General features: G+C 39.6%; 1 protein-coding gene across 1 annotated transcript; it reads right to left on the bottom strand.

Moving 5' to 3' along the window:
* Positions 1–7,561: 7,561 nt before the first annotated feature.
* Positions 7,562–64,447, bottom strand: LOC306887366 (ephrin-A3-like). Its single transcript, XM_079445038.1, has 5 exons — positions 63,717–64,447; positions 19,739–20,025; positions 18,763–18,828; positions 16,322–16,399; positions 7,562–10,139 (listed from the first exon to the last, which is right to left on the bottom strand). Exons 1-5 carry the CDS (start codon positions 63,821–63,823, stop codon positions 10,018–10,020), a joined length of 660 nt encoding a protein of 219 aa, XP_079301164.1. The 5' UTR covers positions 63,824–64,447; the 3' UTR covers positions 7,562–10,017.
* Positions 64,448–67,849: the final 3,402 nt, after the last annotated feature.

Genomic DNA, 67,849 nt, shown 5'->3' with positions numbered 1-67,849 from the left:
TTCTCTGACATGCAATGCGACCGTGTTGAATGGGTTCTCTCACCACAGACACGACATCTGGATGGATGAGACCAAGAGCGTAACTGTGGTCTATCAGGGGCAGCCTGTATATTAGTGCGCTCAAGAACCCTTTCCAGCATGCTGAGCACCCGCTCTAATGTGCCAGTGTCAGTCAAGGCCGTGTGTGGAGGTGCTGTGGTAGTCTCAGGCTTTGTGGTCTGGGTACTGGGAATGCACGCTGCTGCATTCACCGCAGTGTTATCCACAGTAGTCGTTTCTGGATGGCTGACAACGGCAGTCGCTACTTGAAACAAGCGGTCAGGAAGAGAGTGAGAGTGCAGTTTCTTTGTTCTCGACTCCCTTTGATGCTCATCAATGACTTCTTGCACCTCTGCTGATGACCACTTGGTAACAGGCTTGTATCTAAACACATTAGAAAGTCCATCATCAGGGCAATTTCTAATAAACATCATCGCGACTTCCTGCGAGATGTTCTTCATTTGACTACCCTGTTTCTGCAGGTGATTATCAGCAATTTCGGCTGCATTATTAAGACGGACCCAGTAGTCGACAGGGCTTTCTTTGTCATATGGCAGTGTAGAATAGAAGTCTGCCAGTGGAAGACAAGACTCAGGGCTTTCACTAAAATAGCGTAGAAGAATTTTGTAAATAACTTCAGGGGTAACAACCATGTCAGGTGAGGGGTTACTTTTTAGTCCTACTTTGACTATGTTTTTAGCTCTACCCAAAAGGTGGTTCAGAACCTCACTGGGATGCTCTGCTTTAGGACAGTCACACTTTCGTAAGTATACCTCCATTAACTATCCATTCATGAACAGAGTGTTTATCTGTACCATCACCACGGAAAATGGGAGGTTCTCTATTGTCAGATCGTACAATCAGATTAAACCTAGATAGGTCAACAGAAGTGCTAGCATGCTCACTTTTAACTGTCAAGGGGCTGGTCTGATGCCCCAGAGTAGGACTACGAACGGCTAAAAGCCTATCCAAAATACTGTCGCCAATTTGGTTACCCAGCTCTTCAATGAGATCTGTTAACTGCAGCCTAGAATCATCAATGATAGGAGCAGAAGTAAAAGAAGCACCAGAATTAATGTTTTCCCCCTCTTGTGAGTAACGCTGATTAACATTGCAAGGTTGATCATTTTCCTTACGTCTCACAACACCATCTGTACTGATTAACCCTCTACCCCTCCCCAGGACTGGTGTAGACATGTTATACATCTTACTGTCTGTACTGATCACTTGTATAAACGCAATAAATTGATTCAATGTCTTAATGATTCAGGGTCCGATTCAAAAGTCAATGTCTCAGAATGTCAGGAAAAATTTAATGTAATTTGAGATGAGAGAAGTTAATTATCTGACACTGGAAGGCAGGACGCGATACTCTGCTTGACACCTGGCAAGTAACTGTGGCCGGCTTGCTGAATCCAGGAAGTTACAGTGAAAATCCCACGTAGATGGTCAAACCCCGGTGATCGGCGGCGGCTGATCGGTTGTATCCTAGGAGGTCACGGCACCAGTTTTATGTAGCAGTTCCAGATCTGCACATAAGAAACTTCACACCAGAGATGGCAGGGACGGTTTCACATCACTTCCATTTATTAATCCTGGAACACATGGGACACTTAATCAGAAAAACCATTCTCCACGCTATCCTCTTTCAGCGTCACACACAAGAACAACCGGGAGATAAGGAGAAACGTTTTTTGCGTCTTGCCTCGCCAGCATCCAATTGCGGTCTGAGGCTGACAATTACAACAATTTTATGTTAACATCGTGCAATACATTAAAACATAAGAAATAAAGAAATTGAAATAAAGTTACTGGTTGTATGTTGTTCTTTTCACATGCATTATCAACAATTAATGATGTATAAGATTAATGTTCGCATGAACCAGCAAACAAATATTCCCCAAAATATCATGCACATTCACAACGACACTATAGAGATATGAATTAGGTGCACAATCCAAATGTGAAGCAATAGAATGTTTTTCAGAATAAGGGGAAAGAGAAAAATAATAAAACATTCAAAACCAGTTCACATACATTATCATTCAAATCACTTTTCACTGTTTGAATTAAAGAACTGAACATACCTGGAACACATGGGACACTTAATCAGAAAAACCATTCTCCACGCTATCCTCTTTCAGCGTCACACACTGCACAAACCACCGATTGATTATCTCCACGTGCGTCAGATAAAATTCACGTAAAACTCACATAAATCTCATAATATACAAATATACATACTCAAAATCGATTCAGAACACATTCAGTTTAGAATTAGATTAACTTTAGTCAAATGAACACTGTTAAACGTACCAAGAACAACCGGGAGATAAGGAGAAACTTTTTTGCGTCTTGCCTCGCCAGCATCCAATTGCGTCTGAGGCTGACGTAACTCCCGCACTCCCCAAAGGCATAGCGCGTAACACAGATAAGAGTCCCATTTGCACAAAACACCATAATTAAAGTTCCTACACGCAAAAACACAGAATGACCCTTATAGGCGTTTAATACATAACAATTGTCTTTTGGCTCCACAGAAAATAAGTTTTGGGAAGTTCATCACAAAGAATACAATAAAATTATTATTTCTCTTCCCAACTGGTTACACTTACAATACACCACTGTGTGTGTGTGTGTGTGTGTGTGTGTGTGTGTGCATGTTTATGTGGTTTATGAGGACACAAATTTGTATAATGACATGGGTATGACAGAGGTATTACAATATGAAGGTGGTTTATGAGGACACTGCCTATGTCCCCGTAATTCAAAAGGCTTAAAAAACATACTAAATGGTGTTTTTTTGAAAATCTAAAAATGCACAAAGTCTCCTGTGAGGGCTAAGTTTAGGTGTAGGGTTGGTGTAGGGCAATAGCACACACAGTTTGTTCAGTATAAAAACCATTACGCCTATGGAGAGTCCCCATGAACCACAAAAACCAACATGTGTGTGTGTGTGTGAGAGAGAGAGAGAGAGACCAAAAGGGGAGTTGTTTAAAGATGTGATTGGGTCAGCCCAATGTCAATTAAGAAAATAACCAATGGGCTGCTGATTAAATGTCTCATGGGCCGGTCTGTCTGGGGGAAAAAATCCTAAACCGACTTTTTTTTGACAAATACATTAAACAGCCGCAAAGACCATAGCGCCGACAACAATTTAGGCAGAAAAAACTATAGGCTGCTAAGAGTTTTATGGGCCGATCAGACAAATATGGTATGAGAAGATGTATAGGCCCGGCCCAAAAAGTACGTCTGCCCAGCGGGAAAATGCCCGGTCTGCCAGATGGCCAGTCGGCCCCTGTATATACATATATATATATATATATATATATATATTATCAAATTATATTTAGACATTATGAATGACAGTAATAAAAGTAAATGTTATCTGCATCTCAACTACCCAGACTGTACAAGTAAATCTGTAAGATGTCTGCTAAAGATCTGGGAAACATCTGGCTTGTAATCTGATAAACGTCTCAGAAGTTTTACATGCATTCTAATAAATATCTCTTTGACATCTGACAGGAAATGTCTTAGAGACGTATTGCAGATGAGCAAACATCCTAAAAAAATACGTTTTGCATATGTAAATGCAGACATCAAATAGACATTTCCGAGATGTACATGTGTGATTAGGGTGAGTGCTTTGCTGTCAGGTGCTGGTGCCCCCTTTTGTAGAACTTAATGACACTGGTGTCCTCAAATGTTAGGCTGGAGCCCTACGATGGTCCTTGAAGTCTAAAAAGTTATAACAATGTTAGAAGAATGTTGTCCATGGTATATTTCCACTGCAAAACAATAAGAAATGCTGCAAATATCACCGCAAATATTGAGAAAAGACGCAGCAAAATCAGTCATTTTAGCCTGCAAAAATCAGAAAAAAGTCCCGCGAAATCCTGGAGGGACTGAATATTACGCTATCCAGGTACAGCATTCGAGGGATGTTTTTGTCAGGTGTTCACGCAGAACGTAGGTGGGTACTGTGCATGTATTAACTTGTGACGTATTAACTTTGCGGAAATGGGATTCGAACTTTATTTATGATGCACTTTCAGCTTTACAAACTTTGCAAAGTGTTTACATTCACATACGTTAGCCGTGTTACACATTGCATGAAAGATCATTTTCAAAAATCCATAATTGGGGCACTTTAAATAACTTGATCTGTTTAGTAAATAAAACTATTATTAATCAATGTCACGGAAAAATTTCGAGAAAATATGAATGGAATCTTTACAATACATTCATAAGAACTCATTCTGCAAGACATCTATATAGACCTTTTATGTAGCCCCGCGCCTTTTCAGCACTGTGTTCATTGTCTTCTCTCATCTGGTATGTACATTTTTTCACACGGATTTATGAATAAAAGCTCATTTTAAAATCTTCCTGGTCTATGACATTTGTTATGATGTCCGCTTCGAACATTACAATGCTCATGATAACTCCTGTTAACTCTACAATAAGTAAATCACTTGAACAGGAGAGCTACCACAAAAACAGAAGTCTAAAGACATAATTCTAAAGATGGCAGCACACTTGTTTAGGTGTATACAGAACAACTGTCAATGAAAGCTTAAAATACGCACCTGGATCAGAACGTGAGACATGTGTCTGTGTTAAACCATCACTGTGCTTGTTTCTCATGGAGATTATATCATACCCTACTAGATTCAATCCAGACGGTGTAATCCCAGACCCCTACACCCCCTCTTATACAACAGACACAGTGGGATTCATTTATGGATTAGGAAAAACCTGCAGTATTATTAATCTGAATGTACAAAAGACGGAACAGAGACACCTGGTGATTGTAAAGTTAAACTGCAACCAACATCCGAGTCTCTGACTTGTCTTTTTTGAGGCCTGTGATCAAAAGATGGCCAAACCAAAAGAACACACTGTTTTATAGACTGTATTAATGATAAAATGATGTGGTTTGTGTGTGTGTGTGTGGTAGAACACTGTGATCTAGCTGTTCTCACTCCTGCCCTGCTGATTAAATTACGTAACAGTATTAAACCAAAACTCAGTACATGATCAAAAGGTAAAGATAGTTTCATGCAATCTATCTAATCCAATCTTTTACTTCATGAGGCAAATATATTGTTGTGACACCTGTGGACTACTATATTTGCATGTGATGCTTGGTGTAGTCCTACTATTAAAAAAATAGTTTAAAATAATTAAAATGAAACTTCTGCCATAATTTACTCGCCCTAAAATTATTCCAAACATATGTCTTTCTGTCTTCTATGAAACAAAACAAGACATTGAAACCCCTTGAATTTCAGTTTATGGACAAAAACACTCTTACATTCTTCAAAATATGTTCTTTGTTGTGATGGTCAGAAGAATTATGTACATTTCTTCATGTTTTCAGTTAGCTTTTATGTTATCTAACAGTTAACAGCATTGTGCCAAATGGTTATTATCTTTAGATCTGCAACACAATATATCATGATAATGTGGTACGTTTCTGATCATACATGACATGAGGAAAGGGGGATTTTGTGTGGGGATATGGCATGACAGCAGAAATAGCCACATGCAGAGATGGTTAGGCCTACCTCCAAGTTGTGTACTTCTGTGAGATCCTCCCTCTATAGACATGAATGACAGTGCTAACAGACTCCTTTTTACTCCCTCCAGTTAACTATGGTCTTTTGGAGGAAACTTTGTAACCACTGCATTTTTGTTACTGAGGGTTTCCAACCTAAACTAACAATCACACACCGCATACAGATGTTCAGATGCTGGGTCTGTCTACAGCATTATACTGCTCTGCTTTGTTTAACACGGGAGATTTTACTCATTAGCTCCATCATGTGATTTAACGAGGCGTCTTTGTCCTTTTCCCACAGCAGATGAAGTCAGCGTCTGCTCTGTGTGGCCGGTAGCAGAAAGCAGCGGGTGTCTGGGGGGATCAGTCGCTGTTATTGTTGCAGTGTGTTCAGACGGTTTACTCACGCGCCGAGCCTCAGAGTAATTAACGGAGCGTACGAGTTTTGTCTCGACACGTCGCACTGAATCAAGCACCATTTTAATAAAATGAGAAAAATCTAATGATTGTAATTCAATCCAGTAGCTAACATCTGTCCTGCCTCGTTGTCCTCGGTAACTATTAGAGTTAAGGCTCGTTCACACCAGATTTGATGTCTGGATAATTATAGCAACAGATTAACATCCATTCCACATCAACTGACCACAACGAAGCTTTGTAAAATAGGAAGGATTTTGATTAGCTGATTTATTTTAGCTGAAGAAAAAAAAAAATTCTGGAAGCAACTTTCTTATTCTCAAAATCATAACATTTATTAAAACTTTAGTCCTTATAACTCCCGGTGTACGCTTTGGGGTAGCTACTGACCCATTCATTCATTGATGGTATTGTATGTAGTGAACAAATACAATTAGATATCGCTACTCGACCTTTTGCTATATATTGTCAGTTCTTACATTTACAAAATAAATACATATTATTACAAATGCATGTATGACATAAGTTAGGTAGGCCTAAGTATTATTGTTGTTGTTCTTCTCTCTTTCTCTCTCTCTCTCTCTCTCTCTCTCTCTTATAATGATTTTATTCACCTATTGCAATTACACCAAAAGCACTATGCATCCACAGACCCCAGATTGACATTGATTTAGGACAAAAGTGTTCAAACTGGAGTCCGGGGATCCCCAGGGACCCAACAAGAGGGTAGGCAGGGGTAGGCTAGGGGTCAGCAGAAAATTTGAGAGAAAAAAGGTTTTCATAAAATAAATTTTTAGGGTTGTCTACAATTATGTTGGAAATTAAATAAATAAATAAAAACTTGCTGGTTGAAAAAAAATGCTGGTTGGAATTTATGTGAATAATTGCAATTATTTTATTGTACAGACAGCTGTATATATATATATATATATATATATATATATATATATTAGAAATAATAAAAACCAAATCTGTTTTTTTTTATGTAAAAGTTTTGTGGGAAAAAAAAGGTATGGTAATCTTTCTCACAGTTTGCACTGGCTGACAAAAGAAGGTAAAAACTGCTTGGATTGGTATCAGTTTTAAAAAGTGACATCCCGAGTCCCACAATGTTGTTTGATATGTAGAAATATTTAATGCAGAAGTGATTAGATAAGATGGTTCCAGCATCAGGTCAGCCTCTGATAGCAATCCTTTCATCTTTGTGCTCCTTGCTTCTTACACACTGTGCAGAGATAATTGACACTATGATAATAGATTTGAAAGAGATGATGGAGTGTGCAAACTACAAGAGATTGCGAGATTGAAAAAGTATGGCTTGTTTTTGATGACAGCAGTGGGAAACCTGAAACTACATTTATGAGGAGATGGGAAGTCAGAGTGAGGGGGAGATGATGTTTGTGTACTCTTATTAGATTTAGTCCTTTGGTTTCCACTGACTGATCAAATTCAGAAGGACATTTCAATACCCAAACATATGAGTTCATAAAAAATGTTGTTGTGTCTGTAGTAAATATGAATCAAAGGCTTAGTGTTTTTGTATCATGATTATTATTATTATAAGCTTTGTTATGGTTTGTTCAGTTTACAGTTTCTTTTTTCAAGTTCTTTAAATTCATTCCAGTTGAAGGTAAACATGATTGTAAGGTTGTTTCCAACACTAATAAATGCTTTCGTCGTTTCCTCCAAAACAATAGTTTCTTTGACTCACACCCACTCACACAGAAAATGCCCAGACTAAACAATGGAAAACAACTCGCATAAACACACACATTCACACCATCCTTTCTCTTTATTACCTTTTGATCTCTCATTCTTGCATACACACACACAAAATTGAAAGGTTATTTAGGCTAGTTTTAAGACAAACGTCAACTTCTAACAACTGCAGTCTCTAACACACACACACACACACACACACACACACACACGCACGCACAATTCTCGTGTCCAAGTTTTTGTAAGTGCAACATCTGAAGAGTGATACTTTGCCTGATCGACTCTTCTGAAATATTACATTATTCCAACAGAAAAACAAACTCCCGAAAAACCCAAAAGCACAAAAACCTGTTCTCAACCCAATGCCTCGAAATGAAAAACATGAAACAAATTAAATGTAGATTCAAGTCTGTAAAATATCATTCCGACCATTCAAATTAGTGTTCGTTTGTTCTGAAGTTGCTTTGTCTGAAGCCTTAGTAATGAAATATAAAGCAGACGTAATGTTCTACATAAACTGAAATGATTTCTCAGAGCAAAAGCGGAATGATACAATAAAACAGCGTTATCAGTATGTTAAAGACAGCCTGTAGGTGTGAGAGAAGGTGTCCATCATTTCTCCTAAACCACATGCCATCGCTAGTTTAAGAAGTATTTGCTTGTCTCTAGGGCGAAAAGCGGCGCTGGTTGCTGCTATCATCGTGAGCCATGATATGATGTCTTTGCCATTGTGATAAGGTGCTAGTCTAAAAGAGTTAGAACCTTAATTTTGAACCTTGTTGTAAAATGATTGATGCATACGCTGCTGTTTATCCCTTGAAAAGCTCGCAAGAATGCAATAACTACCTGCCTCGAAGCATTTGTTTGGTTGTATTACTCTTGGCAAAAGTGTCGCCAGAACCGTTGCCAGTAATTGCTGCTATTTCTTTTCATGTGTGTTGTTCTGATTTCCTGCTGGACTCTGGTGCCTTTAGGTGTGTGTATAGCTGAATAACTGTTGCCGTAGAAACGGATTATTACCTCCAGACCCCTCAGTTTCCATTTGGTCTTGCTGATCACCTCTGAAAGAAGTCAAGTACCAAGCAGCGATAAGTGGAACTGGCTCGAACTGGAACGAACCAGCCAAAGCTGGTTTGGAGTTCTTCCGAATCCAGCAGGTATCAGCGTGGTCCTAAAAAATGAGCGGAGGTCGTCCACAATGTCCACACATAAATAAATGCAAGTGTTTTATGTACAGTGTCTGTGTAGGTGTCCACCTCCGGTTGAAGTCCATAAAGTCTAGAGGAGATTTTTCCAGCATCACTGAGCTAATACACACACACACACACACACACACAAACAAGCACCTTTTATCAAAAGGGAGAAGGAACGAAAACAGCAAAAAAGCTATTTGGCTTCTGTTTGTCTCAGTGTGTTTAATGCGTTTGTGTTTGTGCTTGTGGAAAATCACTTCTGTCTCAATTTTCTGCATCACAGAACAACCACACTGGCCCTTGCTTTAAAGTGCAACCACAATAAGTTCAAATAAGAATCAGATGTAATTGGATTTTAACGCTTTATAAATCGTCGCCTCATCAATAGAAAAGTCCAAAATGAGTTGATTTCGACTCTGTGAGATCGGTTTCTATTATAGACTTGTTTAAACTCATCAAATGAATATTGCTGTTCATCCCTGACGGCAATTACATGATCATCCAGTGGTTTGTACGTCTCTCTGGCAACAGAAACACACAGAAAGAAACAAATACTTTTGGAATTGGATTAAACAGTGCCTCTGTTTTTTGTTTTTTTCTGGGTTCGAGTAACCTGAACTCCTCTACGGTTTCATATCAGTTCTCATCAAACAGAATCCGAGACACTTTTAAACTTTTAACCTGCCAATTCACAGATAATGGAGCCATCAAACCTTCAGACTGAAGTAAAGATCCACTCCGCCCCTGAGCACCGAAGGCGCCACACAAATGCATAAACACACAAAAACGCACACACACAAACAAACAATCCGCACTATTGTAACTGAAATGGCACAGTTCTCATTATGGTGTATTAGTATTGTCTGCGTGAAACGCAAAGTGTGTCGCTGTTATAAGACATGGAAACCACTGTTGAATTGTGGGCTGGTGCTTGACACTCTGTAAGCTGCTGCAGCATCAAGTGTTCCATTTCCCATTGCCTTCCTAGTCTTTATCTTCAAACTTATCGGCCCTGGACCCTTCTTCTCTCCCCCCCCCCCCCCCCCAAGGCCTCATTGGTATGCAATGTTTAGGCGGTGGATGCTAGGAGACCGAAAGGGCGATGAGGAAAAGTGATGCCACGGTTAGGAGAAGGCGATCTCTGGATGGACTGCTACCACTGATACTCTTCTCCAATTTTGGGACCTCAGGATTATCGTAGTCATCTGGAAAGAGACAGACAGAACAAAATGAACAGCTGAGGTCTAGACACTAATGTTGCGTGACTCACTAAGGTATAGGAAACCCTCTGACCAACTGAGGCCTAAGGGAAGGAGTTAAAAATAAAACGCAGTGAGTCAGGCAGGTATGTACTGAAGGTGTCTGTGTTCGTGTGTTGTTGTAGACAGGCTTCATTGTGAACACAACTAAAATGTAACTATTATCATGACAAGAGGAGTGTCCGATGTACACAAATAATCTATAGAATTCTGTTACATCATCAAAGGAGACGGACAGCTAACAAAACCGGTTTGTCGGTGTCTGTGACTGTGAGCAGGTGTCTTCCAGTTCACCGATGCTGTGATAGACAAGTTCATAAACACACGTCTTCACTTACAGGTCACTGGTGTGACGCAAATTGGCTGCCACAAACATCTCCAGACGTGCACACAGTATGTCTGTGTGTTTTGACAGAGTAATATGATGTTGTTACACACAGACAAAAGATGTGACAGTTGTTCCAGACACGTCTGGGGTGCTTATTTTCCATTTATCACTGAAATATTTATTACAACTGTACTTAACAATGAGTTTTAGTATTATTTTTCTGTATTTATAAATTATATGTATTATTGTAATATTGTGAAGTATTATTACAATTTAAAATAGTTTTCTACTGTAATAGATTTTTAAGTGTCACATGATCTTTAGAAATCATTCTAATATGCTGATTATTATTGGTGGTCAGTTTTTAATAATGGTTGTTATCTTTAATGTTGAAAACATTATTTGTTGATCAACAGAAAGCTCAATGAGCAGCATTTATTTGAAAGGAATATTTTGTATCATTATATTTCATGCATCCTTACTGAATAAGAGTATTAATATATTTTCATTTAAAATATTTTAATACACTTTAGAAGAAAAAAGGTAGTGTATCATGGTTTCCATTCAAATATTTATTAGCAAAAATGGATTTTCAATAGTCTTTATTTTTTAATTTTTGTGTTTTAAATAATATCTTGACCGATTAATAATTTAAAAGACACTGTGCAAAGAAAGTGCATTATTATTACCATGGCTGAAGAATGTTTGATTGACAGGAGTCCTTGGATGGCAGGCAGGAGAGAGAAGCTGTGTAGGATGTTCTGAAACATGGTGTTTACATGCTGGAATTCAACATTCTATACCAACATACACTGATACAGTCTCATGACCTGGACGAACAGACATTTCTAGCTTGTTCGTTTGTTGGAATTAGTACTGCCGTGTCATGTGACTTAATCAGCTGATCAGATGTAAGTGTCAAGTTGTTTTTCTCCACTGGAGAAAGGATTACAGAGAAATTTGATAAATTTGTCCCATCGATGACCCAAATGGGAATCAAATCTTACATTACAGTACACAAAGATCTTTGCATCTCATAGAATATCACAGTAATACTTTACAATAAGGTTCAAACAGTTAACATAAGTTAATGTATTAGGTATCATGAAACAACAATGATTTTTATAGCATTTATTAATCTAGGTTAATATCAATAATGGCAAAATTCAAGTTTTTTTATGTTATAATATATTAGTGTCAGTCCTTGTCTTGTGTTTCCCCTCCTCCTGTGCCCATATTTGGCCTTCCTGTTCCTGTCCTCGTTTGTCTTCATTAGTTTAATTAGTCCCTAGCCCTGTGTTTTGATTAGTCCACACCTGTTCCGTATTTCCCTGTGTTTATAATCCCTGTGTTTCCTAGCCCCTGTGTCCGGTCTTAATCGTCATTGATGTTCGTCTCTCCCCAAGCTCCTCGTCTCTTTGTGTGCGTCTCACCAAATAAAAGGATTTTTGGTACTCCTACGTCTCCTCGCTCCTTGTCTCCCGAGAGGGAACGTGACAGAAGACCGGACCCACAACAACACTATGGCTGAAGACAGGCTTTGGTGTCTGCGGCAGGATGGTCGGGAGTTGGTAGAGTATGTTGAGGAGTTCCTTGAGCTTTCCAACGAGGTGAGCTGGATTGACGCCTCACTCGGTGTGTGTTTTCGGTTTGGGTTGGACAAGGATGTCATCAGCTGCGATATCCCCACGTCCAGTTTTTCTCTTATCGGGCTGATAAATTATGTCCTCAATGTACATGGCATTGATTTCGAAGTCGAAGAATGTCAAACTGATCTTCGTCCAACCCAACCCGAGAACAACCCGGCCTCACCAGCTCACCGCTCGCCAGGACCCTCCACATGCCCTGCCAAATGTTCCGGCCACCCCACTCTTCCCAGCACTGCTGCTGTCCTCAGCCCAGAGCACCCGCGCAACCCCGCGCTTCAAGAGCGCCCTCCTGAGTTCCCGCTGGTTCCGTCCAGCCCTCCTGAGTTCCCGCTGGTTCCGTCCAGCCCTCCTGAGTTCCCGCTGGTGCCGTCCAGCCCTCCTGAGTTCCCGCTGGTGCCGTCCAGCCCTCCTGAGTTCCCGCTGGTGCCGTCCAGCCCTCCTGAGTTCCCGCTGGTGCCGTCCAGCCCTCCTGAGTTCCCGCTGGTGCCGTCCAGCCCTCCTGAGTTCCCGCTGGTGCCGTCCAGCCCTCCTGAGTTCCCGCTGGTGCCGTCCAGCCCTCCTGAGTTCCCGCTGGTGCCGTCCAGCCCTCCTGAGTTCCCGCTGGTGCCGTCCAGCCCTCCTGAGTTCCCGCTGGTGCCGTCCAGCCCTCCTGAGTTCCCGCTGGTGCCGTCCAGCCCTCCTGAGTTCCCGCTGGTGCCGCCCAGCCCTCCTGAGTTCCCGCTGGTTCCGTCCAGCCCTCCTGAGTTCCCGCTGGTTCCGTCCAGCCCTCCTGAGTTCCCGCTGGTTCCGTCCAGCCCTCCTGAGTTCCCGCTGGTTCCGTCCAGCCCTCCTGAGTTCCCGCTGGTTCCGTCCAGCCCTCCTGAGTTCCCGCTGGTTCCGTCCAGCCCTCCTGAGTTCCCGCTGGTTCCGTCCAGCCCCGCGCTTCCAGAGCGCCCCCAAGTGTCCGCGCTTCCAGAGCGCCCCCAAGTGTCCGCGCTTCCAGAGCGCCCCCAAGTGTCCGCGCTTCCAGAGCGCCCCCAAGTGTCCGCGCTTCCAGAGCGCCCCCAAGTGTCCGCGCTTCCAGAGCGCCCCCAAGTGTCCGCGCTTCCAGAGCGCCCCCAAGTGTCCGCGCTTCCAGAGCGCCCCCAAGTGTCCGCGCTTCCAGAGCGCCCCCCAGTGCCGGCTCCACGCACGTGCCCTCCAGTGCCGGCTCCACGCACGTGCCCTCCAGTGCCGGCTCCACGCACGTGCCCTCCAGTGCCGGCTCCACGCACGTGCCCTCCAGTGCCGGCTCCACGCACGTGCCCTCCAGTGCCGGCTCCACGCACGTTCCCGCTGGTTCTGTCCAGCCCCGCGCTGCAAGAGCGCCCGACAGAGTCCGCGCTGCAAGAGCGCCCGACAGAGTCCGCGCTGCAAGAGCGCCCGACAGAGTCCGCGCTGCAAGAGCGCCCGACAGAGTCCGCGCTGCAAGAGCGCCCGACAGAGTCCGCGCTGCAAGAGCGCCCGACAGAGTCCGCGCTGCAAGAGCGCCCGACAGAGTCCGCTCCTCTGTGGCTCCCAGGGGGGAGCTTCCCCAAGAAAATTTTGGGGGGGGGTAAGAGGGTCACAGCCTGTGTGGCCGGGCCAAGGGCCAAGGCCACACGACCCGAAAAAAATAGGCTGTGGCTTCCCGAGTCCCCTGACCCGCCCTGGCCTCCCGAGTCCCCTGACCCGCCCTGGCCTCCCGAGTCCCCTGACCCGCCCTGGCCTCCCGAGTCCCCTGACCCGCCCTGGCCTCCCGAGTCCCCTGACCCGCCATGGCCTCCCGAGTCCCCTGACCCGCCATGGCCTCCCGAGTCCCCTGACCCGCCATGGCCCCTGGAACGGGCACCGCCCTGGAGGCCTCCAGAGCGCCCACCCCCCCTCCCCATTGGATGGTGTTAGGCGTGAGGACACGCCTTCCGGAGGGGGGCGTAATGTCAGTCCTTGTCTTGTGTTTCCCCTCCTCCTGTGCCCATATTTGGCCTTCCTGTTCCTGTCCTCGTTTGTCTTCATTAGTTTAATTAGTCCCTAGCCCTGTGTTTTGATTAGTCCACACCTGTTCCGTATTTCCCTGTGTTTATAATCCCTGTGTTTCCTAGCCCCTGTGTCCGGTCTTAATCGTCATTGATGTTCGTCTCTCCCCAAGCTCCTCGTCTCTTTGTGTGCGTCTCACCAAATAAAAGGATTTTTGGTACTCCTACGTCTCCTCGCTCCTTGTCTCCCGAGAGGGAACGTGACAATTAGCTACTGCTATTTTCTATTTTAACATGAAATGTTAAAAATCACTATCATTCAAAACTTTGGGCTCAATAAGAGTTGAGTTGATCAAAGATAATCAAAAATGAAAAAATCTATTTAAAAAAATGCTGTTCTTTTGAAAGTTCTATTCAAAGATTTCTGAAAAAAAAAGGTTCACAAAAATAGTAAGCAGCACAACTATTTTCAACTGATAATAAAAAACAAATAAATAGTAAGAAGAAGTGTTTCTTGCACACCAAATAAGCATATTATTTAATATATTAAACATTAAAACAGAAAACAGTTGTAATTATAAAGAAAAAATAAATAAAGAAAGAAAAACTCTAATAATACTTCAATATCACAACTGTTTTCATCCATTCAAATAAATCCTGATCAAATGAATGCAGCCTTGGTGAACGTCTTTCAAAAACGTATTTAATAATTAATAAATAAATAAATTGCATGGACCTCAAACGGTAGTGCATATGTAGAAATGAATACCACCCTAAAATAAAATCTTATAAAAAGTATTGTTCATGGATATCCAACATTAAACAATGTTGCTTAAAACAAGCAGGAAATGGTTTGTTTTTATTTAAAAAAAAAAAAAACCTATAAAGAGAATGGAATGAGCACAATGCCACACATATCTTCTTGCTCTGCATTACTCCCTAAAGGCCAAATAAAAGCTGTCTTTGTGTTTATTGCAGCTGTATTTGTGATTGCCTGCGTGTTTGTGCGACTAATATGAATTCCGACTGTGGCGTGAAACTTACTGCCATTAATGGGACTAACTGCTCCAGCAGATTTACAGAACTGACATTAAAAATCCTGCAAATGAGAATTTATGTTTCTAACGACTTCAGAATCCAATTTTATTTAAATTATTAAAAGAAAAAATGTTTAAGCACTTAATTTAAAAGCACTTGCAGCATTCTAGAGTTTCCTGTGGCGGTTTTTGATTTGTTTATAGAAGTTTAGTGTACAACTTCGAAATGTATAATTTCCATTGGTTCTTTAAGTTGGTCAATACTAATGGGACAGCAGTGAGCAAGGATGAGATTTTTCTTTTATCTATTGGACACAGATGTATGGCGCTGTCCCGAGATGTGTGACTTCCTAAGACCCGGCTGGCCTCTTGCGGTTGTTCTCTTCCCCTCTCTGGCCTGTTTGAAAACTGAACCCCCCGATCGGAGCAAGCGGGAGAGAGCCGCTACTCAGATTCCAGTTATTGGAAATCGTTGGGTGGCTCCGACCCAGAGACGACCCAAAACACATCCACATCCATCTGTCTCAAAACACACGCTTGGAAAAAAACACGAACAGATCGATGCCTCTTTATTCCCTAAAAACACTTGAAGTCAAATCAATTTCTTTTCTCTCATTTAAATGGTGCGGTTGTCACTGTCCTTGAGTCGGGTTACGGTGGGGATGAGGAAGTGCAGGATGTGACTGTAAGGCTGGGAACTGGAGGGCTAGTTCTGCCACTGCTAATCAGCGCTAACACTAGCCTCAGCGCCAATCAAGCTAACTATAGCCAGGCAGCTCACGCTTCGTTTGCCTTTTAGCTCGTGGCTTCATTAGTGTCACTCAGATGTGTGTTAACAGATAACTGCTGTGTTTGTTTGGTGTGTGCACAGGAAGAGCAAATTAGAGTTGATCTCATATGCATTTTTATTACTCATTCAAATCACATGAAGTGGATTTGGCTTTTGTAACTTGCTACCCAATTTAATTTATAACAATAAATATGCTCTAACGCACACGCGTGATTTATGAGCTTGCTGTGTAGCTAGGAAAGAGGCGTGTGGATGCCACAGAAACCTTGGGTGTAAATGTCAACTTAGTCAGTGATTTATATGCATATGTATAAGTGTCAGTGTGGTCCGTCTGTTGTGTGTGTAACTCACCGAGGTCATCGATTTTGATGTTGGGTCTTAGAGTGTAGTCTGGTTCTGTGGGCTGGGGCTCATCATCTGAATCAGATGCTGGAAGACATGAAAGGAGAATCAGAACACACCCTCTCCCCTCTCTCTGAAGGATCTTATACATGCTCTAAAAGCACTTGGGAATTTATTTGTAAGCTCCTCTAGGTCATACGAAGCGGTGAGAAAGTGATAGGGTAGTTAGTGTTCCCAGGTCAGGCAACATACAGCAAAAGGATGGGACATGAATCACAAAACAATAGTCCACTATTCAACTACTTGTCTAACAGCTGTTTTGTCTAAGGCAGTGCTTCCCAAACCTGTCCTGGAGGTCCCCTGCCCTGCATCTTTTGTATGTCTCCGTTATCTAACACACCTGATTCCCGATTCGCGGCTTGTCGCAAGCGCTTTTTTTGTCCAAAAATCCTCTATTGTGTGGTGTCATTACGTTTACTTATCTGCTCCCGGTCAATGGTATTACGCAGTGCCTGAAAGTAGTCCCAGCTATATCATAACTAGTTACAAGGGACTACTTTCAGGTGCTGCATAATATTATTGCGCCTGCTGCACCCATGGTACGACAGCAAAGTTCCTTGATTATTACGCCGGAATGAGAGTATAGTTCATAGCCATACTGGCCTAGAAAATCGCAACTTTTCATTTTCCGTCGGTCTCAGTACACAATGTAACTACAGAAGAGTTAAGCTTTAAATAGGAAAATTATCGAAACTCTTTGGTAATTTTTGAGCGAGATGCTAAATGGTCTAATCCGATTCAATGATCTATGCTAAACTAAGCTAAAAGTGCTAGCGCCAGACCTGGAGATCGGCTGAATGGATTCAAAAACGGTAAAACTCAACTGTTTAACTCTAGGGGAGTTGTAAATGAGTCTATTTAAAAAAAAAAGTGGAGTGTTCCTTTAAGCATCCCATTACACACATTGTGTTTTTTAAGATGGTGTATTTAGTTCAAGTTTTAAAACTGCATCTCAAAACTACTACTTTTTTTGTTTCATTCTTTTTATCTCAGTGGTTATCAATCTTGGTCTTAAAGGCCTCTGATGACTGCACATTTTATCTCTCTAATCTAACACACCTGATTCATCTCGTCAGCTCATTAGTATGTAATTTTCCACATCCTTATAAATACATCAGCCCTGCTTCATCCCTTTGAACTCAAGACACTGGAGTTCAAACCTGACTGAGCAGGACTAACAGATTTGATTTGACACGACACAAGATCTCAGAGACTCCAAGAGAGGGCAGAGGTTAAGACAGCACACAGTATGGTCTCTCTTTCTCTCTCACATACTGGATTATTATTAATGAACATGAGCACTGACAGAAAGAGAGGGTGAGGGGTTAAAATAACACTCAGTGCCAGCAAACTGACTGTGAGAGGGACATGAATCCTGACAGCACCTGGAAACAAGAGAGAAGAGGGAGAGAGAGAGAGAGAGAGAGAGAGAGAGAGAGAGGGAAGAAATGACAGAGGAGGAGCAAGGGAGCAAGTTATAGCAGTGTTTCCCAACCCCATATACATACATACATACATATATACTACAAACGCCTTATATATGTAAGTATGTTTTTCTTTTAAACTGTATTCAGCTTGATATTGTTTCAGCTAGCTAAGACATTTTAAATAGTAATTTTTACTAGATTAGTTAGATTTTTTTTTTTTTTATTCTCACAAATTCTGTTATATACACTAAACATTTGCTGTCTGTACGATTTTTTTGGTAATGTTTTTGAAAAAATTATTTTAACATTAGTAATATTGTGAAAAGTTCAAATTTAACTCTTTTCTATTTTAATATATTTCAAAATGGTATTTATTCCTGTGATAGCTAAGCTGAATTTTCAGCATCATTACAACAGTCTTGAGTGTCACATGATCCTTCAGAAATCATTCTCACATGCTGATTTGGTGCTCAAGAAACATGAATTATTTTTATAATCAAAGTTGAGAACAGCTGTGCTGATTTAATATTTTATGGACATACAATTCAAAAGAACAGCATTTATTTGAAATACAAATACTTTGTAACATTTACTACGTTTGACACATCCTTTCTGAAGAAAAGTCTTACTGACCGCTAAATTTTGAATGGTAATGCAGGTTTAACAAAGCAAAATCAAAATCTTTTCAAGGAACCCTCAGTTGGGAATCACTGTAGTGCCAAACAACAACATTTAGATGTGAAACCTAGTGGGAAAAGAGAGGGAGAGAGTGTGCTTTCTGCGTAAACAGATTGATTTAATTCTCAGAAAGACAGATAGAAGAGTTAAAGAAACACGGACAGAGTGCACTTCATAAATGGGCTGACAGGTGGATCAATTGACTGAAAAATAGAAGTGTTGGATGGATGGATGAAATGATGGAATGATGGATGGATGGACAGACGGATGGATAGAGGTCGATACCTGTTGAGCAGCAGACATACACTCTTAATCTCAGGCAGCTCCGGCCGTGGTGATGAGTGGGTGTGGCTAAAACAAAACGGCAAAATGTCAGTCATCTGTCAATCATCAGAAATAGGTTTCATAAATGTAATATTCTGTAGTACTGTACATCCAAAGAACACAGCCAAAGGTTAAATAAGTGAAAATATCAGTATCTAGTAACAAAAAAGCTTGTAGTTGTAGCTTATAGTTTTGTATTATGGTAACTTATATTGTAATGCATGCTAATGGTTCTGCTGATACAGTAGTGTGCATAGTGTTAGCACTGTGTACGTACAGATATAGGTTAATTATATGTAGTAATAATAATAATGTTAATTATTATACATAATGCACTTATAGTAATATAATTAAGCTGAGTTAAAACATTATACTGTATATTCACAAATAGTTGAATCTCACACAAAATATGTAAAAAAAAAAAAAAAAACCAATTCAACAAAAATAAAAATGTATTAGTAATATTTTAATAATTTTTACTTGGCACTAAATATTTTAATGTATAAATAATAATAATAATTATAACTGTTACTATTATTATTAAACTCCCAATATTCTCATTAGCAATAATCAATTAATCATGTTTGTAACATTATTGCAGTAGCTATAATAATATATAAATATACATTTTACTAACTTTCTATAATTTTTTTTCCATTTTAACTTATAGTCAACATATATTAAAGACAGGGCAACAAATAGTACTACGATGTTGAATCACTTTTTCACATTTTATTAATTTAATAATGAAAATCTGGGGTCTGGGATGAAGTGCTTACCTGTAAAAAATAATGTAGTAATGCAAAATAATTATTCTATTATTGTATTATTCCAAACCTTTTTTTGAAGACTATAATTTCTTATTTCTTTCTTTTTGGTGGACATGTACTGGACTTGGAAGCATGTATAGCTGAGGTGAAGCACACTATATACTCACAGATATAATAATACTCCTGGCCGACGTGGAACTCGTAGCCGAGTGAGAAGGCGCTGTATCGCTGGAACTTTTCAGAGAATTTGATTGGTGCGTGCGGGGCGTGGGGACGGTTACACTCCCAACGTTTGAAGCCCAGCTGCGGGTCACACGTACGGTAACCACGATAACTGACCATGTAGAGCACGTACTGTTCGGCGACGCCTCTCTGGCTGCTGTTGTAGTGAGGACAGTAGATATCCAGGTAGTCATTGACATTCACCTGCACCGTGTAGCCCTCTTTACGAAGTCTGGTGACACAAAGAAACACACAAAAGATGGTCAACTACTGCTCATACAGTATGTCCAGCCGAAAAAAATAAAAATAAAAGGCAAACATGACAGCTTTAGGTATAAGCACCTGCAAAACCATTTCCAATTTCCTGTACTCCAATTTTCTGTTCCCTTGAGCAAAAATTGGACAGAATAGGAAATAGGAATAAAAACAATACAATAGAAAACAAAATAGAAACTATACTATTTACTAAACACAATATTTAAATATAACAATTGTTTTCATTTTAAACATTTGAATAATTATTAATAGTTATAATATGAGGTATTGGCTGTCATGATGCAGGATATTATTATTAAAAATAATTTTTGAATCTCTGACAAATTGCTTAGTTCTACTAAATGCATAGTAGATGTCTGCTAAATGCATATTATTTTAGTAGTCATTATAATTTTGTGCTTTCGTAATTTTTATTATTTATTGTAGATGTTTTGTGTGTAGCTTTTATTTTTATTTCAGTTTTAGTAATTTTAGTTACTTCAGTTTTATTTCACTCAGTTTAATTTCAGTTTCATTTTAATTTATTTTTATTTTAATTAATGAAAAAACGGTTTTCAATTGTTTTATTTTTAGTTAGCACTAAAACTGCAGGACAGTGCTATCATCCAAAAACTGTACTTTACCTACTACCTTGAGAGTGCTGCAAAATATGCTTAAATTACATAAAATGTTTAGATGACCAGTGAAAACACACAGTTTGACACCAGGACAAGGATACAGCTGAGAACAATCATTTGCTCTCTCCAACAGCCAAGTTAAATGTGAGAACAACTAGAAATGCCCTCACATTTGGAATCAGTCAAGCACATCTGATTTAAAATGGCAAGAGGTCAGGTGCAGTTGATTTCACATTCCTCCAAAATGAAAAGCAAAAAAGAGTTCATCTCAGCCCCAGTGACCTCTCCATGAGGAAATGATCCAGTGATCTGAGTGGAGCTCGTGCACTAGATTATTTATGTATAGCTACATTTACAGTATAATCATTACACTGGATGAAACAGCTAGTTGTAAATTATTATACACGCAAACAGGTCGTTTCTTTTCCTTCAAGGTTAAAGGAGGACAAAATAAGTTTTCACGTGATTATGGATGCCTTTTCTTCGGCTGAAGTTCAGGCAAAATCAGTACAAGCTTGTATCAGAATTTGCATTTCGGGGAAAGCTCCCTCGGGCCTGTGAGATAGAATGAAGGTGAGAATGGAGAAGCGAGAGACGAGTGATGGCTGTGTTGGGACCTGTAGTAATATATTGTTATACCGCTCCAGTGCGCAGCTGTATTGACAATGAGTCTCATTCCAAGACGGAGTCTGATGAAAACGCGCGTAACGCAACGTATATAAACAACGAGGAGCGTTTGCGCCGAGTGAAAGCAGCTCTCAGCCCCAGCCGCGGTCCTTTCTTCACTGCACTCGTTTGTCAATGTCACAGCAGTAGACACCGAGAGGATGGAGTGAAACTCAGCAGGTTATTGCAGTAATAACGACTGACCGGCAGGTGTCAGTATTTAGATGCCAAATGAATTTAAATTTCTTTTCTTCAGTTCTAGGTCACTTCTCCAGGGAGATTATTATTCAATTATTAAATGAAGATCAAAAACGCTGCATTAACGCCTCTCCCCCTTCGTTTCTGATCCCCACTCACTCACTCACTCACCCACTCACTCACTCCTCTCATTCAATTCCTCCGTCTTACTTCTGGCTTTTAAATGATAATATGGTGAGTGAATGCAATGTATCATGCCCCCCCCCCACACACACGTACATCCAGGAAAAAAGTAATATATATATCTATATATTTACTCCAGTCAAATGGTAACCTATTCAATACATGATAGGCTAAAATCATTAAACATGATAACCATTTTGTTAATTGTTAATAGCAAAACTGTTGGTATTACGGATCAGTTTAATAATAATAATAATAATAATCTCTTCAAGATTCTCACACTGTTTGCAGAAGGTCCCATGTGGAAAACCACTGCTAGTTGTCACACATTTTACTAATTTATAAGTAAAAAAATAAGTTTTTGTTAAAATAAAAAGGTTTACAGTATTATTTGACAAGGGGAAAACAATAAATAAACACAAAACACACTAAACACATGTCGACCAATCATGTAGCAAGTCACAGTAGAATCTGCTGTTAAAACTATAGGCCTACAAAATGTAAATATTTAACATTTGTGAAACAAAACAATTCATTAAAGAGCAAAAAATTTTAAAATAAATAAAATATATTATCATAATTATTGTTTTTGCCAATAAATATTGTAATAACACATTTCAATTCTAATTAAATAAATGGTTAACATTTAATATCAACCTTCGACGTTTGCCAGTGTGGTTGTAGTTTTATTTTATTTTTATAAGAAAAGAAACAGAAAAACAGTGACTGACAGGAGAAGCCAGACAGATTATAGAACAATGCCTGTGTATACGTGCAAGCAACTTTCTTTATGACCACACAAATGAAGCATACCTTTCAGATTTCCTTCATAAATCTTCTATTTGTATTTCAAGGATAAATCACACAAAAGAAACCTTTTTTTAATTGCATTAAAAAAGCTTTTTTCTCTTTCATTACAAACATTCAGGAGTGCAGGGATGCTGACAGGACAATCACAGGAGGAAGACTGACGGAAGGCAATCTGCAGTTGTGCTTTTATCTACTAGGGGGCGATGAAGAAAGTAAGCGTTAACCACCGTGGGAGATTTAAAATCATTAATAATGAGTATTTCAAAAATGTCTGCAACACATTTCCTCCTCAGCTCAGAGTAGTTCTCTGTCTACAAGAGCAAAACACTGGAACTGTTTAGCTAACATTTGAAGGCACGTAGCCTACATGCACACGTTCACGTGATTGTATATGTGTACAGACAGATTGTGTGGGTCCAGGATGCAAGATGCTGAGCTGGGCAGTAAGGGATTTTGGGACAGCAGGTTAGAGCAAGATCAAGACTCAGTGGATCAATGTCACTACAAGAGAGAGAGGAACAGAGACCAAGCTTCTACAAGAGAACAAAAGCCAAGAAAAGCAATAGGCTAGTACCATCTGAAGCACAACTGCCCATATAAGCGTTTTAGTTCGCTTCATTAATCAAATGTTGCAAGTACACTAAGAAATCCCATTATTACAGTCCATTTCTTGTTTTAGGACACATATTAATTAAAATCCTCATCCGGAACGTGAGTAAGATGCACATTTCTCATAGTTACATATGTGCAGAATGATTGAGCCTACAGAGCATATCTGTAATGAGAGAGAGAGAGAGAGAGAGAGAGAGAGAGAGATGGCAGAGCTGAATCAGCACCACGGGAGAAACAGCAGCTCTCTTCTCTTCCCTCGTTGTTCTTTTCTGTACTTCTAATTAACCCCCTCAATCCGTTTAATTAAAGGAGAGCATCTGTCCTGCGAACAGTTGACAAAACACATGTGAGGGGCGCGTTAACACACACACACACACACGCTGCGTTCTATAAAGGACACCTGCAGATCTACTGATGACTGTGGACTAGAAGTAAGTGTTTAGTTAACTTACAGACCTGCATTAAGTCAATTAAGAAGTATCACATGAGCAAGAGTGCTGTTGCTCTGAATATCATGTGTTATGTTTGCAGGTATTCACAGCTGGGCTGTTATTCAGGCCAACAGCATGATTTTATACAGTAGTTCAATGAACAAGTTCATAATAAGTAACTTAAATTTTTCATATAATTTTGCAATTTACCTTGTCTAATTTTGCTCTGTGAATGAAAATAGTTCCATATGAAGCCAAACCAAACATGTACAAGTAGTGTGCTTCGTTCCTAAATGAATAAGTATTTTGAACCAATCAGTCTAATGATTCAATGACTCGCTCACTTGTTACAATCCTGAATGAATCTGTTTTTGAATAATTCACTTGAGTAAATAATTCCATGAATTACTCACGTCTTACATTTCTGACGTAAATGTGTGTTACTGACTCATTCACTTATTACAATACTGAATAAATGAATATTTTTTAACAAATAGCTTTAGTGAATGATTCAGTAATGATTGAATGAATACATCAGTGTTAAATCTGAATGAATCACTTGAGTAAATGATTCAGTAACTCACTTGTTACATTCCTGAATAAGTCAGTGTTTCTGAATCAATCACTTAAGAAAATGATTAATTGACTCAATCACTTATTACATTTCTGAATGAATCAGTGTTTCTGAACCAACTGCTTGAGTAAATAATTCAATGACTCACTCATAAAGACAATCGCTTGTTGCCACTGCAGTAACAATATAACTTACAGAAATCAACACTGAAAGTACTGGTTTATTTTATGTTATTATTTAAACATTTGAATTATTCTTTATTCCATGACTGGCACTATAGCCAAGAATGCCATTATAGTGCACCCTCAAAAAAATAGGTGCTTGATTGTCCTGATAGTATTTAGAGCTCCATGTTTCTTTCACATCTCCATTTTGTCTCCAATCTAATTATTTGGTCAGTCCCTGTTCTCATTTTGTTCACCCCTCTTTCTCTTTTTCTCTTTGCTCGTCCTTTCTTTCCTCCTCAACAGCGGTAAATTATTGAAACTTTATTAAATTCAGAGGCATCATAGATGCTATCATATCATAGATCATCATAGCCGCTGCAAACGTGCCACATACCACCCCGATAAATTTAATCTGCAATTCCACTCTTTGCAGCCAAACAGACCCTTACTATTCACTGGGTTCAGAGCAGGTTTTTTAAATCAATCAAACTTTCTCGGAATCAGTGTTTCAGCCGAGAGAGAGGATGAGTGTGTGTTGGTTTTAAATCTGCTAAGGAATTGATATGGGTCGGTGGGGGGAGAGTTCAGCCGCTGTTACCTGCTCTCAAGGCCAACCTCATCACTGCTCCCCTCACATCAGCAGAGTGTGTGTGAGCGTAAATCACACACACCTCCACTCACTTCCCCTCGTTTCAAAGCCCATTTGCCACAGGCAATTAAAAACCAACCAATCTCTCGCTCTCTCCTGCTTTAACTCCTCTCCGCGGCTCATTCTCTACATGCTTTCTCTTCTCTCTCACTCTGTATCAGCGCAGTCGCTCAGTGTCACAGGCCTGATGGTGAGTTTTAGCCTTTTGAACTGTACTAATCCAACAGATAAATTCACATTACTCACACACGCGCATAAAGAGTCACTTTCTCATGTTGGTCAGCAATACCTGAAGTTTAAAGTCAACCTGGGAGACTCTGTTTATTAAAAAGAGGGTGCAGACATGATTTTCAATAGACACTGTATTTCATCTTTTTCAATATATTAGTTTAGTCAAGCCATTTTCGATTTTCTTCTTGGTCACCTCTACACAGAGACCAATGAACCACACACACACACACACACACACACACGTGTGTCCTTGGTTTACTATTTATTACACCCTTTCTCCTGAACGACAATGAGGATATGGCTCTCTTGCTCTCCTCTGCATCTTTCCTTCACTCCCTCGCTCTCTTTATTGCAAGTTCAAGTAAGTTTACAGAACACAGCTCCCCTCTGAGCAATGAAGAGAGAGAATGTATGCGTCTGTTGGGCCTTCTTTCTTTGAGTGTGTGGGCAATGTCTCTGTTTATTCTTGTATGTTATTACATATGTTATTATATCAGCTGGGGGCAGTTGATCTCCCATCATACACACGGAAAGCAAAGCTTTTAGGCTAAATGATTGCTCAATTATCTGTTTTGCGTTGTATAACTTTGGGATTGTGCATACTTGACATTTTGCCAAAGCCTGTTAATTATGTCATATGTGCTGTTATGGCCGCTAGCCATTGTCCTGCCTTATGAGGTTGTCTTAAATGTGTTGAATAAGCTCTGTTGGCCATATCGAGTGCAACAGTAACCGCCCATTTTGTCAGCAGCCTTGGTTCTGGAAGTGTTTTCCCATTGATTTTCTCCACAGGGATTTTATAAAACTCTTCAATAAAGAGTTCTAGTTCATGAACTAAACCACCCAGCTTTAAGATGAATCACAACATAACCTTTGGTTCAAAACTAAAATATAAACAAAACTGGGAAAAATGTTTTTATAAGGGATTGAGTAAAGCATAATGACATGACCCCAAACTTATGGCATGATACAAAACAACTGATTTTAAATTAATTGGTTATATGTAATATATATATATATATATATATATATATATTAGACAAATGTTTTTAATATCTCCTGTGCACCATCTGCATATTAGAATGATTTCCGAAGGATCATGTGACACTGAAGACTGGAGTAATGGCTGCTGAAAATTCAGCTTTGCATTCAAATAAATATTTTCAATATATTAAAACAGAAAACACTTGTTTTAAATTGTAATATTTCACAATATCACTATTTTTACTGTATTTTATCAAATAAATTGGATGGTTTGGAGGGGCTGGATTGGTGGATCTTTCTCTAGTGTACTACTTCACCTGAAATTTAGCAATTTGTTTGCAGTTACACCCATGCTGACTGATGGCTTCAAAAGAAGCACATATGCCCTTGAGTAATAGCCTTGGAGCTCATTGTTAATGTGAACGTTTTGAAAGGTTTCTACAGAACCTTTAAAAAATCAGTTACTCTATCAGAAAAAATAATAAAATTTTTACTTGTGCTTTATTTATTTTTTAGTTAGTATAGACACGTGATATTTTTATAGTGTACATCTGGCCAAGGTGACATGGTGGCAAGATAAAGAAGACGTTTGTCAAATATATTGATCGCAAACGTCATATAAACTTCACTTCTATCAAATTCTACCATTATGCCTCTATCTTTGTATGTTACATTGTCATAGCAAGAATAACCACAAAGGAAGGTCTATATAATAACTCTGGTGTTTCTTCTAGACACCAAACAGCAAATGGGAACTTTAGCTAATGTCACCTGCTTTTCAGATCTTTCTCCAGAATAAAAGCATTTCTTCTCTAGTGTTTCATAAGAGATCTTAATGTTCCAAACTGTGCTTAGATTTGCCAATTTCCTCAGATCTGCAAGGAAACATCAGGGATTTCAATATGAATTCAAACACTTCATAACGTGAGCGCTATCTGTATTGATTTCTTAAGTTTGCCTGCCCATCCAGTCCTGGTTAATGGTAAAAAGAGGAGGAGATAGGGAGGTGGAGGGGTCAATTCCAGGAGCGAAGAATTGTCGCTGGGACATCACAAAGACTGCTGCTTATATAGGTTTGTAATTATGATTGACAGGACTGAATGATTAGGCTCCTCCCAAACGTAAATCATTTGTGGTTCTTTTAATATTTCAAGCAACGTTGGACCTCATTAACTTCCACTGTACAAAATAAATTGTATCACGTGTTCCACTGAATAAACAACATCACACAGGTTTGGAAAGACATGAGGGTGAGTAAATGATCACAAAATTTTTATTTTTAGGTGAACTATGGCTTTAGATAAAACATACAGTATTTATGTCTCCTGAGCTATGAAAGAGCAACCTTTGAACAGAAACATTTTCACTCCATTCCTTTGTTTGGTTTTTGCCCTAGTAGTCTGAATCTTTAAATGGATCTCTAAAACAATCTGTTAGACAGACAGCAACGAAAGAGGGATGCACACACACACACACAGAGAGAGAGAGAGAGAGAGAGAGAAGTAGTGGTCTGAGCTGGGGGTTCCATTCTAAAAGCATCTGGCTTCAGTACAGGCCATGTGTCATGAATTAAAATTGAATTAGCATTGACTGTGTGTGTGCGTGCGTGTCTCAAGGAGATGGATGATGAACGACAGAGATGGATGGACACATTCAGGGAAGTGAAGGCGAGGAATGAAGGGATGAGGAAGAGGAGAAATGCAAATGAAGAAATGAACGACAGGAACAGAAGTGAGAAACTGGGATGGAGAGACTAAGAGAACGTGAAACAGGACGCTGAAATAAAGAGAGAGAGAACGCGTCCATCAGGCTTAAGTCCTAAATGTGAGTCCCAACAGGTTTCGCTTCAACACACACACACACACACACACACACACACACACACACACATTTTCACTCCAATACAAATAAATACAAAAATATTTTCACTCCAAAATAGCTGAAATACCAGAATAAATATGCAGTTTTAGTTTTTAGTTTATTTTGCTATTTTATAGCTATAGTAAAGCTATAAGTAGTATTTTGCTATTTTATAGCTATTGCTATTTTATTTGCTATTTTAGTACTTCAATATAAGCTAAACTAAATTATGAAATATTTAAGATAAACAAAATTATGAAATATTTCTATCTGAAATGAAATTTGTATTAAAATGTTTTATTTAAGTTCATGTTAATGTTTTAATGTCAATGTTTTTATAGTTTTAGGACCAAAGTTTGCATAGGCGACTGTAAATTAGCATCTATCTTCAGATTTATTTTTTTTTTGGTTTAATTTTGCTGAGCAAGTTAAGCGGTTTACATGTTTAAAGGTGTGTGTTTTTTTTCTTTTCTTTTTTTTACCTTTAACTAAAACATTCACTTTAACAGCACAAATATTCAGAGGCAACTCTATCACCTTCCTAAGGTTTGTGACGGCCACATAACTCAGTGCACACATTTGCATACTTGAGTCAAGCATGTTTCTGTCCTTAGAGAGAAAGAGACATCTGAGGTATTGGGGATAATATACAAAAAGACTTAAATGTGGATTAACATAATTAAGTGACTCTTTTATATTCAACCTGGTGCTGGAGGACAAAACAAATTGAAAGGCAGAGTAAATAAAGACACTTGAACTTCACAGTTTCATTTAATCTCCTACGCTCTCAATCCGCTAAAAATGACAAATCAGCACACCTTTATCGAGCTGTAGTTTCAAAACATTAACCTCTGACCCTCACATTGATCCAAAGCGAACCCTCTACCTCATCACATGTACGCACACACGCGCTCCCGCGTGTGGCATGTTTACAGCCCTGGATATTGGTAGTTTGGAGGCTCTTATGGAGAATCAATACGGCGGTTAAGAAAGGAGCAGATTGGAGCAGTGTAATGGTCTCAAGTACTCACTCTAAAAGCGCTTTCTCCGAACCCGAGCCCACCCACTTACCCACACACATACAGATGCAGGGCCGTCATTAAACTACATTTACACTCGCACTAACACTATTTACACAGTCGGGTCTCGGTCCATGAGCGGCTCTGAGCCGAACAGGATGTACAGGGAGAAATGTGTGATCTGTGAGTTCAGTTTGACAGAGTTAGAATCCCAGAGACACGTGAGCCGGAGTAAATGGCACATAGGACGCCGCTGTAAGTGTGTGTGTGTGTTTCCATTAACCTCGCTGGCCTCTCTCTTCTCCCACATGTCTAATGTTGCCATATCCTCTCGTGAAAGATGTGAAAGTGTGCAGCGAGACAAAATGAGGAGGGAAAACACAGTGTGTTTGTTTGTGTATGTCTTTCTGATAAATATTTTAACGTCTTTCACCCACCAAATGGAACATTATTTTATCAAACAATGCAGGTGAACAACACGCCTTTGTGTCTTTGACCTCTCTTTACTTCTTTTTCTTTTTTACCCCTGCTAAAAAAAACAGCTTAGACCAGTCTGAATTTCTGGTCGTGTCTGGTTTGTGAAGGTCTCTCAGCCCAAAACCAGCAAACTGACAAGCCTAAACCAGCTTAGACTGGTTTCAGCTGGGTTTTTTTTTTTTAAAAAGCTTGCCCTTTCACTAGTTTTCTTTTACTCTGTCACTTTTTGCTCTCATTTCCGCATCTGTCTGTCTCTGTATCTCCATCCTCCATCTGTCTTGGGTTGTCTTTTGTTTTTTTTGGGCACTCTTTCAGACATCTCTCTGCCCTCTGTCGTTCTCTTTCTTTAAACTCATTATTACTGTTGTTTCAGTTCTTTTTTCATTTAATGCTGTACTTTTTCATTTAATAGCACTGTAACAGTTTTTTGCAGAATATAATAAAAAAATAGGAACAATCCCTTTAAATTGTTCCAAAATGGCAATCATATTTTAAAGATGGTAGCAGTTTAACATTATCATCATTTTATATATTTATATATATAATTAAAATAACAACAGAAACAACAACCAATAAATAATAGTAGTAATAATAATAATTATTATTATTATTTTGGTTTATACTGTGTGTCTATTTTTTGTAAAAAAAGATTCTGTCTGCCCCCCATAGTGCTGTCGTTACCATCACAACATAATTACATTTTTCCATAAAAAATATATTAGGAACAGATGGAAATGAAAGGTGACAGGGAGCAAAATGACAGTTTGATCAAAAATGTGATTAATTTACATTTTCACAGATCATGATCTGAGAACAGATGTATTTGGTTTCATTTGAATTCAGACACAATCAGTTGCATTTTATATTTATAAATTAATCTAAGAAATCTAACTAGTGTTAGCTAGTCCAATTTTTCTCCATTTTCTCTTAAAAATCCACTTCAGCATACCAATATCCTCTTCAAAGGTTGACGAAGGCGATAATCCGATTCATATTGGAGAACATTATGTTAAGGCAATAGATTTTCTTTTTTTACATATGAAATTTATTAGCAGAGGTTTATTACATCTGTAATTCAAGTATGATTTATGACCCATGTAGCTAATGAGGTCTAAAATACAGAAAAAGAGCTTATTCATACAAAATACTGAAACCGTACGCATACGCACAAACAGTTCCCTCTCTATTTATTTTCCTCACTTTCCATTGTCAGCGGGCAGCCTTCCTCTTTCTCAGCTACAGGGGATGAAAATGTTATATCAGAGAACAAGAGAGAGTGAGGGAGAGAGACACTTTCAGAGCCCCTTTATAGTCCACTCCATTCAACAACAACAAAAAACCCATCCTCTCCATGTACAACTCGAACAAGTTCAGATTCCTTATGGTAACATGCAAAGCAAAGTCAACTGAGCGTATCAGTAACACAGAGGAGAGAGAAGGAGAGAAGGAAATAGATGTGCTAGAGATAAAGAAGTGATTCAGAAACACTAATGAAGAGCTGATTTGGCACAAAGGAGAAAAATAAAGACAAAACAGCAAAAGGAAGGAAATATTGAGGGATAATGGGGAACAAGGAATAGAATATGAGACACTTCACCTTATTACAAGGTTACAGAGATCACACAATGTTACAAAGATGCAATAAAGAGACTGCAATAGAGAGAGAAAAAGTCATTCACTCATGCTGGAGGTAAGATATGACCGTATGGTAGAGTTCACAAACAGCACCCACAAATAAACACACACACAGATGTCATAGCTTCTATTCATTTTTTTCCCTGTGTGCCAATGGATGTGTCATTTTGTTTTCACTCCTCCAGTATAAATCATACTCATCTTTCCCCATCCCTCATAATGACACTTTCCTTCATCAGTCTCACCACTCAATTTTTATCCACTTACAAAAAAGCATCATACTACTATATGAACTACTTTGAAAGGATGCACAATATAGCTATACCATATCAGTACCATAAAGATTTTTTTTCAGTAACATTTAATGTTGTATATTTAAATATGCATGCTCATTTCCTCATTTTTACATTTAAGTTACTTTTTGTGTATAATTCTGTTAAAGTAACTTCAACAGATCTCAAAATAAATATCTATTGTTATACTGTACTTAATGTTGTGATGCCTAAATTTATTTCTAGCATTCAAAACAATTGATGTTATATTTTCATTTATTTAGACATGCTATTTTTATTGTTTTGGACACATATTTTATAATAATAAAATTAATACATTTTTAAATAAACAAAACCCCTTCATCTCTATCTAAATATACTGTAATAGCCTCTATACTGTAATACGCAGTAAAAATATTTTTCAAAGTTGTAAATAAAAGAAAGATTATAAGAAAAAAAAATAGTTTTTCTACTAAATATTAGTATCCCTACTGCTAACTACTACTACTAAATACCTTGAACATAGTGAAAATTCAGTATAGCAGTAAATCAAAGTACCATAGTATTACTACAATGAATAAAGTACAAATGTGCAGTCGCTACCTTTAGGCAACATTTTTTTTTACCTGATTTGCCCATTAAAATGACCTTAGTTGTTGTAACCAATTGTTTTCAGGCAGATCCAACCATTCTATATGTTTTTATTTCAGTAAAATCAGTTCATTTACATTTTACCACATAAACCACACTTTCTAGGTTACCTGATAACATATTCTGATACAGTCACTGTAGCCCTGTGCTCTTTGCAAGGGTCATACAAATCCTTTTCCTTTTTATACAGTCTGTACCTTTGCTGGATCCTTGTTTGCTCAATTCTCTCCTTTATATTTAACTTTTTTATATCTTTGCAGTTATTTTTTCATTTTGTCCTTTCTTTCTCTCCCTCCCTCTGAGCTGTCACTGGACCATATGTAAAATATCTGTTTTTCTTCTGTGCATTTCTCATTTAACTCCCTCCTTATCTCCTTGGACTGACCGCTTCATCTCTCCCAGCCGCCCTCTCTCAGTTTCCCTCAATCTGTTTCTCTCTCTCTCCCTCCTTCTCTTGGCCGCTTCTATCTCTGTCCGTTCCTCCCTCTGTTTGTCGCAAAGCCTGATTTGTAGGAAATCCAGCAAAGCCAGTGTGTCAAATTTTCAGTCATTTATCAAATTTAAAAAATATGCTTTCTGTCATTCTGACAAATTAAAAAAAGGTATCTAGTCCCTTGTGACTCGCAGACATTCTCACAGTTAAAATTGGGATTAAAGGTGAAGAAAATAAAGTTTTATAGTGTTGTCGCCATGCCTGCGGCAACATTTCTGTAAAATTATTATTTTTTTTTGTTGCATATTTTGTGAAATGTCCAGTGAGCTCTTAAAGTGTATCTAAAAGAGATTCATGTGAATCTGGAAATGTTTTATTAAGTTGGTTGTCTGGTGAGTAGTTGTCAGTTAAAAGGTTAAAGCTCTATCATATTTAAAAAATAATATACCACCAACACTTAAGCCAGGCCAAGAAAATGTTAAATAAAAATGCATTTACTGAAGCAACCATGCCATTTTAGTTTGCTTCGAAAAGTCTTTGACTTCTTTTATCGTGACTCATGCTTTTTCAGGGCTTGTAGTCGTACCCGAGTACTCTGCATCACAAGTGCAATGCTGTACCAGGAGGGCTACTGAGCAAGTTTACTACCTCAGAAAAGCCATAAACATGGAGTTGGTTGTGTGATGCAAATGTGAAAAAACAAACAAACAAACAAATGAACTATGGCAAAAGTGTTTAGAGGTCATAACGTAGTATTGATCAAGGAACCAGTAGGAAAGGAATTGTTTGAGGAAATAAACAGAAAATATCAAGAACACAGCGCTTGGGAAAAGCAAAAGAGATCTTGATATCAAAAGTCACATTAAAAATGTCAAGCATTACAACAATTTACTGATGCATAAAAATAGATCATGATGGAAAATGTACAAACCAGTCCGTCAAAGTGACAGATAATGATTCTACTAATCCTGATGTGGTAAAACGAGACCCTGTACCTGAGACACAACATCACAGGAACTCACACACAAACTCTCACTATCTAAATCCCCTTCAAACATTCCGTCTCCCAGTCGACGGTTTCTATTTCCGTCTCCATTACCGTCGTGTGACAGAATGCTCACTTTACCACAGAGAGGAGAGAGTCTGCGGTAATTAACTCTAATTAGAATAGCTCCCCTAACAATACAGTTCCCTTTCAGAGAAAGAACGAGTGTGTCTTTGTGTGTACATGGGCTGGAAAAGCGAGGCAGCTGTTGATGTCTGTACAGAGGTCATTTCAAACTCCATCTCCTGAGGTGAAAAACTGCCCTTTGTGTTAAAGTGGGGATGTGGGTGTTTGGAGGATGGATTCTCTCCAAATGTCCAGACTTCCTATGTCGTAAATAATTCCAGACTGCAATCATAAATAAATTTGGTGCAGCAGAGGATGACTCTCACTTATAGTGGGTGAAGGAAAGGAGACAGTGAGCTGCTACAAGGCCATTTTCTCTTCCTATTTCCTTTCTCAGCCATCTTTTATGGCCCATGGGTGAGTCAACTCTTTGGCACAATTTGGTTTGGCCTTTAATGTTATCCCACTGTTCTCTTAAAGGGATTGTTCTCTCCAAAAATTCTCTCATTATTTACTCGATGTGTCTGTATGACTTTCTTTGAACACAAAAAATATATATTTTGAAGAATGTTGGTAAACACTTTTTTGGTTCCCATTGACTTCGACTGTATTTTTTTTTTTCATATAATGAACGTTGGTGGGATGTCAAAATGTTTGGTTATCAACAGTAAATGATGACGAAATTCATTTTTTTGGGGGGTGGATTAAACCTTTATGGGGAGAATAACAATTCTGGCATCATTTACTCAGCCTTTATGTTGCTCCAAAACATACTTTTTTCTAAAGAACATGAAATATGATTTTTTGTGTGTTTTTTGTCCATAAAATTAAAGTTAATGGTGTAAACAATGTTGTTTTTGGACAGCTCTGACTTTCACTGAATAGGCAAATACAATTTTTCAAAATATCCACAAAAGTTAATGATTCACAGCAGAAAGAATGTTATATAGGATGGAAGGAGATGTGAAAAAAAGAATGATGACAGATTTTTCAGTTTTGGGTGAATTATCCCTTTATGGGTTTTTAGCCTAATACATATAATTTTTTTCCCCTACACATGGATTATTACTGGCCTAAAGAACAATATAAACAAAGACAACAGACAACACCATTGCTGTTTCCCAAATCGCCCCCTTCTTCACTGTACAGTACAGTATATAGAGAACACTACTTAGTGCACTACAATTGGATAGTTATTGGCCAATAGTGGATGTTTATTTGTGGATGCTTGTTTCCTCCTATTTTAAGACTTAATTTGCAATAATCTATATATAACTTAACTGGGCAGCAAAAATGATGCCAAATATTTCATGCTTTAAGAGAATCACTCTTGAAGAGTACCATTTCTTTAAGAGTGATTTCTTGCTGTGTACATTCCTGCATAAAATCAGTTCAGTTCATTATTTGATAAATTTCCGCTTTATAGAATATAATTAAATATAATATATTTAAATATCTACATTTTATTGGCCATAAAATAAAAAGAATTATCAGAATCGGTAAGACTTTAAAAATCAGTGTAATCCTAACTAGGTGAAATTCAGTAGTTGTATTGTTGTACAACTATACAACTGCCTTCCAATTATTTTGAGAGCCCTGTGATACAGTGTTTTGAAAAGACACCACAATTCAAAAGAACAGCATGTGGTGAGATGGTGAATAATTTACCAGTGGACACATAAACACACAGACGTCCTCTAACTGTAAGCACAAGCAGGCATCATCACATTTTCACATTTTCAGAGTATGTGCCTTTAGAAGGACCATAATGATGATCTGTGTCCATTGCGCTGATTATGACTCCAGGTTCTCATCTGTTCTTCAGGGCTTTCACAGTAGTGTGCTGGATGAGATCTTCAGCAATGACGAAGAAAGCAATGTCATCGCTGCTGAGCCATCACTGAGGAATGAACAAGAAGCACTGAAACTTGAATCCTGGCACGCTGGCTTTCCATTCTACAGTTGGATTCATATGCAGACGAGGCCATTCCGGTTCCACCACGCCGCAGTCACCTGAATTCACACTTGTAAGAAGAGGTGCTCTAGGATCTAATCAAATATTCATGAGGATGGCATATTTAAATGAGAACTTTCTTCTTCGTTTATGCTAATTTTGATAGTACATCTTACAGCACAGTAATAGATGCACATAGATGTAATTCACAAGATGATGCTGGCAGACTGTTTTCAGCATGAAAATGTCACACGTTATAGGCTTATAAGTAACTTGTAGGAAAAGATCAAACCAATATACCCACACAGATCAGTATTATTGTACAGCAAACCTTAAACTAAAATTAATCTTTTATTTTCAAAAATATTTTTGTAAAATCTTTTGTAAAAAAAAAAAGTTAAATCTTTAAAAAAAAAATCTTTCTTTCTTTCTTTCTTTCTTTCTTTGAATAACTTACAAGTAAAATCTAATTCTGTATGTTCCTCAACTTATTTCTTACTAAGAAGAATAAAAAAATAATAAAATAAGTGATAATAATAAACATAAAATAATATATACATAAAAATATATATGTAATAAATGTTTTTGGCATGTGAGAGAGAAAAAAAGAGGGAAAAAAACTCAAGTAAGGAAGAACCTCTCAGCCTGTAAAAGGTCAAAGGTTAAAATGAACAATTTTGAACTGCTAATTCCATGAATGAATACTCAGCACAGTTGGACTAGAACAGAAGAGAAAGAAAGAGAAAGAAAACAAGAAAAGCGAGACGGATGGGCTAATTTCGACCATAAAAGGCCGAAGGCGAAAAGAAAAAAAATACAGCGGGTCAATATATTTATATATCAGACCTGTGACAGACGAAGGACTCATTTCTCTTTTCCCTCAGTCTCTCTCTCTATTCTCTCTCCAGTATGTCTATCATTTCTATTTCTGTTTCTTATCTCGCCATTCAATTAAATCCCAAATTCACATTTATTTGACTGTAATGGCAGTCCATAATACACTATTGCCTAAGAATAACCTCAACGGATTCCCTCTGAATGTATCACACTCTTTGTCACTCCATCTATCTATCTATCTATCTATCTATCTATCTATCTATCTATCTATCTATCTATCTATCTATCTATCTATCTATCGCAGTGCCATAGGGTCCGGGTAAATTCATGCCTGCAGTAATTCGATTTCATTCTAATCATGAACAGCACTGATGGACAGAGAGGGCGGGAGAGGAATAGAGAAGGAGAGAGAGAGAGAGAGAGAGAGAGAGAGAGAGAGAATAATCACACTTTGAGCATGATATACAATCTCTTTTTCCATCACTCTTTCCTTCCCTCTCTTTCTCTCTCTCTCTCTTTCCAGGTCTTGTTAGAGTTTGTCTGCTGAGAGCTTCAGTAAACAGGCTCAGGCTCATATTCTGTAATGCTTCAGTCCAGAGAGTCGAAAAAGAGACTGTCAGTGAAAAAGGTTTCGATTTCACGTCAAACACATAGGTTGAGTTTACGTACATAAGCTCTGTAAATAGGTTTCGATTTCTAATTCTCAACAGATGTGCACAGTCGCACCCCTCCGACCCACAAATCCAGCTTTAAACACTCCGACACGAATTCCTCCTATAATACTCACACACGCACAAGGGAAATCATTGCTCTGCATAGTTGTACACCTGAACGGTTAGCTCTTTATGAGTGTGTGTGTTTCACCACTGAGACTCCACAAGCTACTGATGGCACTGATCCCATCCTGCTCTCCCAGGAGTGTATCCCACTGCGTGTATGCGCGCGCGTGTGTGGCTCAGATAGGGAGTCTGACTTACCGGACCAGAAAAGCAAATTACTCTGAAGTTCACTTTGATGACTTGTTAATTTGATTGGTCAAGCATACAGTGCGAGCATGCGCGAGCGATTAGTCCATAATATGATTATTCTCGTAAGACTAGCGGCGGCAATGTGGAACAGAGTCACCCTCCCAGTCCGGCGAAGCATGAAAAACCTGTTTAAAAAGCAATTCCTGCGCGCATAAACACACTTTAATTGTTTCATTGTTTTATTACCATGCAGAGCGCCATCCTTAATGGTCAGAGCGCTTTGAAATAGTTACCCGCCCGTGGCGGTGATGTGAAGTGAGCGATCGAACGGACACGGTTTGATGCCGTCGGGCCGAAAAGAGGAGTGATAGAGTCGTTCCTCTTCCGCATTTTCTCACTATCTTGAGGGCTAAACTAAGCGAGGCCGTCGTAATCAGCTGTGTCGTATGGAGCGAGAATGGCACTTTATAACGCACACTGCACAGTTTACAGATAAACACATTAGAGTCATATTTCACCCTCCAGCACAATGACTGCCAATCAGCACTGCAGAGCGCCAGTGTGTGTGTGTGTGTGTGTGTGTGAACTAGAAGCCAGGACATGGCTCATTTATTGAACATTAAAACCAAACTCAGGCTAGGCATGGTAAAAAATAAGTCGCGAGCGACCACATTGGAACAAAGAGTGAAAAAAAGCCCAAGGTGCTAAAAGTCAGATTTAAATATTTATATATTTCGCACAAACACCCTAGTTTCAGGCCCACGGAAAGAGCGAGGATAAAGATTGTTATTGACTGTGGCCCGGTCTCATTCGGCACACACCTCAAGGTAATCTTTCTAAATATTTGATTACCTAATACAATTTTTCTGGCCCCATTCTTTTTTTTTCTCCATTATGCATAGAAATAGTGGTCAAAATTTATATAGGAAGGCATTGAAACACAGCGTTGCTCTCTCTCGCTCGCTTGCTCTAAAGGAGATGTATAATTTAAATGGAAAGATTAGCTGTGTGAACAGGCCGTCCACCCCAGCAGCAATGATTCCACTCTACTGAATCAATACTCATCAGATCACTCACTAAACGGCTAAATATATCAACTAAAGAAGTGAATCCAAATTTAATGGAATCTTGTGCCTTTATCTTAACCTCATCTACCTCTCTCTCTCTCTCAGACTTTATTCAATCACAGCGCCAGTACGACATGTAAACACTGAGGAAATAGCTAATGTTAACAATGCTAGGTCAAATAAAGCTCTGATATTCATTCAAAATAAAGTGGGGTGAAAGGAAAACGACCAATCCTAACAAAACTGAGAACAAAGGATGAAAAATTCTCACAGTAAAATGAATTCCTCCCTTCGAAACAAAGTTTCAGTCACAGTGGGCTGTATTTCCTCTCTAAGAAGCTCTCTGTGGGAGTGATTTGTGATTAATTTCAGAGTAAAAGTTGGAATCCTAACCCAGGCTGAGGGAAGCCACCAAATTGACATGCTAATGGGCTAGCATGCACGGCTAAACTAGCAATGCCAGACTCAAACAGACACATACATATAAAAAAAAAAGACTGTGCTTCACAAAAACCGCTTCAAACACGCACATATCCATATGAATGTATAGTCACAGGGTCCTTTTAGCCTGGGGGCTCCGTCTGTAGCTCAAAGCTTTCTTTAGACCGATTGGGAAGTATCAAACCCACTGCTTTAGCAATTTAGCATTAAAATACAGCAAAATCTCTGGAATAAATTGTTTGAGATTCCAGCATCAACCTTAAACCTTTTACCACACACACACAAACACTCTTGTCACACTATTCCTAAAGAAACTCATGAGTTGAGCTTTGAGCGCAGCTCAACCAAATTGCTGTCCATGCAGCTCAATGGACCGTGACTGCTCTTCTTATGGGGCATCAGAGGAGACACAGCATGGCCCCAGAGAGAAAGGGAGAGAGGGAGGAAAGAGCGAAAAAGGCGAGAGAAGGAGAGAAAGGGATGGATGAAAGCGGGAATGTGATGTCCCGAAGTCCCCCAGTGTGAGTGTAAGCTGTTCTATTTCACACTGCAGCTCCTCTGAGCCCAGGATTTACTCGAGCCCTCTACATGCTGTCAACTAGACTCTCAAAGATCCAACACTCATCTCTCCTCTGGCTTCCACTGCCTTCCCTCCTGTCTTCTTGGCTAAAGATGATATTTATCTGTCCACCCCAATAATGTTGATTTATTTACATTGTGGATTTGGCGTTGGTGTTTGCTTCTGCTGATTCACTGGCTGAGATACGAGTTGTAGAAGCCCTTCGATCAGTTCAGACACCACAATGTAGACTCATCTCAGTGTTACACTAAACGTTCACTTGAAAACTCACATGCAATGTTGGCAAAATATGAAACCGTACATGCATCGGTCAGCGTAAGACAATATAAGAGTTCTTGCTCCTGTATACATACACAAACACTACAACATCAGAGCAGAGGGAGTTCCTTAAATGCATTTATATTTCAACTTTATTAAATGGTAACCCCCCCCCCCCCCCCCCAAAAAAAAAAAAACCCACTTCTAATCAAGAATATAAAAAAATAAAAGTTCTCATGTTATATTATAGGCTCTTTAGAATATTGCAATTGTTGGTTAAAAAAATACAGAGCTTTATTTTTGATAGTATTGGAGCTTCAGTCAGGGTTGCAATGCAAGGCCAAGGACAATCTGGAAAAGGTCATGGAAATAAAATATATATAATATTGCATTTATATTATATTATATTATAGGGCAGTCGTGGCCTAATGGATAGTTGGACTTGTAACCTGAAGGTCGTGGGTTTGAGTCTCGGGTTCGAGTCTCGGGTCCGGCAGGGATTGTAGGTGGGGGAGTGAATAACCAACACTATCTCCACCCTCAATACCATGAGGTGAGACCCTTGAGCAAGGCACCGAACCCCCAACTGCCCCCCGGGCGCCGCAGCAATGGCTGCCCACTGCTCCGGGTGTATGTTCACTACTGTGTGTACGCTTGGATGGGTTAAATGCAGAGCACAAATTCTGAGTATGGGTCACCATACTTGGCCACACACCACTTCCCTTTCCTTAATATAATATAATATAATATAATATAATATAATATAATATAATATAATATAATATAATATAATATAATATAATATAATATAATATAATATAATATAATATAATGCTTTTAGCCTGAGATGCTGGGATATGTTCCAGCATCCCCGCAACCCTAGGACAAGCAGTTTAGAGAATGGATGGATAATATAATACAATATTTGTATTTTTTCTTCGACTTTTGCTTTAAGTGATTGCTTGTTTAAAATAAAACTTGCCTGCAAACCAGCATGATAACATCAGTCTGTCTGCTGAGGATCTATCTGAAGAAATCTGCACCCTAATAAGATTATTCATTTAAACAAGTAATTCATAAGAAAAGTAATTCATTGGAGATCTAAATCACCCCAGCAATCTCTATAAAATTATTTATACAAAATACTTTTCCAGTAAAAATAAATCATTGAAAAGGTCATGGAAAAGTGTGTGGTCAGAAAGTGTGGGAACACTGATTAGAGAATCAGGTTTGTTTGAATTCTCAAGAATCCTTTGTTACCTCCCTAATAAAACTCGCTAGAGACCAATAACACTGACCTTTTCCCCTTAGTTATCAAGCTTGAGAAAACAGATACTACCAGGAGTTAACACAGAGGCCAACATAAATAAACACCTCTGATCGCGAGGATAGCATATCCATAGCACCATATAGCTAATCTGACAAGCATCTAAAGAGCAAACTAATCCAGCAGGAGATAGCACTGCCTGCACATAGTGTTAAGTACTATAGTTTGACAAGAATATAAGGGTTTGTCAGTGGTAAAGCCCGGTGTAACAGCTCATTGATTAACAGGTGAGGCGTGCTACGCTGTACTGCAAATATCTGCTAGCCGAAGCTTCGCTACGAAAAGCGGCGAGGAAGGCAGGTGGGCGAGTAGAGATAACCGTTTGGCGGGAAACTGCGCTGATGTGAACAGTAGTTAATGGTTGATAAACCCTGCCCCCCACACAGCAGGTGAATCCCCCCTTATGCTAGCACGCTAGCAGGTGGCGAAATCTCATTTGAAATTCCGGCACTACAAGGTTAGAGTTTGAGAAATCCCATTTGAAAATCTCTCTTTGCACAGTTAGTTGGTGATTTCTGCCTCACAAATGAGGGATCTGCCGAACATGGCATTTCAATATGCTCTGAGGGCTTTAAGCCTAGTCTCCTACCCAAAGGGACGTGGCACTACTTTCGCCTCAGGCTAGCTCTTGCTGGGCTCAGATACTGGATTTATTGCGCAGGTGTGTGTTGACAAGCCATTACCAATCAATCTTCACACAGCCATTACAGGTTAAAAAAATTTGACTTTTTGTTCTTGTTGTTTTTTCTGAACAGGGAAATGAGTACTATTAAAAAGAATTTGATAAATGAAGCAAATCTTAAATAAACATATGGTCATCATGTTCTAAGCCTTTTTCATCAATGGAACACAAAAGAAGATATTTTGGATAGCATGCTGGTCACTCAAAATTAAAAGGTATTAAGGCATGCATAAAACTTCTGAAGCATACTGTACAATACCGTTGCAAAAAATGAACAAATAAATAAAACAATAATAATAAATAAGTTAAAAAAAAAAATACATCAATACAAATAATAAGGCAAATTTAAATAATTTTTTACAAATAAAAAAAATCCTGACATCTGTCTTAGCTCTTCTTGAAACATTAATGAGAGAGTTCTTTTAAATCAGATGACTGCAACGAGTCACTCAAGAGTCATTCAAGATTCATGATTGATGGTTCTAAAATTAAGAGTTTAGTTACTGGAAGATTTTGAGTAAGTAATGACGTAGTATCACTTTTATATTTTTAGAGATCTTTTATGTGTAGTATGAAGCTTAAAAGCTTCAGTTCCCATTAATCGTAACTGTCTGGAAAAGAGAAACCAACATTATTCAGTATTCAAATGCATAAAATGCATAAAATATCTCCTTTTGCATTTGACAGAAGAGAGTAAGCCATACAAAAATTTCATTTTTGAGTGAACTAATCCTTTTAATTTAGTTGCATGAAGCAGGCATGCAAAACCAAGCAAATAAATATATAACACTGTGTCAAAATGAACATAATGAGGTTGATTTCAGGAGACCTTCACTACCTAGCAGTAAGATCCAATGTTCCTTTCAGCAGCCTGGCAGACAGTATGCACTGGGAAATGCTACGAGTCACAGCTTGCAGCTGGTATTCTTTGACCTTGGACTCACTATAAATAGCAAACAGGTGAAAAATCCCATGTGAGACTCTTCTGTTATGTGGTTAGCCGATGACAGAAAGCACAAAAACCACTTAAGGATCCTCTCCCAGGCTAACAAGCCTGCGTCACATCAGCTAGAGACGTGTGGTCCAAGGTCCAAGTCCAAGGCCACTAGCTCCCATCTGTAGTTACTGGGTGCTTGTGTGACACTGCGATGAAACCGGACACTACTTCATTTGTTAACAGCATTAAGGTATGCAAAGGCCGAAATAAAAGTATGCTCTGCTATATGTAGTCTTAATTGTCCCGAAGGGAGACAGCTGTAATGCTGACTAGGACAGATATAAATCAAAGAACTGTGCGGCGCTATGTGACCAGCACTTTCTGTGTTGATTTAAGCGATGTACTTGCTCAGCTCATCCAGTTCTCCTCTGTTCAAAATTCACTACCATTCTGCTTGCTAAAATGCCAGTGCATGACAGGCTTCCTGCTTCTTATTGATAATCCAAGACGTGTCTGATGGGCGTAAACAGGAGGAGGAAGGAATCTGCAACAGATGCCCAATAACAAATTAGAAATTCACTTCTAATTATCAATGACAAAGTTGCCGGTGGGAAACTCACATCCCTGATGGGGCGTCGCTACACTGTCGATTGATTCCAACTTCAAAACAAGACGCCAATGCCCAGTCAGGCTCCGAGAAAAGTTTATCACTAATTACGAGTGACAAAGCTGGGTTTTGGGCCCACCTCCAACCTCTCATTCCTACATTAGTGCTGTCTTCGACTGGAGGCTGGTGTATAATTATGTCAGAGTGGCGTGTCAAAACCAGAAAAAAATAAGCCGATTCCGATATGCTCCATTCAGTTACCCAGTGATGCCGGGGTCTCTGTTAGTGACAGCTCTTGCAGCTTCACACTCCGTTAACTTGTCTAAAAACACTCACACACACACACTCTTTTACACACATCATATAGGCAGCCAAGTGAAACTGGTAATGGTTGAGGGAGGCTTTTATTATGATATGTGTATCTGGAGCTGTGAAATGGACTGGGTAATTAATACTGAAAAAATCAGTCTGTAACAAACATATTCCACTGGCCACTTTTGTTATATAATTTAGCAGTTAATTCCGTTAATCTTTCTGGTGAGCCATCAAGTGAACGAGCGTGCGACTTGATAGTTGATAGTTGTGTCCCAAATGATGTACGCTACTGTCCAGTGAATGTATTTTATCCCTCTCCTTCCACTACGAAAGGAACGCTATAAACGTTAAGAGCATGAAGTGCCCAACATTCCATACTTTGGGGGGGGGGGGGGGGGGGGGTCAATTAAGGTTAACTTGTACTTTTCTTTTCAAAATAGCTAGCATTCGCTAACATCATTTTCTAAAACCATGTAAAAATTGCTTGCAAAATATGCTACAGCACACATCACAAGTGATTCATGATTATAAAGTAGATGTGGTAGCAGTCACTGCTTTTTTGGAGGGTGTGAAATAGACTGTGGTGCGCTAAGCAGCGAGCTTGTTAACCGAAGGATTAAACGCAAACAAAAGGGAAATATTTCATTGGAGAATTTTTATTTTTGGAAATATGATTTGCCACTGAAAACACATTAAATCAACTTCTTTAAGACTAAATACAAGTAAAGTGATTTTATATCATTTCTAACTAGGCCCTGAATAAAATATCCATAAAAAGGTTCTCTCAACTATTGTAACTGATTTAAAGTTCAGGGAGAATCTGGTCTCAAAACAACTGTGTCCAGAGGTGCGTCTGAAATCACATACTGTCCAAGAAGGTACTACATTTAATTAGGAACAAACTTTGCAACCGTTACAAATGTATGTTCTGTATAGTATAAATAGTATAAATCAGGGGTGACAAATTCAGTTCCTGGAAGACCGCTGTCCTGCAGAGCTCCAACACTAATTAAACACACCTGAACCATCTAATCAAGTGCTGCGTCCCAATGTGCCTACTTATACATCGCCCTTTAAAGTATGTACTCTTTTAGTGAAGAAAAAGTACACACTTTTGAGTGTGTAGTAGAAGAGTATGCAAACTTTGGGACATACAGTACATACTATCACATCATCCAGTTGTATCTTTAACAGACCGCTCTGTCACATAGTTATACGCACCCTGTCACTGTAAACTGGCCTGTGAATCATCTTGTCACAGTTAACACTCTCCACATTTCATTTAATTAAACTTCCTACCGGATTGGAGAGAAAGGGAGTACCACGATGATCTGCCAGCCATATGCACTGAACTCTGCTCATATTTATTGCATAATGATGAATTTAAAAGTGAATGGGATTACACTTTATTTCGATAGTGCACTTTAGACATTCTACTAGCTATAAGTAACTTTGTAACTACATGTCAACTACAAGTTTCTCATACTAAGTATGTTGTATGTTGTGGACCCATCAAAATAAGTGTTAGTAGATATTAAGCAGAAAGCCTACTAATACTCTAATGACTGCTAGTTGACATGTAGTTGTAAAGTTACTTACTGTTAGTAGAATGTCTAAAGTGGACTATAGAAATAAAGTGTTACCTTTAATGGACATTTATAAAAGTTCACATTGTTGTTGCAGACAAATTAAAACACAGATAACATTAAATGAATATTTTTTTTACCAGGTTCAATGTTGTTTATTAGTAACTCAAACCCCTTTATCTAAACCTCTCTACTTAACCATCAGTTGCACACATCCACCATTTTTATAGTTTTTTAACCCTTTTATTCTGTAGTTTTGAACCAAATCCTTCACCAAAGCGCACTGGACTGTGAGTAATTATTACCTATTATAGTGTGCATGGATTCACACCAAAAATCTACCTGAAATAGTAGACCATCCGGGACTTTTTGCATACTCTTTTCAAAATACTGTACTGTGATTTGGGACACACTTAACTAATTTCACATAATATTTAGGATGGATAGTATGAACACTGGGGTGCAGGGATGGTACAAACTTTCCTGTAGCTCAAATAGTAGAGCATGGTGCTAGCAACGCCAAGATCATGGGTTCGATTCCCAGGGAAAGCAAGACCTGATAAAATGTAAAATCTGTAACTTGAATGTAAGTCGCTTTGGATAAAAGCGTCTGCTAAATGCATAAATGTAAAATGTAAAGGTCTTCAGGATTAGTAGAAACTTCCATGCAGATTTTCTGGAGCTGGTTGGAGCTACACTTTGCAGTACAGTGGCCCTCCAGTTGTGGCCTCATGGGATAGTGTTCATCAGAATCCTATTGGAAGTAGTAGGTCATGCGGGTACTTTTGGGTACTTTTATGAATATGAATGCGGACATACTTCTCATCTCACATACTGGTTTTCACCTACTTCAATAGTATGCCCTAGCCAAGCAACTGCCATTGAAATAAATGGGAATGCGAACAGCATGAACAGGAACAGTAACAAAGTAAACAAAACTGGTGAATTCAAATGCTCCACTATGAAGTCCTGAACCAGTGTTTGACATGGTAATGTATTTAAATCTGCCGACCCCAAAACCGGTCAAAGTCAAATCTCGGTGGCATTCACATCAACTTTGTCTCCGACCTCCTTCGTATGACTGACTGAGCGCGACAGACGCACACAAACACAAACACACACAGCATATGGTCCGCAATGCTGACTGTATATCACTGTGGCAGTGTCACATGAGAGTTCAATCTAATTACAATTGACCCACATTATAATTACAATTGATTGGCAGTCTGGCCCCTCTTGCGCTCTCGTCTCACCCTGTCCTGACTCTAGACTAACCACCCTCGCACCCCCGCCTCCTGCCTTTCCCTCTTTTTTTCTTGCCCTGTCCACTCTCATTTCTACTATTCCACAGTTTGATTCAAATTCAAATAGGCCAGACAGTCTGAACGCTATACCTTTCCCATTCAAATACAATAATTCCCATCTGCAACACACCACAAAAACACACACACATACACACAAAGCTAAAATGCTGAAAATGTAGCAGAAGGATATTATGTAGATTAAATAGATGAAAATACTGAAATATTATGATCAAGTAATGTATTCAGAGCCGGCGCACCATGCATATCATAATTTGCCGCACACACACACACAAGCTTTTCGCTGGTCTGCTGCAGTCCCAGTGGAAGAATATAAGACCCGTGCATGTTCCAGCTGCTGTACATCACATCAAAAATAATGACCTCAGGTTCCAGAAGCCGCGTGTGTATGTGTGAGAGAGAGCCTGGCAGTGCACATATGTGTGTCTGCATAATTATGTATATGAACCACACTGTGAATGCTCCTGTGTAAGAGTAAGAATACACACTTATACACACAAAATGACATGTATAACCATGATGCGCTTTGGGTCACGTGCATGTGATTGAGAGTAAGTATATGTGTGCACATGCATAATGATGCATGTCAACCTTATTGTGCATGTGAGAGCTTGTTGCTCAGTGTATGTGTGTGAAAAGTCTGTTCGTGTCGCAGCGCTGTCAGCTTGCTGTCATTTTGAGCTTCAGATAAGACCCGATCTCACTGCAACAACATGCCATCCCTCTATCCATTTCTTTCTACCCATCTCTGTTTTCCCTCCTCTCTCCCATCTCTCCTTTATCTCTCCATCCTCTCTCTTTCTCCATTCCCCCTTCTCTAATGAACCCTCTCTCCCGAGCCTCTCCTCTCTCTCTCTCAATTATATTTAACTCATGACAGCTGTTAGAAATATCTCCTCAGACCTGTGACAACTCCAATACTGAGGAAGCTATATTCAACTTTTAAATGAGTTTACCTTCACAGAAGTGTCTGTGCGTATGTGTCTATAGCTTTACTGTTTATATTTAAATTTTGTTTTCAACTATAGGGACAGGCTGAGATTTATACAGTTACGGAGTGTGCTGTTGCGTTGGGTATGTGAGTTTGCGTATGTTCATATTAGGGAAACATGGGTGTAATTTACTAGAGCTTTTGTATTTCTTTACTATAGTATTATTTGGGAGATTATACTGTAAATTGTACTTTTGACAAACAATTTTCTGTACAACTTCAGAGTACAAAGTACATAAGTAACTGGTCATTATGATGTAAATCTGTTGTTTTAAAAAATAAAATCAGGTTATATTATATCTTACTGAGCAACTAACAAGTTAATTTTAACATTAAATTATTTTATGTGCATGTCACTGAAGGCGCACTGGAGACAAGCATAAACAAAATAATTTGAATAAAATCATTTATATTGTCCTAAACAACTATAAAGCAGCTGCAGAATTTAGAAATTAACAATTTCAAGTAACATTTTTTTTTTTTTTTAAGCATCTGGTATGTCCTAGAGCCTTTAAAAGTTAGAACATTTAGAAATCTGTAATTAAACAGGCTGCTTTGCACAAGTTTGTGCATCAAGCTTACTTAAATCAGGGGAAAATATGAGGTTTCTTAACAGCTAAGATTTTTTTTTCTTAAAAGTATTTATCCAGTCATGCTTTTGGCTAGATATTTGACTTTAAATTTAATTTGGACACAATAACCATACTTTAACCAAACTTGTAAGGAGTAAAAAAAATCCTTAGAAATTAAAAGTACTACAGTAAAAGTACAAATTCCTCATTTGTATAGTTATATAGCAATGAGGTACAATTATAACAATAACACTTTACACCTTTGTGAATTACTGACAAACACATGAACTTACATACATCAACACAATACACAAACACACACATACAGCCGAAAATAAAATATAACGATGAAAACCCTAGTGAACAAAATACTAAAATATATTTGAAATAGATTTATTGTGTGTACAATTGTACTTTTAGTATACTAAACAGTTAAAATGGAGCAACTAATTTTATGCTTAATGCACTTTAATTGTGCAGCCGTAGTGCTGAAGTCCAACTAAAGATATACTGAAGTATATGTGATTGTGCTAAAGTGGAACTCTTGCAAGGATACTTAAGGTAAACTTTAAATATCTTTAATTTAAAGACTGATATTGTTAAAAGATTATACAATCCTCAAAAAATTGTGACACAATTTAGGCATAATATTAAGAAATGTGCATTGTGTGTGCACAAGTCTTAAGTGATATATAAAAAATATGTTAGTGGATTTAAGGCACACAGAATAAAATAAATGTATTTTAATTAAATTATGGCATATGATTTTTTTTACTAGGACAGTAAAACTTTAGACACATACACAAAGATCCTGAACTAATTTTTGGATAGATAAAACTGATACAGTGCCCATACTTAAACTTCAATTTATCTGGATGTTTTACACCCCTGACAAAACACACAAAAGTTGTTTGTGAAATCTCTTGCTTTGTTTCATTGCAACAAGAGTCGGTATTAGTGTGAAAGTGTGTGTTTAATGTATGTGTGTGCGCACTTGTGTAAGTGAGTAAACCAAGAGTGAAAGAAGAAAAGAGCCCCCTGCTCTCTCTCTCTGCTCCTCCTCCCTCTTTCTCTTTATAAATACCTACCTGTGTTCTGCTCAATGCTTCTTTTCTAGACATCTCCTTTCCTTTCTCTGTCTTTCTCCCGGGATGTGACACAGAATTCTGTTAACTGCTGTGAAAATGCATTTATTACCATAAGCCTGCAATGCTAACAACTGCACTTCCCCACACACACGCACACACACAGACAGTGGGACCTGCAGTAGGCCATTTATATTCTGTGCAACCACAAACAGGCAAGAGAGGATTTAGAAGTAAAGACTTATGTACACACACACACACACACATTTCTGATGACACTCACAGAACCTAGTTTATTTCACAGAATCTGTTGTACATTCTGTATTATATGGATTACATGTTCATGGAGGAGAAGGAGTTTCTGAGTGTCACACAAAAGGGGGCAGTCAGAGAGAGAATGCTTCAGGATAAATTGATTTAAATAGAATGAGATGGATTTTAAAGAAAAAAAAGGCTGTCAATTTAAGCTGTTAATTTAGTTTGATTAATTACAACATATAATATTAATTATATGTTGATATTAAGATTCTGTTCTGCATTTCTATGTTATGGCCAAAAACCTACAAATGGCCTGTTAAAACTAAGTTAATGCTTCAAGAGAATTTAGAAATGTATAATGTACAGGATAAAAAGGGAATATTCCTTTTTAGATTTGCTAAAAATAACATTTAACAATGTTATTAAATTATTCATGTTTTTAAAGATTAAATTTAAGTGAACATTAAACATTAAAGGTAATCGAAATGTGAAAATACGAAAAACCTTGCCATACGGAGAAATAAATACTTGAATTAGACACAATAACACATACACACAAACACATACTCATCAGTGCGACATAGAGACCCATTCCTGAAGCACAGTCTGACATTGGCTGATAAAAAAGGCCATTATACAAGGTCATAATTTAGCTTGTCCATTTAAAATCTCTCCATTAGCATCCATGATGGGCACGCACACACACACTAGCACTCAAACACACACACTCACTCTCCAACTCTCGCTAATTCTCTAATTATGTTCATGATTATGGTGAACAGGGTGCACTCGTGGCCCGGCTAATGATGGCTTTAATGGCCAAAAATCCCCATTAAAAACCCCATTCTACACACACACATACAGACACACACACCCTCATATAAAGAGCAAGAGCTCACGATTCTCCATTAAAAATGACTGCAAAGGGGAATATGGGAAAACTGTGTCATGGGAAGCAGCTGGGATTTTTTTTTTTCATTTTCTTAAATGAGAATTAGTGTTGCATCCTCATTCTTGGTAGTAAATAACCATAAGAAGCTATTTCTATGTGAACGGACTCTGAAAAATATTCTTCTGTTACTGTAATTTGATTCAAACATATTAAGCTAAATAACCATTTAATTTAGCATAATTGTACCTGATAAAAATATTTTCAATGTAGCTATATCACTGTGTTGAGACATTTCTTAAAGACAAAGCATAGCAGTACTAGTATGCCATTCAGCCAATGACTGTTTTCAAACTGGTTTCCCAAACACGCCTTCCATCTGCTATTGGTCAGCTAAACATATAGCCACGCCCCCAAACTCAGCTGAGCCAGAGTTGCTATGCCAGACTAGTCGGATTCTCAAACAAACAGAGCAATGTTTGGAAAAAGCCTCAGAGAGCCACAGTTTACTCTTTTTTTTTTTTTTTTTGTGGAAATCAACCAACACATGGCTTACTTATTGTCACGAATCCTGGCCATGCTCTTCCGTTAACTCTCCACCAGATGTCACTCACTCACCACATGGACTCGTACACTACACAGCACACTGGACTACAGTTCCCACAATCCATTGCACTGACGACACGCACAGCTGTTCACCATTATCTCACCCACACCTGATTATCATTTCACAATCACTCACTCACTATTTAAGTCTGGGACTTGCTATTGCTCAGGGCCGAGTATTGTTTGCATTTATCACTCACCTAGCGATAGCACTTTACAGAGCCATTGTCTTAGCCTTAGTCTTGCCTTGTTTTCCTGCCGTGTCTGACCCTGCCCGTGTTTCCTGGATTTACCCTTCGCCTCTGCCGTTTGGACTCTGTTCACTCCCTGTTTGGATTATTGCTCTCGTCTCTGGATTATCTCTCTGCCTTGCCCCTTTGGATACTGTTCGCCGATCGTCGACCCACGCTTGTTCCACGGATTGCTCTGTCTTGCCTCTGCCATACCTGTTTGCTGTCTCCCGACCCTGCCTGTATGACCATGTTTTATAATAAAGCTTTGCACATGGATCCGCACGTCTCACGTCTCGTCAGCCCCGTAACACTTATAGTTGTCTCTGCATATTAAACTGCAAGAAAGTATTTTAACATCTTAAACAAAACTTCACCTTTAAGCACTGTTAATGCAGGCCTAAACCTCTGCCACGTTTTACCTTGACAAGAAACTAAATGTAATTTAACCACTGCTAAAAACCCTGATCATGCGGCAGTCACACTAAACTAACACAAAGCAGCAGTAAGTGTGATTATAACCTGCTTGAAAGCCTCTGCTTTTCACCCTCTTCACGTTTACATTTGCATATAGGATACTTTCCGAATTAGCTTGTCTGTCTGGATTAGTGCTACTCGATCTCCTACTTGTGCGTGTGTGTGTGTGTGTGTTCAAATGGATCACATGAGCCAGTTGTCTTTTGTTGATGTGAAAAGAGGGCAGAAAGCCTCCAAACCATCCAATTTTACAGAACACTCACCAACGAGAATATAACCTGCTGTCATGTGTCTGTATATCACCATCTACACGAGTCTCAGGAAGTGTTTCACTATATGTGTGTGTGTGTGTTTGGAGGCTTTGAAGCCTGTCTGTGGGTAAGATAGCTGTTGTTCTGTGTGCCAGAGCTCAAACTAGCAGAGTAACAGGAGAATCACGGAGAGAAAGAGAGAGACTCCGAATGCTCTTTTTTCTATTCATTAAGATGAGATGACTCTTCCATTGAACGATTCACTTCCATCAGCCTGCTGGATTTAAATGAGCGGGAGTCACGGCTCTTCCTGTTCAAATCACAGACATTTACACTGCTCACTTCCCCTCCTTCAAAGGACAAACACACAGGGAGATAAAGAGACCACACACATACACTCAGAGGGACCACACACACAACCATACAAGCTCATCCATTAGTGTGTATATGCACGTTTATGTCTGTGTGAGTGATCTGAAGCGAATTCAATGTCTTTCCCTGCTGAAAACAAAACTAGTCTAAGATAATTATTGGCTGGTTTTAAAAGGGTTTTGGGATTTGTCAGTTGGCCATGCAGCCTGCTTAACTATCTCAACTTCAACATGGACACCAGTTTAGGCTGGTTTAAGCTGTTTTTCCTCAAAGTGTACTGAGGGAAATTTGCCTTGTAAAAGCGGAGACGTGAACACTGTTCTACTCTGGAGGAAGTTTGAGGCATTACAGATTAGTAACAACCATAAATCAAGAAATTAAGAAAAGCAACTTTGGGATTAGGACTGAATCATGGCCATTTTACAAAAAGAGTGATGACAAGACCACAGAGATGGTGTTTCTATGTAAATCATTTGTTTATAATAAAACACAACGGTGTGAGGTGAGAACCGGTGCTAGTTTCATCATCATGAGTTGTAGTAATGAAAGGTGTGTCAAATCTGGCCTGATTTTGAAGTGAATAATTGGAGACTAAAAGCAGCCAGAAATACACATCATTTCCATCTGCATTAACATCCTCCCCAAAGTACAAAACAGACCCTCCTCCTACTGCTACACTGTCAAAAGTGAAAAGTTGAGAAAACTCAAAATGTCACGGCGATGTGATGAGACTTTCCTTTTCTCAGCATTCAACCAAAGTACCTCACCAACCTTGTTTGTTCAACTTTGCACTACAAAAATATTAATTAGTTAATGCTACACAGCATTCTGGGAAATCACTAACCCTTAACAAATTAGCAAAGTGGACCCTTTCCACAGACTATGATGATGTGTTTCCACAGTTATTATCATTGTAAATCTATAGCAAAAAAGTTTTTTAAATATATTTTCGATTTTTTTTATTTTTAATGTACATTTATAACACTATACTTTGTTTTCCTATATTAAATTACATATTAACACTGCTGTGTGAGTGTTTCTAATACAAAAGCTGAGGGACTTGCTGCAAATTTAACATCTTTCTGACCAACATAATCAATATTTTCCCTCTTTCGGAAAGGCACAGAAACACTGTAGTGGATTTATTTATTTTGCTAGTGAGGCAAATGAGTATGCAACAAATATATTTGTTGTAGTTTCCCTTCACCTCTATTTACATTTATTAACACTGTTAAATGTAATCATTAGCAAATCTCAAAATAAATCTCTATTTTACGTTGTTTAATACCTTAATTGACTTATTAGCGTAATGTATTGGTTATTGTTAGTTATTGGCCATTACATGAGCATCATTATGAACAATATGAATCCGCCATCATTTTAAAATATCTATCAGTGTATCCATCCATACGTGATGAAACTGAGTACAAAAAAAGCTCATAAGTGCAACTATTATTTATTGGATTATTACAGTGTGCCGAGACTGCTGGGATCACTGCTTCCATCATGCTCTTAGAGAGTGTCACACTGTTTGGAAATGATTAATAAATAAAGAGATGGTATTCATAATACGAATTAAAAAGAGGAGATGAATGAAATGAAGGGAGGCTGACCCTCAGAAGGTGAGGAGGGTATTAAAAACATTAAATGAATAAACTGTGATCATGAATGACTAAGCAAAGGCACCGCTATAGAGAATAAAGAGCGTGGAACATCCTCTTCGTGGCATCGCCTGCATTCATTGCAACCCCTCACCATGACGAAGAATAAATAAACAGAAGTGATTGGTGTGATAAGTGGATGTGGTTATGCACAACTGCCTCATTCATCAGCCTCAGTTGAACTGGCGTTATTAATTAAAACTGCTGCTCTTCACATAGATACTAACATCATAAAGCTCAGACACACGCGCGCAGAACAGCTTCAACTCAATGATAACGCAAAGTTGATGAACGAGAACCAGGTCTTCTCTGTCACTTAAATAGATCTCTCAGTTTACTCATGAATATGCACCGAGCAATTTGCATATGCAAACCTCGGACTGTTATCTGATTTATGGGCTTTGCTGTTCAGTCTTTCCATCCACCTGTCAATCAAATCCCTTGTTTATGCATTGCTAATGACAATACAGGAAATAAGCAAGGTAGCTGCTTATCCCAAAGATTGAACCTATGCACAGCGTGAAGCCAAGTCACCTCACTTCAACCAACCTGTACGTGTGAGAGGCATCTGCACAACACCTGGACACACCTGTGCTTTTTCTTGCTTGCACACAAATACACCAGCTATGCAATGACCTGCGCATCCAATAATCTGCTATACTGTAATTCAGACTATATCTGCACATTCACTAGCGTTCAAAGGTGTGAGGTCAGTAAAAAAAATTATTTTCTTATTTTTTTTAAAGAAATTCTTTTACATTCAGCAAGGACACTTTAACTGATTAAAAGTGACAGTAAAAGCATTTTCCATTTTATATGTCTATTTAAATGCTGTTCTTTTGAAAATTCTATTCATCAAAGAATCCTGAAAATAAAATATATTGTGTGAGTAAAGGAAATGCTCCTGAAAATTCACAGAAATAAATTTCATTTTAAAATATATTAAAATACCTGTAGAAGACTGCTATTTTAAACTCCAATCATATAAAATATACAGTTTTACTGTTTTTGAACAAAAAATTGCAGCCTTGGTGAGCAATCTTTCAAAGCTTTTTTAAAAACATTACACAATCCTACCATCTTTAGAACAGTAGTATATACTTTTATTGCATAAATTATTATAAATTATAACAATATATTTTAAAGTCTTCAAAGTGCAGGTTGAGCACACAAATTTTACTTACTTTACTTTTGTCATTTAGCAGACACTTTTGTCCAAAGCGACTTACAAATAAGAAAAAGTAACTAAAACTAAAAGTTACAACTCTATAAATACTATATACCCACATATTTAAGAATAAACTAAAATAGAAAGCGATACTTCTATCCCTTGCCGGTGTCCCTGCCCGGTGGAGTCGCACGGTAGAGTTGATGGTCTTTACACTCTTCGGTCTTCACACTAAGAGACCTTCACACGACGACTGCCACGACCGCTGCCGCGGTATAATAACCTATTTTATACCAATCCAACAAATCACCATTTCAATTCAGCTGGACCCACTTTCCTGTTTATCAACAAAAAATGGCCAAGCAAGTGCACACACTGACAAGATACGCGATACAGTACGAGACCAAACGCGATTTCAGCACCTCTCAACACAGTAAACAAAAATAAGCGTTTCCTAGCAACGGCAAATGTGCTAAACACTGAGACAAGTAAATACACTTACGAGCTGATTTTAAACTTCCGCTGATAGACTGCTTCTCTTAAAGACTATTTCATTACACTGCCTTCTGCTGGCGCTTGAACCCACTTTCCTGTTTATCAACTAAAAAAATTCATGCATAGGAGGTAACATAACTGTAATGGGACTGTCGGACACAAAGGTAAGTGGTTCAAGTGACAAAGTTTATTGACAGGTTTGGTGAACACACAGCAATGGTGGAAGACGTGGAAATGGGTGAGTAGTGATTCTCCGTGAGCTTTGTGATCGTTCGTCAAGGATTCTAACCGTCCCTTCTTTCCTTGCAGGTCCGTAGTAAACAGGAGTATCCGAGCGCTTGGGGAAGATGGCTTTCGCCAGGAGCTGGATCCTGAGGGTGAAGAGGATGAAGAGGAACAGGGCAGAAGGTAAGTAAGACAGGTAGGGAATTTCAGGTAGAATACTCAGCCAAGCGCTTCGTGCGAGGTCTTTCCTTGTAGTCACAACAGCATGTTACTTTACTTCAAGATCGGACGATCAAGTGAGCTGAGGGAAGTGCTTTTATGAGTGCAGGATGATGACGGTGACGATGATCAGGTGAGCATGATGATTAATGAGGAACAGGTGAAAGTGATCAGTGAAGGTGAAGACGGCCATTCTGTGACATTACCTCCCCCTCCCGGACGGCGCGTCCCGCGACGTAACAACAATACCGGGGAGGGGGGGGGCGGGCGTCCTGGAGGCTGGAGCAGAACAGGGAAGCCTCCAGGGCGGATCAGGAGTCTTGGGAGGCCATGGCGGATCAGGAGCCTTGGGAGACCATGTCAGGACTGGAAATTCGGGAGGCCATGGCGGAACTGGAGACTTGGGAATCCATGGCGGATCTGGGGCCTTGGAAGGCCATGATGGATCTGGGTCCTCGGACGACCATGGCGGATCAGGGTCCTCGGGCGACCATGGCGGATCTGGGTCCTCGGGCGACCATGGCGGATCGGGATCCTCGGACGGTCTTGGCGGATCAGGGTCCTCGGGAGGCCATGATGGATCTGGGTCCTTGGACGACCATGGCGGATCGGGGTCCTCGGGCGACCATGGCGGGTCGGGGTCCTCGGGCGGCCTTGGCGGGTCGGGGTCCTCGGGCGGCCCTGGTGGATCGGGGTCCTTTGTGGCCTTGGCCTTTGGCTTGGCCACACAAACTGCGGCTATATGGCCCCCCCCCCCCCAAAATTTCTTTGGGAAAGTTCCCCTCTGGGGGCCACATTGGAGGAGCGGGTTCTTGGGGCCGCTCTGGAGGAGCGGGCGCTTGGGGGCGCTCTGGAGGAGCGGGCGCTTGGGGGCGCTCTGGAGGCGTGGAGCTGGACGGGACCAGCGGAGACGAAGGAGAGCTGAACGGGACCAGCGTAGATGCAGGAGGACGCTCTTGCAGCGCAGACTCGTGAGAGAGCTCTTGCGGCGCAGACACTTGAGGGCGCTCTTGCAGCGCGGACATTTGAGGGCGCACGGGAGGCGCGAAGCTGGATAGAACCAGCGGAGACGAAGGAGAGCTGGACGGGACCAGCGGAGACGCAGGAGGGCGCTCTTGCAGTGCGGACACTAGAGGGCGCGCTTGCCGCACGGACATTAGAGGGCGTTCCTGCAGCGCGGACATTAGAGGGCGTTCCTGCAGCGCGGACACTAGAGGGCGCGCTTGCAGTGCGGACACTAGAGGGCGCTCCTGCAGCGCGGACACTAGAGGGCGCTCCTGCAGCGCGGAGCTGGACGGAACCAGCGGAGACGAAGGCGAGCTGGGCGGGACCAGCAGAGCTTCAGGTGGGCCGGACGGGACCAGCGGGAACTCAGGTGGGCCGGACGGGACCAGCGGGAACTCAGGTGGGCCGGACGGGACCAGCGGGAACTCAGGTGGGCCGGACGGGACCAGCGGGAACTCAGGTGGGCCGGACGGGACCAGCGGAGACGAAGGCGAGCTGGGCGGGACCAGCGGAGCTTCAGGTGGGCTCTTGCGAGGTGTAGGAATAGGTGGGCACAGACGAGGAGTGGGCAATGGAAGGCACTGGCGAGAAGACATGGGAGAAAGAACGGGAGCCGAGAACTCCGGAGGAAGAGCCTCATCCATTAGCCCCTCGTTCTGTGTTGGCGGAGCCTGAGTGTGAGTGGGCTGTTGAATCATCCTTGCTGACTCGGGAGGTGGAGGAGCAAACATAGCAACCGGAGGCCGTTTGCCTGTGACAAGGGAAAAGGACTTCAGCGCTGACCTAACAGATATTCCTGATGGATCCAATACACTCGCCCTCAGATCAGCACTATTGGAAACCCTCTTCCGGGTTCGTGGGTAAACGGGCCTCATTGCGGGTGATGGACTTGAAAAGGCGGCAGCCACGGGACTGGGATCAGTAGGTGGCACATCCTCCATTTCGCCGACATCATAAGAAGATCCCGCAATCCATAAAGCGAAGTTTACGTACTGCTCTAAAGACCAGTAGGGATCGCTGTGTGGCATAAGACTCCGGATTTCCTCCTCCAGTCCAACTCTAAATCCCTCCATCAAAGTGACATCGCTGCACAGGGCCCGGTAACTGGAGGCGAGGAACTCCTCCGAATACTCCTCCACACTTCTGCCATTTTGGAAGAGGAAGATGATACATCCTCCAGTGAGGTTATCCTCTTCCCTGGGCCGCACGTTTATGGAGGCAATCTCCAACCTCATCTTCGGTTAAAGGTCCGATCTTCTGTAATGGGACTGTCGGACACAAAGGTAAGTGGTTCAAGTGACAAAGTTTATTGACAGGTTTGGTGAACACACAGCAATGGTGGAAGACGTGGAAATGGGTGAGTAGTGATTCTCCGTGAGCTTTGTGATCGTTCGTCAAGGATTCTAACCGTCCCTTCTTTCCTTGCAGGTCCGTAGTAAACAGGAGTATCCGAGCGCTTGGGGAAGATGGCTTTCGCCAGGAGCTGGATCCTGAGGGTGAAGAGGATGAAGAGGAACAGGGCAGAAGGTAAGTAAGACAGGTAGGGAATTTCAGGTAGAATACTCAGCCAAGCGCTTCGTACGAGGTCTTTCCTTGTAGTCACAACAGCATGTTACTTTACTTCAAGATCGGACGATCAAGTGAGCTGAGGGAAGTGCTTTTATGAGTGCAGGATGATGACGGTGACGATGATCAGGTGAGCATGATGATTAATGAGGAACAGGTGAAAGTGATCAGTGAAGGTGAAGACGGGCCATTCTGTGACAATAACCTCATAAGGTCAAAATTTACTGTAACTAGCAGTCTAACTAAAAAGAAAGGGAAAAGTCAGTACTATAAATCTTTCAAATGTGCCATTATTAGCCTCTTATGCAGTGTGCAATTTCTGAAACATTTCTGACCCAACTTGAAGGAAGTGAAACAAAAAGCGCCACGTATATATTTCTTGTACATATCCTTAAACAAGATTTTCGAACATTTCAGTATGTCCAAAGTGTACACGCTAGTCAGACCATTAATTTCACCTAGCAGTAGCCTATATAAATGCTCATTAAAAAAATCACATTCACCTGCCCTGAAGTGGTAAACATAGAAACAGTTGTTTGCTCAAGTACTTTCGATTAGGACCATTATCAGAAGGAACACTGACAAAACATAAACAATGTCTTATAATCACTTTCTATATCTGTATATAAACAAGACATCATGAAGACCTTAAAGGTGCATTCTGTAATTTGGTGCTAACTTAGAAGCTTTATACATTAAGAAATTAATTGTGCTTTAGTCATCTGAATAGTGAACACTCATGAGATAAAGACTGTACTGATAACTGTTTTCTATTAAAAGTGTTTTATTTATATACAGTCCTTATAGAAATTACATGAGCTGCTGTGTTTTACTGAATATCTGTGGGAATTCTCTTTGCACTCATTCTGTAGATTCACAACAGTGTAGTGTTGTTTGATTACGTGAAATGTGAAAATTAGACAAGCATGTATTATTGTACTTTACAAGCAGAAACAACAGCAGAATCAGAACGGCCAAAATAAAAACTGTCTAAAGGTAGAAGACAGAAAGAAGGACAAACACAAAAACAAGTGTAAACATCATTATGGCAAACATGGTAGAAAGATTTGGTGACCAAAAAATCGTAGTACTCATTAGTCAGTCTAATTTACATAAAACACCACGTTGATAGACAGCATTATAGTGTCTACCACAATTGTGGTACCAGTAGTTATTGTACATAAACACTGATGATAATGTTAGCTAAAGAGCTACTAAATGCACCTTTGAAAAGTCTTTAAGGGGCTCCAAAAGATCATTTGGATTATGCTCAACAAAGCTTGTCAGATTGTGCCCTAAAAATTAAATAGAAATTCTTTCTAAAATATCAACACTTACACAACCCCCTGCCCCCACCCTGACACAAAATTTATTGTACAATTCACAAATTGATCTTATATAATTTCTAAAAGCACTGTAAAGCACTGCAAAAAGGAAAAACATGGTTAACTTGGCTGATTAAATCTTTAAATGGCATTCATGAAACCTATAATGTGCTCAGGTTGATTCAGCTGAACCAGTTTTGAACACCAGTTTGATGTTGCCACTAGAACAACATTTTATAGGCCCCACAGTTTAACCCAACTCAGATTTTTTGTTTTATTGCTTTTCAGCAGTCTTCTGTCCATGTTTTCCACTCTCGTTCTGTAATTGCGCTTTAACAGAGCGGAGCTATTCCCCCCTGGAGTCCACACTCACTTCACCTCTACTAACATTACATATGTGTTTACAGTTTTTTTCCCCCTCCAATACATACCACAGAGTTCCCTAATGTGACTATAATGAAGCATTCACAGAGAATGTGAAAACAGAATCTATCTTTTTGTAAGCAGAGATGTTTGTTCTCCCAGGAAAACCAGTGGTTCGTATGTATTTATTCAACCCTGTTTCTCAATTATGCGTCTGAGATGGTTCTGTATTTTTTCTGGGATGCGCATCACTGGAGCGAGAGTGTAGGGCCTTTAGGATCACTGCCCACTCCGCGCTCAGTAATTGTCAGTGTATGTATGTGTGCGAGCTGAAGGTACACTCAGCTATAACTCTCTTAGAAGATGAATGAGGAGGCAGTGGTCTGGCTGCTTTGTTTTTGTTTTTTACCTCATAGCCGACGGCGCCTCTCTTACTGTTTACACCAAATGTGCTCAGCTTGAAACAAAGACGTTTAGTTGTAGAACACTCACACATACGCGTGCCGTATCTCACCCCCGAGTCAAAACACTAACCAGAGAATACTAGCTGTGTAACTGTATAACCATACAGTGACTGTGCAGGTTTGGCTGTAGACCCAAATTCAGCACACTGACTACAGCTATTACCACTATTAGCATGCTGTGCTATATTTAGACTCTGACCCCTGAGAATAAGCGTACGTATAGCATATAGCAACATTCAGCAATACAATGCTTAAATATCAGTTCTCTCTCTCTTTCTCTGTGCTCTATAACTAGGCCAAGCTGAGGTAACAGGGTGTCATCATTGTTGCAGAGCAGTTATGGAGAGAGAGGGAAGTCTACACACACACATACACACACACAGATAATGCTAGCTCACAGGCTAATTTCCTCACACACTTTTTTACCAAAACAAAGTACACACTTCTTGGAACACATCTTGTAGAAATAATGGGGCAACATTGTAGCTCGTAGTAAAATGGGGTTAATGTCCATACTTTCTACTGTGCAGTGGGCCGAAAGTGTGTAATGGCATTAGCTGTAGAACTCTTATTAAACTTAATCCTTGGAAATAAGCCAGTTTAATTTGGTTTTATCACGTAGCATATCCGCCCCGTGCTGCTACCGATGCTAATGCAGTTAGGCAGCTTTCTCAGTACGCTGAAACTTGGTGGAAGAAGCACTTTTCATTTCTCTGCACAGAGAGCACTCCGGAGTGAATGGAAAAGCACATGGTGGCGCAGATATAATCCTTTAGCGTTAAACACCTAAGGCATAAGCAGGCCCACGCGAAACCAATGTATGCAAAATGACCTTTACCAAAATTATATTCCATTTACCAATAAAACTGTAGTATTTGGACATTTTACCGTGATTTTTCCTCAAACTGTAGTGCAAAACATGTTTTAAAAAAGTCAGTAAATTTAGCTTTTGCATAAGTACGTGTGATTAACGTTAAAGCCAATATGTCCACACTGTATAATTTTGGCCACAAAGACATAATCAGATTTATTTTATTTTAATAATTTTTTAAGTCATCCTTCGGCCCTCTTGGAAGTCTGTTGAGGCCCCCTAGTGGGTCCCAACCTGGGGTGTGCTTCCCAAAAGCAACTATGGTCGCAAGTTCCGTCACTGCCAATAGAATTCAGTGGAACTAACAAGCACAGTTAGCTAACGATGATTTTGGGAAATGCACCCCTGCTTGGTTGAGAACCACTACTTTATGGCAAAATCAGTCTTTATCACTATTCAAACTGTAAATGTTTGCATTTGCATGGCTGTACCGGGATAAAATCAATTAATTTATAGGGGATGTGTGAGTTCTGTTCTTCTATGAACGCCAAAATTTGTAGTCAGTCACACGGCCATGTTCAACACGGTGCACAGCATGATGATAATATAGCCCTATAAGTAAAAAATAAATGATAATATTTGTATATACAGAGATGCAGTGTGAGGTATGCAAACTGTGTTGGGGTGAAACTCAAAGAGGGGCAAAATGCTCATGTCTAGGGGGTGTCCAATGGCTGTAAAAATCATATTGTGTTCACCAGCTTAAAAACAAACTTCAGATTTTCATATAATCACAGACAACCTCTGTAAAATGTGTGAAGAATGTGTGAGTGATTGAGATTGAGATAGGAGTACCAATAAATAAGAGGCTCTCAGGCAGGTGGGCTGCTGCTGGTTTATGTGTTCAATTTGATTTTGATTTAGGCCAAATTTGTATTCCGCCCCAAGCTACTTATTAGTGTGAACAGTACCTGTAAACTAAGTAAATTCTTGCATTATTTCATAGATTTTACAACCAATAGAGCCAGATCACACACTGATACACCAACACACTCATTTACATCCCCACTGTCGTTTTAATTTACCGTTCAGTCAGAGATTACATACCTAACCGTGACCTAAACACTTCATCCATTCTAATATGAAGTCAAAAAATGAAGTGTGTGTGTGTGTAAGAGAAAGAGAGACCAAGTGTGTGTGTGTGTGTGTGTGTGTGAGACAGTGAGAGATGCTGAGATTGAATGGTGTCACAATGCAGGCATATTGAGGTCATTTTGAAAAAGTGCTGCTAATTACAGCAGATGTAATGAAAAGAAACAGGGGACTAGACTAGGATCCATGTATGATTCTGAAAGAGGGAGGAGAACGAAAAAGCAGAGTGGGAGAAACAGACGGAGACTCCCTGAGAGAAACATGCAGGACTGTGAGAGAACGGAGAAGTGATGGAAAGAGACACGCGAGGAGAGAGAGAGAGAGAGGTTCTGTGAGGACAAAAGCACAAACCTGACCAAATTTCTACAACATACAGCAGATATGAAACTGTACAAGACTCATATTTGGAGCAGAAGTCTCTCTTTGCCACATCAGTATGTAGGCTACATCTTGGAGTTTTCAGTGATCATTATTATGTTTTTGGTTGACTTTGACATTACAGTTGGGGCTTGAGGCATAAAACTCTGATTTGATTTTTTACTAAATTGACAAGGACGAGGACTACAAAGCATTAACCCTATTCAGCAAACATCTACTTAACCTACATGTGGATGTATTCAAGATGAAGACATCTAGGAAATCTAACCTAAAAATCTAATCAAAAAGAAAAAAAAGAAAAAAGCATATTACCAAAACAAACACCTGCACTGATTATAGTCATACACACAAGCATGAAACATCTCAAAAAGCTCATGTCCTGGTCTACTGGTGCACATGCCCCATAAGGAAATCCCGATTAATGTAAATGTCTAATCTGATTTCAGATTAGATAATTACATGCTACATTTTGGTTTATATAGTAGCCTACTCTCCCTGCGGAAAAAAAAAGATTTTAAAGCGGGATTTGGCTATTTTTTGGCATTAAATGTAATTTCTAATAAATTAGGCATTATTGGGGGGGGGGGGGGGGGGGGGGGGGTGACAATTAATATGCGACTTACAGAATGTTTGAACTGTTCCAGTGAACCGCGTGCCTAGCTGCAGTCACCAGGGCAAAGTTCGTGCTGGTGAGCGTCAGAATAAAAAGACAGAGCGCGAAGAGTGCCATAATCCCTCGATCTCTCGCTTTTCTTCCCAGTCTTGCAAGATCTTCTCACCCCTCGCGGCGCTGCGCCGGAACCATCCCGTTCGGTGAAGAAGGGCAGGAAGAGATGCGACCTAAAGCGTAAAACTACTTAAACACAGGGTTTCGCAATCTATAGGTTTGTATTAAGTGTTTAAAAAGTCAGAATCCATGGCGAAGACCCCCTCCGTCTGTCCCCATGGCGTCAACCCAAATCCAATAGTCCGATACGAGACCACCGCTGTTGGTTCTCCGAAATGGATGCAGGCAGCTGGATGGTAAGAGTTTAAATGCGGGAAAGAGAGAAGAGTGTCTTCCCGTAGCGTTGGAGAAACTCGGGAGGCAACAAGGCTCCGTGATTGTAAAACTAATATTCTCTTTTGTTGATGCGTATCTGGTAGTATGCGCGGCGGCGGGATGTTTCACACTTACAATTGTCTGACGAACAAGTGCTCGAGCGAGTTTTATTCGCTCTCTTTGGCCATATCCACCGCTCTGCTCTCTCTCTCTCTCTCTCTCACACACACACACACACACACACACACCAGCGCGCTGTTTGGTAGGCTGTGCTCGATCGTTCAGTCACCAGCTCCGCCTCCTGCCCAGGACAAAAGCACGCGTCCGTTGGCTCCAGCTCTCAGTCTTTCAGAGATGATTTTAGACAGCTGCTCTCATGACGGACGAGAGAAACTTTATTTTATATTTCTAAACAATTACGACGGGGACCATTACTAGTGCAGTTTTAATTGCCTACCAGCACAATCCTCTTACTGTCTGTCAGAGAGCAGGGCTTTATATCATGCCCAAACCTCCATCCTACCTTCTATCACACCTGCTCGCTCTCTCTCTCCCTCTCTCTCTCTCTCCAGACAGTGTGTAAGTCTTTTCTAATATGGAATAATTATGGGAAATCCTCTTTGGAGGGTTAATGGATTGATGGATTGGTTCATCTCTATCTCTGTCCTTCATTCATGGGATCTACTCATCCACATATAAAGGATGTAGAGCTGATGTTAATGTTCATATGATAGTAATCAGTCTCTCTCGCTCCTGTATGTGCATGTGTGTGTCATTTATGTTAAAATCTATCTATCTATCTATCTATCTATCTATCTATCTATCTATCTATCTATCTATCTATCTATCTATCTATCTATCTATCTATCTATCTATCTATCTATCTATCTACCTCAATGTTGCCAAGTCTGTGGTTTTCCCTCAAAATTAGGATACCTTTATACTGCTGCCGTGGGTGGCTCGGAACGTGATTTCTACCAAGGTGGAGCCCCCTGGATAGACTTTGATAGCCATTTTCTCCTGGAACACAATTGGGCTAGCTTTGAGTACCAGTTTTGTTACGCAGACCTGTCTGTCTGTCTTTCTAGGATGTACATGGAAGAACGGATAATGCACAGATACAGAAATAGTTGTAGATAGTTAAAGCAAAAGTGCTATGCAATATTTATTACATGACGGTCGATGTCATGATGCCTTAAGACACGTTGCCTTGGTGATAGCTGTGATAGTTTTAGTTTTTTTTAGGGTTTCTTTTTTTCAGGAATGAGAAAAAGCAAGCAAGCGAGAGGAAGGAGAGAGTTGCAGAGGGGGGATAGTTGCAGTTTGCCTCCCGTCTGCTGGGAATGAGTTGGTTAAGGAGAAGTCAAAATGATTTATTGGGAGAAAAGAAGGAAACAGAGGGAGAGAGGACAGTGAGAAAGAGAGGAAGAGATTAGGTGTCATTGGGGAATCCCTATGTCTTTTTGCCTTTTCCCTCTTTTTGTTTTTTACTACTTCTCACCTGTCTTCCCCCTGCTGCCCATTTGTAAAGCACAGCGCCACCCCCCCCCCCCTCCACCCTCCACACACATACACATTTGTTAGCTCCTCCTGTCTTCACCCTACACCCATTGTGTCAAGCTTCATTGACTCTTTCGAAGTCTATTTCTGTCCTCCTTTAGTTCGCTCACTCTCTCGTGATCTACCTCTGTCACCTCTTTGTGTGCCTCACTCTCATCGGCCTGCCATCTTTCTCTCTGCCAGAGTTTCTATGGCAGCAACGAAATATTTCACTCCTCTTTTCAACAGTCGCTCCTTCGGCCTGTCAGCGCACAGGTTTTGGGACTCAAGCAAAAAAAATGTAAATCGGCAGATGAAAATATTCCCTCTTCAACATCCCCTCCACACACTAAGATTCCATGTATTTTAAGTATGTTGCAAATTGAGTTTGAAATTTGCAATCATAAATAGCTCCTAAATTGTAATATTCAAGCAAGTCAGTTGTGCGCTCCCCCTAGAGTGAGAAATTTACATATCCTTTCTATTCCATCTCTTTATTTACGACGATTCAAACCATTTTATATAACCATGATGGGCTATTGTCAGTTTTCATAAAACATCTTTCATTTGCAATACTGCCTCCCAATTCAATTGTGTCTCTCTGTCTCAGGAGCAGATGATGAAAAATGGTAATGTATCATTTTCAGGCCCTGTGACACTGTGGCCCTTATGACATTTAGCTCGGGGAGTTCTTGCTCGGCTCTATCTGTCACATGGCCGCTTCTCGCTCTCAAATCCAATCTCCACACACTCATAGCCTTCAATCTAATAGAACATTCAGCTCTGGCCCAACTTTGATTTGCTTTCAGATATAAACTACCCAACTAAAACACAAACACATCAGGCTGAACGGCTGACCTTATGACACGGAAGTTCTCTCCCCATGACTGGGAGGTGACGCCGCGTCACCATCATGCTCAAGACATCAGGGCAGACTGGAACAGGCTCTGTAGACTGTTGTATAACAATGTCGATTTATATTTGCAGCCCTTACCCAAGTTCTAAAATCTCATTTAAAATATCACACCATGGGAAACTAGCACATATAAAATGGTCATTTAAGAATATTCCAGGTAAAATACAACTGTGGTCAGCTGCAACAGAAAATAATCAGCTTAACAAAAGAAAACAAGTTTGCAGTTAACACAATTAGAAAATGAAATTAAAAAGCGAGTGTGCAGCCATGTGAATAATTTAATAAAATGGAAGAAATTAAAATATGTATTTATTTTTATCACATTGTTTCAAAAGTAAAACATTTAACACTACAACATTTAAACATGTCTCTTATACCCAAGAGTACTTCTTCTTGGTATTTATGATATATGATTTATGTGTTGGGAAGGTTACTTTGGAAATGTGAAAAATCACCTTATTTAAAATGCAATAAGTAGAGTAACTATTTCAATTACTTTATTAAAGTAATGTAACTGATTACATTTGGTTACTTTTAGATTACTTCTCTAAATTGAAATTTATATTTGTTTTCTACATTTTTCTGAACTGTTAATCATTTTCAATCTTTTAAAGCAGGCATGATTAATCTTACAGTAGTACTCAACACTGATTACTGTCAGGATTTCAAAATCTGTCATCACTCAAATTAAGATTATAATCATTTAATTTTAAAGCATAGCCACCACAAAATCGGACTTTATCATAACATAACGTCATAACAATATATAGTTTAATAGCTATGATACTGTTTTTGAAATATGACAGCAGGCAGTGCCATCTAATATTGCCTCATGGAGGAAAAAACAAAGCTTAACTTAAAAATAAAGCATATACACAGTTATCGTATAAACGTGTCCTATTCTGTGTCTTAAACTCCTGAAACATTGGTATCTCACATTTTAGAGCAGTCAATGCAATTTTGGAAAGACATCAATCAAATCTGTATGTGTGGGAAAATATTCAGTTGTAACCCCCCCCCCGTAATCATTTTCAGTAGTAACTAATTCAATTACACATTTCTTCTCAGTAACTGTAACAGATTACAGTTACATTTATTTTGTTATTAAAATTACGTAATTCCAGGACATGTAACTAGTTACTCCCCAACACAGGATAACAGTAAGCAATATGGAAGGGTTGTAATGAAACAAACATGTTGTCACGGTGCACACACGAGGCAGATACAGGAACACGCAGACGAGAAGGTAAACTCAAATA

This window comes from Barbus barbus (genome assembly GCF_936440315.1).
Source record: "Barbus barbus genome assembly, chromosome: 21".
NCBI lineage: Eukaryota > Metazoa > Chordata > Actinopteri > Cypriniformes > Cyprinidae > Barbus > Barbus barbus.
This window is presented reverse-complemented; position numbering and strand designations above follow the sequence as displayed.

What these genes read in the sequence shown, in the direction of transcription:
- LOC306887366 (XM_079445038.1), bottom strand. Translation starts at nt 63,823, where the DNA reads ATGGCACTCTTCGCGCTCTGTCTTTTTATTCTGACGCTCACCAGCACG. An exon ending in CCAGGAGTATTATTATATCT is followed by an intron (nt 18,829 to 19,738) that starts GTGAGTATATAG and finishes GTTTTGTTTTAG; the next exon opens with CCACACCCACTCATCACCAC. An exon ending in CATCAAAATCGATGACCTCG is followed by an intron (nt 10,140 to 16,321) that starts GTGAGTTACACA and finishes GTCTCTTTCCAG; the next exon opens with ATGACTACGATAATCCTGAG.